A 72,089-nucleotide genomic window follows, 5' to 3' on the forward strand; every position below is an offset into this window, starting at 1 on the left:
GCCGGCCACCTTTTAGCACGCCTTAGTAAAAGAATCTCTTGGTGTAGTGTACTGTTCTGTTGCTTTGTACTAGCTTTTATTGTACTTTTGTACTTCTCTACTGCAAGTTTTGTGTGTGTTCCTCTGTTTTGTTTTACTTGTTAATAAAAAGATTATATATCTATATATGTATCTATATCTATATTGATATATCTATAGCTATATATATTTATATTTAGGTAGATAGATAGATAGATAGATAGATAGATAGATAGATATTTATTTATTTATTGGGATTTATTAACTGTCTTTATGAAGATTCACCCAAGGCAGTGTACAGTAGATAGTTTAATATCAAACTTACAATTTTATTAACAGCATAACAATAGTAAACAAGTAAAGATATAGACAGAATGAAAGAGGAAAACTTGAAAGCAGCAAATTGAGACCTAATAAATGGACTACCATGAACCAGGATCAAAAACATACATATTTGACAGCACTGAAATTCAAATAAAGAAATAATACGATGTGAGCATAATAGCAATGGAATATCTAATAAGCACACAATTAGAACAATCAAATAACATTGCTATGGTACTAATACTTGATTAGGAAAGGGTGTGAAATAGCTACAGACTAGGCAGGGGGTCCTCAGACTATGACTATGGGCTTTGGGCAGCTCACAGAGCAAGCTTTACTTTCCTGTTGTCTCTGTTGTTCTCCTTCTGCTTTATTAAAGAGCCACAGCCTGGTGTGATGATGGGAGAATCACCTGCCCCACAGCAGGGCTTATTTTTTCCCACACAACTGCAGCAAAGCTGGTGTGGTTCTAGCAGGCCATGGCAGCTGAAATGGAAGATTCAAGAGAGGGGGAGAAGGGGTAGAAAGAAAAATAAAACAGAAAGAGAGGACTTAGAGGAGGGGTAAAGAGAATGTGAGAAGGGGAGAGAGCAGATGAATTAGAATCTGAGAGAGTGAGAGTGAGAGAGAGTGAGCGAGCCTTGTATTGGGCTAGAAAAAAAAGAGGTTGTATACTATACTTTGAGGATATCACAAACTGAAAAGGGTTAAATACTTTTTCCAAGCTAAAGAAATGTACTTGAGGTAGAATAGGCTGGCAGTAGAGTTAAAAGATTATACTGCCTGATTGTACTATTATGCAGTAGGTTAAAAACCTTGCAGCTTGACAGGTACTGTGCATCATGGCAAAAGCCAGCGAGTTGGTAAATGAACCTGACTGGGATTGCCACTTCGAAATTTAATCTAAAGTTCAAGAGCTGCTTCATTTGCATATTAGAACAATGTTTGACTATTTTCTCCACAAATGAGGGTCAGTAACATTTTATTCACAGCTGGAGGAACCAGTTCTGACACTTACAGAGTGATTGCTTTCATTAAGTTTAATTAGAGTTCATAACACTTGCAAAGGGAACTGCAGAAAGAGTGTAATTGGTGGACTGGTTTAGCCTCACACTGACACATGACTGTAAACAGAAAACATTTCCTCTGTATAGGGGGAAGATTCAAGTGTTTAACATCAATAACAAATGAGCACCCTTTAAGCTAAAGGCAGAAAGAGATTTTTTGTACTCCTGTCCTGGAAACCTACAATCACATAAACTCCATGGTGGTATGAGTATGCTATCTAAGCAATATATAACAATAATATGATTTCAATAAATTTTTAATGATGTTATGCTGTTTATTCAAAGTATATGGACTACATTGCATTTAATAGTAGCATTATAATTAGCAAAATTATTAAGATAGATCTTTTTAATATTTGTAATTCAGAATCCCTGTTTTTTGATGCAGTCAAGCACCAGACTCAGTTGGGCAACATTAATGGGGTGAAAAGTTACCCATTTCCTCTTAGTGTGTGGGAAACGAAGAAGTGGGCATTCAAGGAGGAGGGAGGTGGAGTTTGAAGCTTGAAGTAGCGGGAAGTGCAAGAAGTAAATTTACCACAGTTTGTTGGTGAATTCCACTTAATTATCCCACAAATCATCACTGTCAATGAAGGACTTTCTATTAAGGTTGACCATGAGTCAAAAGTGCTGGATATTATACTAGATCACTCACTTTCTATGGAACCCCAAGAAAAGAATGTTATACGTAAAGCTTATTTTAAATTTAAGCAATTACGCCTGATACACTCTTATTTTTTAAATGAACATTTTAACATTATAGTGCAGTTATCTATCCTTTCTTTGTTAGACTATGATAACTCTTTATACATAGGTCTTACGGTTAAACATATGTCTAGATTACAGATGATTCAAAATTCAGTAGCAAGGCTGATATTTTGTTGCTGAAAGTGTGATAGTATCTCCCCATTGTTGGCTAAATTGCACTGGCTGTCAGGTAGAATTACATTTAAAGTAATAAGTCTTGTATTCAAACACATACAGCTTTTGTTCTGCTGATCTTTTGGATAGTTTTAAGTTTCTAAAAAACTTGGTTTTAATGAGGACTTGTAATTTTTTTTTGTTACTGTTTTTTCTATCTACAAAAGGCATTCATTTTAAGGCATTATTTTCTAGATCTTTTTTGTTTTCTGCTGTTCATCTCTGGAATAGCTTACCTACTGAGTTGCGTTCTTAGTCCAATTTACTTGCTTTTTCGAAAGCTTTAAAAACATATCTTTTCCTTAATGATAATTAGGTTGTTTTAATTTTTCTTTAGTTTTTAGTTTGATTATAGTCGTTACATCCTGATGTTTTGTATCAGTTTTTATCTTTTGTTACTCTGCCTTGAACTCCTTTGTGAAGATTTGGCGGGTTATAAGATCTAGTTAGCATAACATAGCATAGCAAATTCAGAATAATGCAATGAGAGGATCACAGAAAATATTATTGGATTAAACTCAAAGAAGGAAATATGGCTAGCGAAAACACAGGCGGAGGAAAAAATGGCTAAAGATGTTAAGAGAGGTGACAAGACCTTCTTCAGATATATTGGGAAAAGGAGAAAAGAAAGGAACAGAATTGCAAGACTGAAAGATAGAATAGTTATGTGGAGAGTGATGAGGATAATGCGAATGTGCTAAACAATTACTTCTTCATGGAATAAAATCCTGGAGAAGGACCACGGTTGGCTGCCGATAGAATATCTGGGAATGGAGTGGATATTGCACCATTTATGGAAGAAAGTGTCTATAAACAGCTTGAGAATCTGAAGGTGGACAAAGATATGGGGCCAGATGGGAGCTAAGAGAAGTCCTGGTGGGACCTCTAAAGGATTTATTTAATAGATCTTTAGAGATGGTAGAGGTTCCGCGGGATTGGAGACGAGAGGATGTAGTCCCTCTTCACAAAAGCAGAGACAGGGAAGAAGTGGGAAACTTTTAAGCCATAATGGAACAAAACAAAACTGTCCAGAACTAAAACTAAGATGTTTTGAGATAGACCTGTTTTTAGAACAAGGCACAAAAAGGTGCCCTAAATGACCAGATGACCACTGAAGGGAGTCAGGGATGACCCCCTTACTCACCCAGTGGTCACTAACCCCCTCCTACCCCACAAAAATGGTATTAAAAACATTACTTGCCAGCCTCTATGCCAGCCTCAGTTGTTATACTCAGGTCCATTAGAACAGCATGCAGGTCCCTGGAGTAGTATAGTGGTGGGTGCAGTGCACTGCAGACAGGTGGACCCAGGCCCATACCTCCCCCTACCTGTTACATTTGTGGAGGAAACTGTGAGCCCTCCAAAAATCACCAGAAATCCACTGTACCCACATATAGGTGTCCCCTTCATCTGTAAGGGCTATGGTAGTGGTGTATAATTGGGGGTAGTGGGTTTTGGGCAGACAAGATAAGGGAGCAACAGTGAGATGTGTACCTGGAAGCATTTTATGAAGTCCACTGCAGTGCCCCCTAGGGTGTCCTATTGCTTTCCTGGGATGTCTGGGGGACAGTCTACTAAAAATGCTGGCTCCTCCTACATCCCAATGGCTTGATTTTGTGTGTTTTGCACTTGGACTTTTTTTTTTTGAAAATGAACCAAAAAACAAAATGTCCAAATCACAAAACTTTGTTCAAAACAGTATTTTAGAGGAGATCCGGGAAATTATAGACCGGTGAGTCTGACGTCGATGCCGGACAAAATAGTAGAGACTATAATTAAGAACAAAATTACAGAGCATATTCAAAAGCATGGATTAATGAGACAAAGTCAACATGGATTTAGTGAAGGGAAATCTTGCCTCACCAATCTACTACATTTCTTTGAAGGGGTGAACAAAGGTGCGGATAAAGGGGAGCCGGTTGATATTGTGTATCTGGATTTTCAGAAGGCGTTTGACAAAGTACCTCATGAAAGACTCCAGAGGAAATTGGAGAGTCATGGGTTAGGAGGTAGTGTTCTATTGTGGATTAAAAGCTGGCTAAAAGATAGAAAACAGAGAGTAAGGTTAAATGGTCAGTATTCTCAATGGAGAAGGGTAGTTAGTGGGGTTCCCCAGGGTTCTGTGCTGGGACCGCTGCTTTTTAACATATTTATAAATGACTTAGAGATGGGAGTAACTAGTGAGGTAATTAAATTTGCTGATGACCCAAAGTTATTCAAACTCATTAAATCGCGGGAGGATTGTGAAAAATTACAAGAGGACCTTACGGGACTGGGAGACTGGGCGTCTAAATGGCAGATGACGTTTAATGTGAGCAAGTGCAAAGTGATGCATGTGGGAAAGAGGAACCCGAATTATAGCTACGTCATGCAAGGTTCCATATTAGGAGTCACGGACCAAGAAAGAGATCTAGGTGTCGTCGTTGATGATACGTTGAAACCTTCTGCTCAGTGTGCTGCTGCGGCTAAGAAAGCAAATAGAATGTTAGGTATTATTAGGAAAGGAATGGAAAACAAAAATGAGGATGTTATAATGCCTTTGTATCGCTCCATGGTGCGACCGCACCTTGAATATTGTGTTCAATTCTGGTCGCCGCATCTCAAAAAAGATATAGTGGAATTAGAAAAGGTGCAGAGAAGGGCGACGAAAATGATAAAGGGGATGGGACGACTTCCCTATGAGGAAAGGCTAAAGCAGCTAGGGATCTTCAGCTTGGAAAAAAGGCGGCTGAGGGGAGATATGATAGAGGTCTATAAAATAATGAGTGGAGTTGAACGGGTAGATGTGAAGCGTCTGTTCACGCTTTTCAAAAATACTAGGACTAGGGGTCATGCGATGAAGCTACAATGTAGTAAATTTAATCAGAGAAAAGTTTTCTTCACTCAACATGTAATTAAACTCTGGAATCCGTTGCCAGATAATGTGGTAAAGGTGGTTAGCTTAACGGAGTTTAAAAAAGGTTTGGACGGCTTCCTAAAGGAAAAGTCCATAGACCGTTATTAAATGGACTTGGGGAAAATCCACTATTTCTGGGATAATCAGTATAAAATGTTCTGTACATTTTTGGGATCTTGCCGGGTATTTGTGACCTGGATTGGTCACTGTTGGAAACAGGATGCTGGGCTCGATGGACCTTTGGTCTTTCCCAGTATGACAATACTTATATACTTATGTAATATAGACTTTTTCTTTTTTGAAAATGACCTTCAATTACCTATTCAGATTTTGTACATTTTTTGCAGAAAGTCCAAAGTTGGACTTAGACGTCATATCGAAAATGCCCCTCCACATATGCTACTATGGATTCTACTTTATCTTTCTAATCACATGTGAAGGGTCTGGTGAAAAAGATATTTTTTTAAATTGAAGATCCTGCGTAGATTGAAAGGGCTGCTAACTGATGAGAATTTTAGAACAGTATTACAGTCTTTGATAATTCCATTATTTGATTACTGCAATGTTTTATTCTTGGGCTTACCAGCTTATGTTTTGAAACTGCTATAGATGGCCCAGAATGTAGCAGCTAGACTTATTGTTGGGTTATCCAGGTTTGAATATATCTTTCCGATTTTGCAAAACTTACACTGGTTAAGTAGGGAGTCCAATTTACAGGGTTATTAATGGCGAGGTCCCGATTCCTCTTGCTACAGCACTTAGATTATATGTTCCATCTCAATCATTGAGGTCTGCTGGAAAGTTATTGTTGTTAGTACTTAGTTACAAGCAAGTTGTCCTTGAAGATATTAGATCAAAATTTTTTTATATTGAAGGTGCACGCTTGTGGAATGGGTTACCTGAAGAACTATGCTTGATAAAAAAAATTACCATGCTTTTCATAAATGCTTGAATGTATATCTGTTTACTCAGACTTTTAGTTAATTGAGGGGTCCTTTTACTAAGCTGCGGTAAAAATGAAAAGAAAAAACCCTCAGTGCTTTTATCAGGGTTTAGGGACCCACAACATGATTTTGCAGTAGGTTCAGTCTTTGACAGGTTTTGTTTACTTTTCCCTATAAGTAGTTCCTCATTGTCTGGTAGTCAGTAGGAAGTTGTCATCGTTAACTAAAGGCATTTTGCAGCCTTATCATTTTATTCATATGCCTCAGAGGGTAAAAGGTGACTTGTTTCTGTAGACATCCTTTTTACAGCATTTTAAAGGTGTGATAGTTTGGTAAGTACTGTGGTTTCCAACAGTGATTTGCAATTATTTTCTGTTGCTTCTGGTGGCTTGGGGTTTGGTATCTTTTGAGCAAACTGTTTGGTGTGTGAAGCCATACCTTACAGCATGGAAGGATAGGGGGTGGATAATGAATATTACGTTTCTCCAGTTGTTTCCTTAGGGTGGCTTTCATCATTTGGGGTGATTGTTTGGAGAACAGGAGGGCAGGTATAAGACCTGACAATATCTGTTGTGCCTGCTATTAATAGATAGTCTGCCAGCTGTCAATTAGCTATTGAGGTGTTATGTTATGGTACACAGGGATTTATATTCCACTTTTAATTCTACAGTTCAATGTCGACTACAACAAAAGAAGCCAGATCAAAACAAATCCAGGAATTACAGTTTTAGTAATAAAAGAAAATAGTTAATACAAATAAGCCATAACCAAAGCATAAGTACATAAGTATTGCCATACTGGGATAGATCGAAGGTCCATCAAGCCCAGCATCCTGTCTCCAAAAGTGGCCAATCCAGATTATAATTACCTGGTGGATTTTCCCCAAGTCCATTTTAATAATGCCCTATGGACTTTTCTTTTAGGAAGTTATCCAAACCTTTTTTAAACCCCGCTAAACTAACTGCTTTTACTACATTCTCTGGCAACAAATTCCAGAGTTTAATTAAACACTGAGTGAAGAAATATTTTCTCTTATTTGTTTTAAATTTACTACTTTGAAGTTTCACTGTGTGCCCCTCCCAGTCCCATTATTTTTGGAAAAAGTAAACAAGCGATTCATGTTTATCCATTCCTTTCCACCCATTATTTTATAGACCACTAGCATATCTCCCCCTCAGCCATCTTTTCACCAAGCTGAAGAGCCCTAGCCACTTTAGCCTTTCCTCATAGGGAAGTTGTCCCATACCCTTTATCATTTTCATTGCCCTCTCTGTACCTTTTCTAATTCCACTATACCTTTTTTGAGATGCAATAACCAGAATTGCACGCAATATTTGAGGTGTGGTCACACCATGGAGCAATACAAAGGCATAATAACGTCCTGATTTTTGTTTTCCATTCCTTTCCTAATTTTCGTAGCCGCCACCACACACTGAGCAGAGGGTTTCAATGTATCATCAATGATGACACCTAGATCGCTTTTATGGTCGTTGACTCCTAATTTGGAACCTTGCATTACATAGCTATAGTTCGAGTTCCTCTTTCCCACATGCATCACTTTCACTTGCTCACATTAAACATCATCTGCCATTTGGATGCCCAGTCTTGTAGGGTCCTCTTATAATTTTTCACAATCCTCTCACGATTTAACAACTTTGAATAACTTTGTGTCATCAGCAAATTTAATTACCTCACTAGTTACTCCCATTTCTAGATCATTTATAAATATGTTAAAAAGCAGCGGTCCTAGCACAGACCCTGAGGAACCCCACTATCTACCCTTCTCCATTGAGAATACTGACCATTTAAACCTACTCTCTGTTTTCTATCTTTTAACCAGTTTTTAATTCACAATAGAACACTACTTCCTATCACATGACTCTCCAATTTCCTCTGGAGTCTTTCATGAGGTACTTGTCAAACGCCTTTTGAAAATCCAGATACTGTTTTTAAAAAAGGCTGCTTGTATCTCCCAATTAACATGAACCAGCCATTCTCAACTGGGAGGGGTAACAGAAACCAAAGCTAATTGCATTTGAGAAAGTATATTTTTATTTCAATAGTTTCTCATGAGAGAATAATACAGTAACATAACCAGATGCTCTCTATCTGCATCTGCAAAATATTCTTCTGAGAGGGCAGCTTATATAATTTGTTTCAAACAAGGATTCTTTCTCTGCAAAACTGTCCTACTCACAGCTTATCTGATTTCCAGGGACTGGTTCTTTTAAAACAACATTCTTTTGCTGTCCTTCCCAGGCCCAATTGCCTGCCCCCTAAGGGTATCATAAATTCCAGAGATCATGCAGGCTCATCAATGTTTAACAGACTTCAGAGTCATACATCTCTGACAGACTCCAGAGTTGTACACACTTTATCAATCTCTGACCTTTTAACCCATTCCATAATGCATAACTTGTGCTCATAATTTCTCCAATACACAATATCGACTGCCTTTATCCACTTGTTTGTTCATCCCTTCAAAGAAATATAATAGATTGGTGAAGCAAGATTTTCCTTCACTAAATCCATGTTGACTTTGTCTAATTAATCTATGCTTTCGAATATGCTCTGTAATTTGGTTCTTTATAATAGTCTCTACCATTTTGCATGGCACCAACGTCAGGTTCACCAGTCTACAATTTCCTGGATCACCTCTGGAACTTTTTTTGAAAATCAGTGTTACATTGGCCACCCTCCAATCTTCCAGTACCATGCTTGATTTTAAAGACAAACTACATATTACTAACAATAGTTCTGCAATCTGAAGACACAGGGTTAATATCAAGAAATAGAACAGATTTTAATTTCTTCCTGAATACTACCCCCCTCTGCTTATTAAGCTGCGCGGCAGTGCCAACATAGCCCATTCAAAGTGAATGGGCCGTGCCAGCATTAGTGCACGATAGCTGCTAGTATGACTTAGTAAACAAGGGGGTATTGTTGACAAGTTCTCAATGATAGCGGTAAGGAATTCCGCCATGTGGCCATTTGATATTGTTAAAAAGAACAAGAAAAGTGTTTAACTGATTTTATCCCGCTCATGTTCAGAAAACACAATAAAAATTGATTTGAGTGTTATACTTACACCTTTCATTCCATAAGAGTGTGACCATATTTATCATATAGGATGGTGCCTCACCGAATAAAGTTTTAAAAACTGTAATATTCAGTTTAAAATACATATGAGCCATGATTGTCAACCAGTGTAATTTCAAGTAAAAATTTTAAACTGAATCATATTTTGACAAACCCTAAATTAATTTCACAGCTGTGTTCTGTATTAGCTGTAAACGACTGATTAGTGTTTTAGAATAGCATTTAAATGTCTGCAGTTAAATGTAATGTTAAATGTTCAGCATTTCCCTGGCGTTGATTATTGCCATACCAGTTGCTGTATCTCATTTCTAGTGTTCTCTCTTTTCATTGCTTGCACTCACAGTTGGCAGCCTTTGAAGCTGCCACCTGAGTTATGGGACACGATTTCCACTTAGTGGAACATTCATTACCTTTATTGTTATCTGCAAACACTTAGCAGGTTTATGAAAAAGGTTGTAGGTGTTTTTTGGAAGCTGTGCAATCTGGACAGCTTGCCAGCTCTGGCCATATTTTGTGTGGGCATGTTCTTAATTTTATTTTGCAAGCTACCTATCCAGGCAATTTCTGATGCTTCCTTGGCAAGTTTAGCTTTGTATCTGAAACTGCATCAATTCCCTGTATGACTCGAGTGTCTTCATAAAGCAATTGGTCCGAGTATGCTGTCGTTTCCCAGTCAGGTTCTTAGGAAACCATGTGAATTTTGAATTGCATGAGAATTGGCATTGTTTCTGTGTAGGTTGCCCATTCTAGAAAGGCACTGGGGTATGGGTTTATTGTTTTGGGATGTTTCTGTGGTTCAAAAGAAGATGCTACTGCTTATTCATAGATCTAAGACTGATCATTTGGATAAAGGCTTTTGAGTAATTTAACATGAGGTGGAAGCTTCTACATTTTAGGACTGTAAGGCTGGTGGTAGTGTGAACAGAGGTTGGTGCAAGCAATTGAGAAAGTTTCCGTTTCTTGCTCTCTTGAAGAAGAGTTTGGCTATTCTGGGCTTTAACTCACAATGTTTTGGTACACGTTCTTTTCACATTGGCACAGGATCTTTTGCTGTTAGCACTATAATATATTTCAGCATTATCCCCCTGATTCTCTAAAGGTCGCCAAAAATTGACCTTGCAAATTTAGGTGCATTCCCAATTTGTGCATGCAATTTAATTGCATAACAAGCCAATTAGTGCCAATAATAGGGTGTTACATGCATAAAGTTAGGCGCGGGATCTGAGCCTAAACTTTACGCATGGCTCAAAAAAGGGGGCATGGAAAGGGGACGGCTATGAGCGTTTCGGGGTGGAACAGGGGCATGGCCCTGAGTTACACATTTATTTACAGAATAACGATGCTCCATGTGTAAATGTAGGTGTGGGCATTTGCACTACATTTTCATTGGTGCAAATGGTTGTGCCTACATTTATCCATGACTACAGAATGACATGGGGGCAAAGTTTGTCCCCATCCCCACCCTATTCCCGTGAACTCTCTCCCCATCCCCATCCCATCCCGATGAGCACTGTCCCCTGTCCCTGCCCCTTTCCTGCGAGCACTGTTTGATCCAATCTGCACAAGTCTTGAACAGTTATGATTTTATATTTAAATCATTTTATTAAAGTATGAAAAGAAACAATATTCTGTACAGCTGTCGTTTTATAACTCACAAACAATACAGAACATGGATCAACAAAAACCCTGTCTCCCCTCCCCCTCACAAATATCCACTCCACTATCGGGAAATCTGAATAAGCCAAATTACTACAGAAGCTATATAGAAAATTCATGCTAACAGAATATTTTGGTCATACATACACATTACACAAATGCCAAATACATATTAGCTGACCAAAAATATAAGCTGACCAAAAATGATAAACACATATTAAACCAAAATCCCAAGAAGCCACACCAGATGCATTTCCTCCTATGCTGTGCAAAATATAAAGATCACACATGCCAGGGATGGTGTTAAGGGAGTCAACTAGGACAACTGCCCCATGGCCAGAGAGAGCCCTAAAAGACTGCTGGAAGCTGAAAAAGGCACAGCCTGGTAGTGGGCTTTGGGGTCACCTCCAAAATTTATACCCTGGGCCCCAGCCACGTCTAATACCAATTCTGGCAGGAATAGGATACACATTTCAAATCTGACATATTCTAATCACAAAATAGAAAATAAATTTTTTTTTTTGTCTGATCATTTTATTTTTCAAATCATGTTGGTCCCAGGTTCTGGTTTCTGTTTCCTTCTGTCTTCTCTTAACTTACTCGCCTGGGTCTCCTGTTGACATTTCTTATTTCAAAAAAGGAGGAGAGTGGGAATAGAAACCAGGGTTTCCAGAGACAGGACTGCAAACAATCTTGAGTAAAACAGTGTTTATTGGAAATCAAAGTGACTCAACACAACGCTGTGTTTTGGCCAGAAGGCCTGCATCAGGAGTCTAAAAAAGAATAAAAATAAAACTCGTATAACTTGTGGACATCCAGGATTTGAAAATAATGATATACAGTCAAAGTGTATAAAATATGTAATGAATGATAAAAATTGATTCATTGCCAAATGTAAACACATTCAAGAAGAATTTTGCAACACAAATATGCAAATCACATGTAGTAGAATACTGTCCAATTAAATGTAATAAACGCTTATTATAATAATTAGAAAGCAGTATAAACTACGGTTAACAATAGGATATAACCAGAGATGTCAAACCATAGAACAATATGTAAAAAGCCATTAAGATAATGCACAAAAATTATATTGCTTGAAATGATCATGAATTTTGGACTTAAGTGATTATCTAGTGGAAAAATAAAGACCATGTTGATTTGAATGGTGAACGTATGTGTGTGTATGGCACGGATATATTAGATATACAAAGGGCTTTTACTAACCTGTGTGCTTGTGTCAGAGAGTAAAAGTTTAGGAGACACAACGGTTAGCTGTGATAGTCTAAAAAATAATGGAACATAACTACTGGTTAGGTGTGCTAAAAAATAGAGCAGAATGTGGAAAGGTTGAAAGGAGTAGAAAATACTAAACAAACCAAAACGCTATTGGAAGAACTAGAACACCATGTGAGAGGATGGAACACAGTGAAAAGGACACAATGCATAAAAATGAGACTAGAAGGAAAGAATATGGAAGGTGTAAAGAAGGTGGGGAGTACGGATGACCAGAAGATTCTCTTTGGACATTTCTTATTTCTCCATGCTCACCATCCATCTTCTGTCTCTGTGTATCTATCACTCCCCATGTTCAGCATCTCCCTTCTCTGTGTCCCCTATACTTCCCTCTCCAGCATCCCCCCTGTATCAGGCCACCCCCTTCCCCCCAGATCTTGTCTACTGTAACAATAGTACATTGCCCAAATGGTATCCATGATCCAACACACATTTAACACTTTGAAAGCTGCTTGACCCTTGTGTGGCCCGTGAAACAAAATCAAACAAGCAATCAAAAGAGATGAAAGTATTTGGTCTCCTGCAAATGTCCATGCTCCAAAAAGGATAGCAGGCTTATCACTTTAGGAAGAAAAGGACGGGACCTTATGAAAAGATAATGCCAGATCCCAGCAGGCATAGGCGCCCGGTATAAGAGGCTTGGAGAGGCTAAGCCTCCCCCCTGCTGCAGCAGAATGGATCAGCTGTGGAGTCCAGTTGCTGAGGGGATTAAATTGTTGATTTACCTCCATCCTCACAGCAGGAGCTGCAGTGAAAGCCCTCTAGCAGTTGTAGAAATTGGTTTATGGTTTGTTTACCTTACTGCTGGGAAAGCAGGGGGGGGAGGGGTTGGCTGGAGGTGTCCTGGGTTGCCAGGGAGATATTTAAGGAGGATGACTTCCTGACCTGCACTGAGGACAGATAGCAGCAGAACGGATACTGGGCCAGCATGATCAGAAAAAGTCACCAGACAACAAAGGTAGAAAAGATCATTTTATTTTCATTATAGTGTTTGGAATATGTCCACTTTGAGAATCAGGTGCTTAACATTAAAAGTTTATATTTATTTATTTACTTATTTATGGCATTTTATCTCACATTAAACATGAATTAGGGTGTTTTGTGGCTCTACATGAGAATTGTGATGATATGATCCCTTGTTTCATATTGTTGACGGTCTGCATTTTCCGTATGAGTGGTATATTGGTGTATTAGGTCTGCCCAGTGTAATATTTATGGTACAGTAAGGTTCTGAGTGTGTTTTTGGACAAAGTTGTGCATAGTGTTTTGCAGTTGAGCGATTGTGGTTAGAATATGCTTTGAGCAACCACTTTATTCTTTGACATATGATATATATCTAATATCTAAATTTAATAAAAGGTATTAATTGTGACTTTTATTTTTATTTATTTTTTCTGCGTGTTAATAGACAATTATGATTTAAGTTCCACCCCAGGCCCCACCCCTAACCCCGCCCCTTTAGCCTCCCCAAACAGTTGGGCCACCGACCGCCTATGCCTGCAGGTAAGGGCCTGCAATTCAGAATTCACCAAGCCAATTCAACAGCCACTAAAAACACTGCCTTTAAGGCGAGATCTTTAAGGGTGGCAGTTCTTAAGGCTCAAAAACCACCAAAACACTCAGGACCAAACAGAGAGAAAGCTGGTCTCAAAGGAGATTGCAGCTGTTTTATGCTGCTTAGGAGATGCATTATATCTAAGTGTGCTGTGAAGGACACGCTGAGGAATTTATCCCTTTAGCAGGCAAGAACCATCACCTGAACCTTCAAGAGTTAAGGGACACACCTTGCTCAAACAGAGACGGGCAACAAAAATGACAAAGGGGATGGGACGACTTCTCTATGAGGAAAGGCTAAAGCAGCTAGGGCTCTTCAGCTTGGAGAAAAGACGGCTGAAGGGAGATATGATGGGGTCTATAAAATAATGAGTGGAGTGGAACAGGTAGACGTGAATCGCTTGTTTACTCTTTCCAAAAATACTAGGACCAAGTGCACACAATGAAGCTAGAAAGTAGTAATTTAAAATGAATCAGAGAAAATATTTCTTCACTCAACATGTAATTAAACTCTGGAATTCATTACCAGAAAATGTAGTAAAAGTGGTTAGCTTAGCGGAGTTTAAAAAAAGGTTTAGCCGGCTTCCTAAAGGAAAAGTCCATAGACCATTATTAAAATGGACTTGGGGAAAAATCCACTGCTTAATTCTAGAATATAACAAAATATTTAAACACACATGAATACAAGTGTATTGCTTCTTCAGCTTATTGAGAGTGGAGTAGTCTCATATATAACACACGATAAAGATTATTTGATTTTTCACCCAATGACTGGGTGTATTATCTGTGTGTATTGTCTAATCATTGACTTAACCTCCACCTCCCTTTGCTAATCTTATATATGAAAATATATTTCTGTTTATCAATATGCTATCATCTAATTTTATGCAGCACTTAGCTTGAACAAGTTGGTGCTCTTAAAACCCCGACAGGTCCCCGTTTCGTGGCTACTTTTTCAAGGGGGAGTCACCAGTTCTAAAACCAAAAACAAGATGCAGCACAAAGTTACTTACAAAATTATTCTAAAAGGCATATTAGTTGTATAATTACTTGTATTCTAAATAAAAATGCTGATGGCTTACCAAGTAACTGTCTCAAGTGCAACTGCAGCATTACTCTGTCTCTCTCAAAATGGCCACGGCGTCTTTTTGTTAGTGCTCAGCCGTGCCAGCTGATTATGAAGCTAACTTCAAAATAAAAGTCCTAAACAAAGACTTCTAACTAAATAAAAGGCTTGTGCCCTGTCTGAGACTAGTGTGGAAAACTGCCACTGTTGATATTCATCTTGTATGTCTCGAGCAAACACTCCTTAATTGACCATTTGTTTGTGGCAAAAGTTTTAACATATCAAAAGATTTTTCTATATATTAGGAAATAGAGAAAATTGAAAAACATTGAAAAAAATTATGTTAAACTTAGTGCCTGTTGATAACTCTAGAACTGAGATGGGTAACTCTAGAACTAATTCTAGAATAAGCAGCATAAAATGTATTGTACTGTGTTGGGATCTTGACAGGTACTTGTGACCTGGATTGGTCACTGTTGGAAACAGGATGCTGGGCTTGATGGACCTTTGGTCTGTCCCAGTATGGCAATACTTATGTACTTCTTTCTGCATTTAGTATCACCACTCTATATATCTATCCTTGATTTCTTTGTCCAGCATCACTGCTCTGTGTCCCTATACGCCCCAAGTTCAGCATCTCCCTTGTGTTCCTAATCTCCCCCATGTTTAGCATCTTCCCCTGCATATATATCCTCTCCCATGTCTGTCACTGCCCTGTGCCCATTTCATATACCATCTGCATGAACATCTCCCCTTTGTTTTCCAGTCCTTATGCTCCCCTCCATGCCCATTATCTTCCCCCTGTTTCTGTATACCTCCCTGTGTCCAGCTTTTCCCCCTCTCTTCCTCCCTCAGACCAATGTGTCTCTTTCCCTCCCTCCCTTCCTTCACTGTGTGTTCAGTATTTCACTCCCTCTTCCTTCATCTCCTTGGTTTGGTATTTCTTTCCTTTCACTTCCCTTCTCTACCCTCTCCCCTGCAGGTCCAGCACTTCTTTCTCTTCCCTCTCTCCAGCCTCCCCATGGGACTCAGCACCTCTCTCCCTTTCCTTCCTCCAGTTCCCCCATGGGACTCCAGCACTCCTCTGCCTTTCCTCCTTCCAGCCCCCCCCATAGAACTCCAGCACCTCTCTCCCTTCTGTCCAACCAGCCCCCCATGGGACAGCAGCCCCTTTGTCTCTTTCCTTCAGATCCAGTCCCCCCCCCCTGCAGCATCTCTGCTGCTTCTCTTCAGCTCCCTCCCTCCCTTGGATCTAGCACCTTTGTCCCCTTCAGCTCTAACCCCCCTCCCTACCATGGGTCCAGCACCTCTATCCCCTTCAGCTCCAGCTCCCTCTATCCCATGGGTCCAGCACCTCTGCTATCTTCAATTCCAGACCCCATGGTCCAGCTCCAGCCCCTCCCTCCCACAGCTCCAGCACAACCCCTCCTTCCCACATGTCCAGTGCCTCTGCCTCCTTCAGTACCAGCCCCTACCTCCTATGGATCTAGCACCTCTACCCCCTTCAGCTCCAGGCCCTCCCTCCCTTTCTCCCTCCATCCCATGGATCTACTACCTCTGTTGCCTTCAGCTCCAGCCCCCTCCCTCCCTCCCATGGGTCCAGCACCTTTGTCCCCCTCCCAAAGGTCCAGCATCTCTGTCCCCTTCAGCTCCAGCTCCCCCTTTCCTGCAGGTCCAGCACAGCCCCCTCCCTCCCCCAGGTTCAGAATGGCCCCCTCCCTCCCACGGGTCCAGTGCCTCTGTCCCCTTCAGCTTCAGCCCCCTCCCTCCCTTCCATGAGTCCAGCACCATTGTCCCCTTCAGCTCCAGCCCCCCTCCTGCAGGTCCAGCACCTCTGTACCCTTCAGCTCCAGCCCCCTCCCTCCCATGGGTCCAGCACATGTGTTCCCTTCAGCTCCAGCACCCCCGTGGGTCCAGCACAGCCCCTTCCCAACTGCGGGTTCAGCGCAGCCTCCCTCCCTTCGGTGGGTCCAGTGCAGCCCCCTTCCTCCCTCCTGCAGCTCCATGTAGCCCTCCCTCCTGGGTCTGGTGTGTTGTTTTTCTCCTTCTACCTTATGCAGCAAATGCGAGGAGAACCCCCACAGGCCTGCATCATGGCCTTCCCTCTACTGGATCCCACTTTCTGATGAAACTTCCTGTTTTAGATCTTGGTTGTTGTGGTTCTGTGTGGATAGCATACTTTAGGATCAGTTTTCTGTGGTTATACGGACCAAGCAATGGTGTCCGACTGCTCATTTGCTATTTCATCTCAGGGGCAATGATTTGTGTTTGTGTAAGTCGTGGATCTCATTAGGATAATGGAGGTGTTATTGATGATTTGATAACAGTTTCCTTATCTTAATCTAGCCATGTATTTTGCCTTGGAGAGTTTAATGTAGTACTTTGAGCATGAAAGCTATAGAGTGTCTCCTTAAGCATGTTTATTTGAAAATTTCCAAATTTGCTTTATTGCTTGGGGGCTTGATTTGTAGCATGAATTAATAACAGTTGATTGCCCTGATCAGTTTCATTCTGATGAGGTTTGGATATTTTCTTGAGCTCTTTTCAAGTTGTTTTAGAGATGGGTGGTAGAGGCTTATAGTAGCCAAGAAAAGCACATTGCTGTCTTTTTAATGATGGTGGGGTGTTTTGGAACTTAATCACTTCCAAGTTTATGACATGGGGCAAGATGGTATCTGAGGGTGTTGCCATGGTAAGCATGGATTTCCCTGTGCTATACCCTATTCTATATGACAATAACCCCATAAAAGTTTCCTTTGAGAACTGCCATCACCACAGTTGTTTGAATGAGTGAAGAGTCCTGCTAGATAACTGGTTTCTCATACAACTCAGATGTCACCATTTAGGTATTTATATTGCATATAAACATCTAAATTCTGATTTTACAAATCCAGGACATACATTTCTAAAACTTAAAATGTGCATTATGGATAGGAGGTGTAGTCTGGACATGACCCGGGTTGGACTATCGCCTCTCATACCATCCTCGATCCGCTTCAATCTGGCTTTTGCCCACTTCACTCGACAGAAACGGCACTATCCAAAGTCTGTAATGACCTGTTCCTCGCCAAATCCATAGGTCATTACTCCATCCTCATTCTCCTCGACCTATCCGCCGCCTTTGACACTGTCAATCACAACTTTCTTCTTGACACACTGTCCTCTTTTGGGTTCCAGGGCTCTGTCCTCTCCTGCTTCTCCTCTTATCTCTCCCATCGTACCTTCAGAGTACACTCTCATGGTTCTTCCTCCACCCCTATCCCGCTCTCTGTTGGAGTCCCTCAGGGTTCTGTCCTTGGACCCCTTCTTTTCTCTATCTACACCTCTTCCCTGGGCTCCCTGATCTCGTCTCATGGCTTCCAGTATCATCTTTATGCTGACGACACCCAGCTTTATCTCTCCACACCTGACATCACTGCGGAAACCCAGGCCAAAGTATCGGCCTGCTTATCCGACATTGCTGCCTGGATGTCCAACCACCACCTGAAACTGAACATGGCCAAGACCGAACTTCTTGTCTTCCCACCCAAACCCACTTCTCCTCTACCTCCACTCTCTATTTCGGTTGATAACACCCTCATCGTCCCCGTCTCATCTGCCCGCAACCTCGGTGTCATCTTCGACTCCTCCCTCTCCTTTTCTGCGCTTATCCAGCAGATAGCCAAGACCTGTCGCTTCTTCCTCTATAACATTAGCAAAATCCGCCCTTTCCTCTCTGAGCTCACCACCCAAACTCTCATCCACTCTCTCATTACCTCTCGCCTTGACTACTGCAACCTACTCCTCACTGGTCTCCCACTTAGCCACCTATCCCCCCTTCAGTCCGTTCAGAACTCAAGTCACTTCATTGGCTTCCGAACCGGTACCGCATTCAATTCAAGCTTCTGCTACTAACCTACAAATGTACTCGATCTGCAGCCCCTCCTTACCTCTCAACCCTCATCTCCCCTTACGTTCCTACCCATAACCTCTGCTCTCAAGACAAATCCCTCCTCTCAGTACCCTTCTCCACCACCGCCAACTCCAGGCTCCGCCCTTTCTGCCTCGCCTCACCCCATGCGTGGAACAAACTCCCCGAGCCCATACGCCAGGTCCCCTCCCTGCCCATCTTCAAATCTCTGCTCAAAGCCCACCTCTTCAATGTCGCCTTCGGCACCTAACCTCTACACCTCTACCCAGAAAATCTACACTGCCCCAACTTGACATTTCTTTCTTTAGATTGTAAGCTCCTTTGAGCAGGGACCGTCCTTCTTTGTTTATTTTGTACAGCGCTGCGTAACCCTAGTAGCGCTCTAGAAATGTTAAGTAGTAGTAGTAGACTAGGGTAAGCCTAAAAAATAAATGTGTATTCCCCATTCCAGAAAGGGAATGAATGACTATGTCCAAAAAGATCAACGTAACTGGGATGTCTAGGTTTCAGAAAGGTGCTCCTATTGGGCAGTGTTCCAATGAAACTAGCAAGCAATACCAGGCTCTGTGACAGCCTTGGGCAAAATAAGCGCTTATATTTTTATATAAAAGTTTATATCCTGGCACTTAAAAATTTATGAGCCCATGGTGCCCCGTTCATATTTTAGATGTCTGTGACTTCAAAATGAATGCTCCTGCAACACATAACCAGTGTATAAACATCCATTCATCATATATTTTAGAACAGGCTCTACGTTGGCAGATCGTGTTCTAAAATACTAATGGAACTTGAGATGCCTAGAGCTTGATGTCTCAGTTCCAATGTGCACTTCCTTTTTTAGATGCCGCTCCTTGTGTATCAAATTTTGATTGATTTAAAAGTAGGGGAGTGTTGGAACCACTTCTGTGTACTATTTTTGTTGTCATGATTTGAAAGGATAAAACATATTTTATTTATTTATTTAGGGTTTAGCTCATGCCTGTTGCGTAGCACCTCAAGGTCAGTTACATTCAGGCACAGTAGGAATCTCCCTGAGGTACCGTATGTTAGTGACTCACATGCTAAATTCGGCTCTGGTAAAATATCACCAATGGCTTACATTGGAGCATTAACACATAAAAGAATGTAAAAAGAGTTTCTTTTCAGATCCCATAAATACGAGCACTAACCTAAGCAGAGAGTTATATAAAATGGTTAAAATGGGCATTTTTGATATGACATCTAAATCCAATTTTGGACGTTTTGCTGAAAAAATTCAAAAATCAAGTGACGAACAAGGTGATTTTCTAACCAGACAAATGTCTATCTTTTTGTTTTGAAAATGGCCATTTCCTAGATGTTTTGTGCTCAGTGCATTTAATTTTTTATGACCATTTTTGAAAAAAAAAAAAAAAAATTCAAAGTGAAAAACACACAAAAACAAGTCATTGGGATGTATGGGGGGGGGGGGCAACATTCTTAGTAAACTGGCCACACAGACATCCCAGCAGAGCAGTGGGGCACTTTAAAGGGCTTCACATAAAAGGTCCCCGGTACACACCTCACCATTACCCCGTATATGGTATAGTGAGCCCTCTAAAACCCACAAAGAACCTACTATAACCAACTGTACACCACTACAATTGCCCTTATGTCTGCAGGTGTAACCTATATATGAATACAGTAGGTTTTTGGTGGATTTAGGAGTGCTCACATGTTCCACCACAAGTGTAACAGTTAAAATTGGATATGGGCTTGGTTCCACTTCTCTACAATACATTGCATCGACCACTAGGCTACTCCAGGGACCTGCTTGCTGCTCTAATAGGACCAGCCATAACATCTGACGCTGGCATAAAGGCTGGTATGTACTGTTTCTTTCACATCTTTGGGAGGTGGAAGGGGGTCAGTGACCACTGAGGGAGTAAGGGGGTTGATGCCCTAATCCCTCAGTGGTCATCTGGTCATTTAAAGTACCATTTTGTGACTTAGTTGTGATTGAAACAGGTCTAGACCAAAACTTTTAGCCCTGGAAGTTTTTGCTTAGTTTTATTATGGAGCAAAGCGTCCAAGTTCTGGGAAAACCTATATCCTGCCAAACATGCTCCAGTGAGATTTGGTTGCACTGCAGATGAACTGCACAGAAAAACGTCTAAAACATGGGTTTCAAAAATAGTGATTTGGATGTTTTGGCAACAAAAACATCCATTTGCCACATTGTGCCACTTTTTGGATGTTTTTCTGATTAAAAAATGATCCCCAATATCTCTCACTTCTCCTCCTATTAGTCAAGCTTCTAATACTCTTATGGCTCAGGATTTTGAAGACTCTTTTCAACTCAAAATAACTATGATCCTGAATGCCATTCTGATTGTGGATTCACAAACTGTTGCATTAAAGCTAGAGATGGAGGAAGTTACTTAATAAATTCCAGTAGATTGTACATAGACTACTTTTAAGGTTGGTGGATGTGGGGTAGGTAAAAACAAATTGATAACCCCATTTGCTAAAGGATAGTACTATTTAGATCCTTGTGCTGAGAATTTGTTAAAATCTTTACCTGAAGAAGTTTATAACTGGATTACAGAATTGATCAATTTCTTTCTTTTTTATAGCAGTTTCCTGGATGACATGGGAGCTATTGTTCTCAATCCCTTACTTAAGGGAGAGAAGTTGGACCCCTGGATGGTGGTAATTATCATCCGATTGCTAATTTGCCCACATTAACAAAGATTTTGGAAGCAGTTGTGACAATGCAACTCCAAAAATATCTCAATCAATATGAATTGTTGGACCCTTTTCAATCTGGGTTCCGATCTTTATATAGTACTGAAATGGTGCTTTTGGCTCTTGTGTCCAATTTGCATACCTACTTGGATTAAAGAATAGAGGTGCTGGTTATGCAATTACACTTATCTGTCACTTTTGATTTAGTGAATCATGATTCACTCATGTACAGGTTGGAGAAAATAGGTATTGGAGGAACTATGCTAAGATAGTTTGAAAGCTTCTTAACAAGAGGCATATACAAGTCTGCTGGAATGGCTCATTATCCAACTCGTGGCACATGACACAGGGCATGCCACAAGGTTCCCCTCTTATTCCTACTCTTTTTAACCTATACATGAGTGAATTAGGTTATTTGTTGTGGAGGAGGGAAATTGCCTATTTCTCTTACGTAGACAATATAGATTTGAATTTTCCTATTGTCTCTGATTTATCAGCTGTGAAAGCTTTGATGACCGATGTTTTTATGGAGATACTAGTAAAAAAGCCCCGTTTCTGATGCAAATGAAACGGGGGCTAGCAATGTTTTCTTCTGTGTGCATGTGGCAGTGTGTGTGTCCCTGCCCTCTGCCCTCTCTCCCCTCCCCCCTCTGAGTCCTTCAGTAAAAAAAGCCCTGTTTCTGATGCAAATGAAACAGGGGCTAGCAAGGTTTTCTTCTGTGTGCATGTGGGAGTGTGTGTGTCCCTGCCCTCTGGCCTCTCTCCCCTCCCCCCTCTGAGTCCTTCACTGTTACAGAGCCAGCGATTTGATTTCGTGCTCTGCTGTTTTCCTTCACTGACTGTTTGTGTTACAGAGAGGGCGGGGCAGACACTCATGGGGAAACCGGATATCTCTCCCCCTTCACACTTCCGTCTGGAGGCTTCATAGAACGTTGGTGTTGCCTTTTATATAGAGAGATTTGTCTGGATGTCTAATCATTCTCTGAAAATCAACCTCAGTAAGATAAATGTCTTATAGGTAAAAGCTAAGTAAAGTGATTTGTAATTGGGAGTGGTGCGATTGTCTGATTCTGATGTCACTATAAAAAAGGGAACTAAAGCTACCGAGGGTTTGGTTAGACGTAGGTTTGACAATGGAGACTCATTTTACAATCTTGGATCAAAAGACCTATTTTAAACTGAAATTGTTACATAGACTAAAATATTTTCTGGACTGTCAATATTCTTTCATCACTGGATTATTGCAATATTTGCCTGATGGATCTCCTGGTCAAACAATTGCAAAGAGTGCAGTCCCCTCAAAATGTGGCTGCTAAGCTGATCTTGGGAGGGCGAAAGTCTAACCATGTGACTCCATTCTTGTCCAAATTACATTGGCTGCTTTTGCAGGCAAGAATAGAATTTAAAGTATTAACTTTTATTTTTAGGATACTATATGGATTGTGCCCAGGTTATCTGACTTCTATGATATCAATTTATCAGTCCTTTCAATGTCTGTGATCCTCACAAGAGCTTTTGTTAGCCCCTCCATCTGCTGAGACTTGCTGGTTGCTCAGTACAGAAAACAAAATTCTGTGGGAAGGGCCTAGAGCTCTGGAATGGTCTACTGTTTTATAGAGGTATTGTTCAATATATCCCTTTCAGGAAAGCGCAGAAGACACAGCTGTTTAAGAAATATTTATCCTATTAATAATCATTGTTCTGTGATGCCTTATCTTATATAACTGATAGTCTTGTTTATTGTTTAATCTCATGGTTAATTTCTGGATGTAACCCACTTTGAAGATGATTTAGTAGGATATAAATGCTGATATTAAATTAAATTAACACTTAGTGCATGACCATTAGCACATGTGCCCTTACTGCCACCTATTTCATATGTGGTAATGGCTCACGCACTAATCCTGCGCAAACCAGTAGTGGCAATGCCCACACACTAACTGATTAGTATTGCTGCATCCACCCCCAGTGCTAAAAAATATAGTTTATTTTTTAGTGTGTGGGTAGCATGTACTGATACCAAATGTACCACTGGATGCCTGAGCGTGCCCCACGGTAATGCATTTTAACCTGTGGTAAGCACGCATTAGTGCTTACTGGGGCTTAGTAAAAGGACCGCTAAATAAATAAAGCAATAGCACAATAGAAAAAATACCTAAAGGGTAGACCTCAAAAACATCAGATTCCTGTGAAAACCTGTGGGCAGATCCATGTAAAGCTACATAATTCCCTCCAGATACTGTTTTCATAAAGTACCTGCAGAAATCTGCAAATATTTTTCTGTTTGTATTGTTTCTAGGAGACAGATTTTTTACAATGTTGACCTAAAAGATATGAAGTTTCTTTTACTATTTTTGCCTACAGCCTGTACTCTCAGCTGAAGACATGTAGAGAAAAACTTATGAGTTTTATATAATAACTGACTGTCACAAGGTTGACAGGTTATTTTTACTTTCTCCTGACTCCATATTGTTATCTTTATTTTTATAAATTTTATTCACCTCAGCCTTTCCTCAAGTTTAGCTCTGCTTGTCAGTCAACTTATCTCCAATTGAATTAAACACAGTTATGTTAAGTGCTTTCACTGCATCTTCCAGTAACAAATTCCCCATCTTAATTGTGCATTGAGGGGCTCTTTTACGAAAGGATCCTGCGCAGCAACACAGAACTACCGCCGGTCCAACATGGCTGCCAGTGGGAGTTCTTCCTTGAGTGTGTGCTGTGAAAAATGCCTCCATAATTTCTAGTGTGGCCTAACCCAGGGGCGTAGCCAGACAGCAGATTTTGGGTGGGCCTAGGCAAGAAATGGGCGGGCACCAAGTGTTCTCCACCATACCAAAAAAATATCTCAGCTGGTGGAAGAATGCTTCTCTCCACCTTCGCAGTCTGCAGCAGACACGCGCTGAAAACTGAGCATGCGTAGGTGCCATTATCACGGAGAGCAGCATTTTCGTTACCATCAGGGGGAAGTCTTCAGCTGGCAGAGATTGGGATCCCCACCAGCTACCGCTAAACGTATACTACTGTTGGGTGGGCCTGAGCCCTAAGTGGGTGGGCCCCAGCCCACCCAGGCCCACCTGTGGCTACGCCACTGGCCTAACCCAGAGGTAATCACTGCCCAGTTACTGCTGGGTTACTGCAGGAGCCTTTTCCGCCACCTCAATGCTTGGTGGTAAGTGCTCCCCTGCATGGCCATGCGGTAAGCATAATCTTACTGCATTGCCATGTCTTTTTAGGGGCTTTTTATCTGCTGCGGTAAAAGGGCCCTGGCACGTGGCAAAAACAGGCCCTACCGCTACCGCAGGGCTTTTTTTACCGTAGCTTGGTAAAAGGACTCCTGAGTAAAGAAATGCTTCCTCTAAACTAAAAGTGCTACTTATTTACTACAAGAAATGTTCCTTAGTCCTAATATTATTTGAAGGTATTCCTTAATTACCCATTCCACTCCATTCATGATTTTATAGACCTCTATCATATGACCTCTCAGCTATTTTTTTCTTCAAGCTGCACAGATCTGATTTTTTCAGCCTGTCTCCATAGGCGAGTTGTTGTAGCCTGTTTGTCATTTTTGTCATTCTTCTCTCACCCTTTCTAGTTCCAGTAAGTCATTTTTGAGATGAAGAAACCAAAACTGCATACAATAGTCAAGGTGCAATAACACCGTGGATTGATACAGATGATTTCTGATATTGTCTGTATTATTTTCCATTCCTTTCATAATAATAACTAGCATTCTATTTACTTTTTTGACAGTCATGACACACTAAGTAAAGGATTGCAGCATTTTGTTCGCAGTGAGCCCTATTATGGTAATTAACAGTGTGTACCTACAGTTTGGATTATTTTTCCCTATGTGCATCATTTTGAACTTTTGCACTTTGACTGCGCTTGCTGGGTCTTACAACAGTGCCTTGCAGAGAGCTGTTCCAGCCACTCTGATCCATCTCAGCGTCTGGATTTCCACCGTCCATTTTAGACTCTTTTCCCCTCCCTTCCCTTTCACTTCTTCCCCTGTTCCTTCTACCCTCGCTAATGTCATTGTAATTGATGCATCAGTACATTGTAAGCCACTTTGAGTCTGCTTTATGTGGAAAAAAGTGGGGTATAAATGTTTAATAAATAAATAAATAAATTTCATCTGCCATTTAGACACCCAGACCTTGAGTCTTGAAAAGTTCTTTTGCAAGTCCTCACAATATATTAGTGATCCAACAACTCTGAATAATTTTGTGTCCTCTCCAAATCTGATCACCACACTCATTCTTTCCTTAACCAGGTTATCTGTAGATATATTAAAATGCACTGATTCCAGTACAGATCTCTGGGGCACTCCACTATTAACCTTTTTTCCACTGAGAAGTATGATCATTTAGCCCAGTAGTTCCCAAACCTGGTCCTGGAGGCACCCCAGTCAGTCAGGTGTTCAGGATATCCACAATGAATATTTAAGAAAAAAGATTTGCATGTAGTGGAGGTTGTGTATACAAATCTCTCTCATGAATATTCATTGTGGATATCCTGAAAACCTGACTGGCTGGGGTGCCTTCAGGACCAGGTTGGGGAACCACTGATTTAGCCCTGTTTTATGTTTCCTATTTTTAACCAGTTATGATATGACATTGATCCTGTTCCATAACATTTTAATTTTCTCATGAGAAACTTTATCAAACACCTTTGCAAATCTAAGAGGTCAATATTTAAAATGATTTAACTGGGCAGGAGAGGCTCTTACTGGTTAAATTGCATAGGCCAGTCCAACTGTGAATATCAATGCTGCTACATGTTACCACTATTAGCAATATCTGCTTAGGACTAGATTCTATACATATGGCGTCTGAAAAATTGGCACTGAAAACAATATGCCTAGGTGTACTCTATAAAGTACATCAGACTCATTCTCTGGGAGATAGGAGCTCTTTGATCTAGAGTGTACATGCACAATCAATCAAATGTATGGAACTTGGTGCAGAAGACTGGCTATCCCTTATCTTGCTGCTGGACTGCTGTCTGCATCTTATTATTATTATTGAACTGTTTGTTATCTAAAGTTGCTAAGGGAATAGGGGTGCTAAAATGAATATAAAAGCCCTCTAAGTTTATTCAGTATGTTTTATATTAGTTTGTCAATCACCTACAAAGGGATTACTTATATAAGGTCATGTTTATTCACTTGTTGATGGAAATCCCTAATAAACTGTTGTGAACGTTTTTCATTCTATCCTCTTAATTGGGATAACAGCCTATAAATCAAATAATTTGACTGAGGGTAAGTGGGAGTTGGGGGGAGAGATGGGATCAAACAAAGACTTTAAACTCCCTTCTGGCTTCTAAACACAAACAGACTTCATCTAAGCTCCACTGTGGCTTTAAACATATACCAAATTAATCAATTTAGCACATGATCTCAATTTCCCAGCAAGCCAATACTCACAATGCCAGATTTTTTTTCACCTGCCTATGCAGCTCCTGTTTTAACATTCTTCATTGTTTTATCATCCCATGGGCTGTTAAAATTGTCATTAACACGATGATCATTTATATAACACTTGCCACTGTAGTAAACATTTAACTATTAAGGAGAAATATATTGAAAAGTGAAGAGCCTTTTTCAGAACACAAATGAGTTCTGGATGGGAGGAGAATACTACCAAGCAAGATTGTACAACTTATCTCATACGTAGCCAAGAATACTTTTCCTCTTCCTGTAAGATATTGGCCGCAGTCTTATATTGCTTTGAAGCCTTCCAGGATTAAAAGCAGAATTTTATTATGAGAAACTGTTGTGAATATGCACAATGTTGCTGTTGCCTGCACTTCTGCTGTGTCAACTGAGGGTTTTGTTTTTTACTAATTATCTTTTGCTGTTTCTGCAATATAATTAGTGAAGTTTTTCTCATCTAATTAAAATACTTCAGAAGTTTTGGATTTAGCTCACATCTTTTTTTAGGTGTAGCTCAAGGCAAATTATATTCAGGTACAGTATGTTTAATGCATCATTTCAGACAGTGGAATGGTTGACCCCCCAAAATTCTTTGTTAAGATGTGGAGTGGCATCTTAGAGAGGTCATTCATGGGTTGCTCATGAGTACAAGGAAAAGATGGTGGTATAATCGCTTTGCTCTCCCATGCAGTGTTTTATCACAATCATACTTAGCTAACTGTGATTCAGCAAGATATAGCTCGTTTTCTAAGTCTTTCTTATCATGGCTGGGAAGCAAAGAAATAAATCCAACATATCATTTATCATCGCATTGGGGCTAAAGCATAGAAAACCTGATCCACCATCTCCTGACAAATGGTGGCTAAAACTCTTTGCATAGTCCCTGATTGAAGAACTCAAATCTCTGTGCACTGAAATGGTGGAAAATCATTCTGCAAGACTTGAGATTAAAGTGAAACTCACCAGATTGTGCGGCGTAGTCAAGGCCTTCCAAGGGAAGTTTGGACAGCTTGAGATACAAGCTGCTCAACCTTTTGCAAAGTTGAGCAAGCTACATGGAACCCAGGCCTCAGCAACTCCAGCACCAGCTTAGCTCATTCCATACCGACCCGGATCACAGGGATAAACTCTACTTCTACTATATCACACTCTTGCTTACTCTGCACTCTCCATTCACCTTAGTTCTCTCAGTTCAAGCTTGGGAGTCCAGAACAGAGATCTGGGGCTTTTAAGAAAATGTAAGTGGGAATTCTTTACCCAATCTCACCAGTCCCGGGAGCCAGCATCCTCACTCCCGCTTCCAAGAACCACACTGCACTCCATTTAATGCAAAACTCAGCTTTACGGAACTCTCTGCAAATGACAGTCAAACAGTTTCAGTGTAACTCCATATTTATTTATTTATTTATTTATTTATTATATTTGTATCCCGCACTTTCCTACTAAAAGCAGGCTCAATGCAGCTTACATAGTAATAGGTAACACAGAATTTTGTTATGTAAAGTAGGAAATTAAGCATAACATAATAGAAGGATGGATGGGTAGTAAATGGATGGGTAGGTGGGTAGAGACAGGTGATAGAGAGAGGAGGGTAAGGTGGGAGATAGATTCTGGGTCAATGTCGTTTTCTCTTCAGTAAGGTAGATGGGTTCATGAGATTAATCTGGGTCTTTTGGGTAGGCTTGTTTGAATAGATGGGTTTTTAGTGCTTTTCTGAATGGTAGGTGGTCATGGATTGCTCGGATAGGTCTAGGGAGAACGTTCCATAGACGGCTGCCCAGGAAGGAGAAATTGGATCTATAATAAGTTTTGTACTTGAGACCTTTACAGCTGGGGTAGTGCAGGTTGAGATACTTTCGTGAGGATACAGACATGTTTCTTGCTGGAAGGTCGACCAGATTTAGAACCCCTCTGGTCCATTTGGGACTGTATACCACAATCTCCAAACCACATTTTTCTTTCAACTGGAATTTTAGAGTAGGATTTCTCAGTATTTATACATTTACATGATCTCCTGTCCTGGTAATAATCCAAGGGTGTTGTCAGCTCCTCTGATTCCAACCTGCTTCCTTCAGGCACAGACCCTTTGGCTGTCCTCCTTCCAACGATGCATTTCTGGAGCTGCACCCTGACTTTGAACAGGCTTCCCCTGTTCTAGTCCTGCTGTTGGGCTGGGTTCCCCTTACCCACCTAGAGTTTCCTCACACCATCCCAGTTGCCACTTATGAGCAGCAACTGCTCCTCAAATCAGTCTGAGCTTACTTAGCCACTTTGGGATCCCCCTCTCCACCCAGGGTCCCGGCAGGGGTACAGGTAACCAAAGACCACTCTCCCCCACAAGTAAAGACTTTTATTTTCTCTAACCTCCACCTCCCTTTTCAATCAAACTGCCTCCTCACTTTCTCTCTGCAGCTTTTCCACAACACACCCCTTCAGCTGGGCTTCCTCCCACCCAGGGACATATCACACTCTTCCCCCAGTAATTCTAGGGAAAAGCTGTCATCACTCAGTAATCCCCATATATTGGGGAATTACATACACAAATGTTGGAATGGGGATTAGAAAGTTACCAGCTCTCCATTTTTATCCTGATGACATCCTTTTACTTTATCCCACAAGCTCCAACAATCCTTCTCTTGGCCCACTGCAAAACTGTCTGAATTTGGTCTCTTGATGCCTTTTAGATCACAAATTGGTTCTCAACAAGCAAAAGACTGTGGTCTGTTGGCTCTCTGGTCGTTTCTCCTCTCCTTCTCTTTGGCACACTCATTTTGTCAGTTGATTCCATTTGGTATTTAGGAGTCATCCTAGTTTCTCACTTGACTTTCTCTTCTCATGTATTGTACCTATCCCAAACTAGTTTTTTTTTGTGCTTTAACAATTACGCACTACCCTCTGGATTCTATAAAGTGTGCCTAGAGTTCAGCGTCAAAATCAAGAGTATTCTAAAACAACACACATAACTTAATTGGTTTAACAAGCTAATCAGCATTAATAATAGCTCTTAACAAGCAATAATGAGCACTAATTGGCAATAATTAGAATTTACATGTACAACTCACTAAGCGCATTCTGTAATGCAGTGTGCCTAATTTCTAATGCATGCAAGCAAAAAGGGGCGTGGTTATGTGTGCTTCGTGGGCATTCCGAAATTTATGCACGTAGTTATAAAATATATCCCAGTGTGCCTAAATCTACATGCAAGGATTTATGCCACATTTTCATTTGTGTAAATGGAGGTGCATAGTTTTAGGCACTGAGATATCAACTAGAATTCAACCAGAATATCTTCCACTTCTTGATCTTGTTCCTCCTAGTTTCAAGACTAGATTACTGTAACATCATTTTCTATGGCTGTTCTCGTGCAAACATTTAAGAAGCTCAAGACAATTCAGAATATAGTTATTACATTTATTTGTCATTCTAAAAAATATGATCACGTTACTCCTCTCTTGCAAAAATTTCATTGATTGCCTGTCGAACAGCAAATTTTATTCAAACTTCTCACACTGACTTTTAGGGCCTTTAGAGCTGGAACTCCTAACTATCTGGCATCTCTGATCATTCCCTATTCTCCTGCATGTTTACTTCGCTCCATCAATGATTTTTGTCTAGTACTTCTAGGCCCTAAATCTGCCCAACTTGATTTTACCCGTCGCCATGCTTTCTTCTTTTCCACACCTTTCTTTTGGAATTCTTTCCCTCTGTCTGTTAGGGCTGAATCAATTTTTAAAAATGTTTAAATTGCATTGAAAACCTGGCTATACCAACAAGCTTGTAACACAAACCTTTGAGGTGGGTTGCTGCTCGCAGGGTTATCACTGACCTTTTAATCTTTTTTACATTTTATTTTTATTTTCCCCTTCCCTTTTTTCCTCCCCTCCCCTCTTCCTGGTTATGTCCATCCTGCTCCTGCACTCTATAGTTTGTGTGTTTGATTCCTTGTTTGTATGGTATGAATGAGGTACATCTTTCCTGTCTAATTAAAGGAGTTCCTTTCATACTTTTTTGTTTTGTTTCATTTTATTGTACACTGCTCAGGTCTGCCAGTTAGTTTGAGCGGTTTATTAAATTCTAATAAACAAATAAATAAGGAGGCCTTGAGGACATAGCTAACCATAATCAGCAGAAAAATGTTGGGATATTAGGCCTCTCAGAAGGAGTAGAACATAATATCCTCCTTTGAGCATTTCATTCCTGTATCATTTGGTATGCAATTTAATAAGCCCTTTGAGATTGAAAGAGCACATTGTGTACCCTCAAGGGTGCCAAAGAACCAAAATTTCCGCGTCTGGTGGTGCTTAAATTTTTCTGGTACCTACAAGTACTTGGTGTTGATGATAGCTAAAGCTAAAAGGCCTGTTCAATACACAGGTCGCAATGTATTTTTTGTACCCAATTTAGCTAAATCGACGGCTCTGTTTTTGTTTTGTAAGCAATTCTTGGTAGTGCAGCCCCAGTTTAAGGAGCTTGACACACAGTTTGGCCTATTCTGTCCTGCGCAAATGTAGATCACCTGACAGATCAAGACTGGCACGTTTGAAGAACTTAATGACCTAGTCGAATTCCTGAATGTGACTGAAGACTTGCAATGTATGGTCTAAGTTTTGTCTGTACATTGCTGTTTTTTTTAAGCAATTGCAAATAATACTTTTTTTTTCCTTTCTCAGTGGCATAATTTTACTGTGGCTGGTGGTGAAGGCATTATCCATCCATGTGTTTTATTTTATCTATCAGACTGACTCCTGTTCCTTTGGACTACTGTGCTTTTACTAACTCTTGTGGTGAGAATCCCCTATACAAAGCCTGTGTGGTTGGATATTATGGGGCCTTTTTACTAAACGGTAGTAAGCGCTAACACATGCTTACCACATGCTAAAAGGAACTACTGCGGGATGTGCTCAGGTGTCCTGCAGTAGTTCTTGGATCAACGCACTAAAAAATATAAAATATTTTTTAATGCATGGGCATATTTGGGGGCAGAGAGTAGGCATGCCCTGCTCTAATCAGCAAATCGCCGCATGCTGCTGATTAGCACGAGTATAGTGCAAGAGCCCTTACTGCCTAGTAAATAGGTGGTGGTAAGGGCTACTGTGCTAATGGCCACATGCTAATTGGAAAATTACTGTGTGGCCTTTAATGGAAAAAATAAAAATTGCAGCCATTTTATAGCCATTCTAAAAGTGACCTCACTGCACGGGAAACCCCACGTGCTAAAAATAGTGCCAGCCACATTTTTAGCATGGCTTAGTAAAAGGGCCCCTATGTATTTGTGAGTTTGTAAGATGCCCCCTGTTTACTAAGCCCCACGGCAATGCCAACACAGTCCATTCAGGTGTAGATGGGACTGCATGGGATGGGAGTTAGTGCATGCTATGCCATCCTTCTTTTCCTGTGAAAGTGTCACCAGGGGGGTGCGGTACCTTGTAGATTTTGGCTGCATTTGTGTTTGTGGCAGCAGGTTATTTAGGAGTGGGGTGTGTTTTTCTTGTTTCCCAGTTTTTTGTAATGTTTGGTGGATGCTAGAGTTGCAGAGTGGGGAACTATCACTGTGTGGGATTCAAGATGGTTGGTGTTATAGGGAGTAAGGTTTAATTTTGTGATCTTTAATGTTCATGGGATGAATCACTCGATAAAGCACTATAAATTATTGTCATATCTTTAAAAAGGTAATGGTGACATACGCTTTTAGCAAGAGATGAACTTAATGCAGGCTGATTCCCATTGTCTTAGGGCTAACTGGTTGGGTCTTTGCATCTTTGCATGTGCACTACAGAAAAAATATGGGGTTGCCATTCTCTTTAGTAATTCTCTTACATGTCAACTGTTGTTCCAGGAAGCTGACCCTTTGGGTTGGTGGTGGCTTGTTAAAAATCATGAAGAAATGATTGTGTAATATTTATGCTCCCACCGGTGATAGCCCAGATTTCCATGTAACTATAGTGACACATTTATCTGAATTCACTCACTTTCCCTTGATTTTGTTGGGAATTTTAATTAACCATTTGATGTATTGTTACATAGAACATCTTCCTGTTGGCAGGGCAAATCTAAGACACATCATGAATTGCTCCATCTGAAAATCTCATTTGGTTTAGCTGATCTGTATAGATTACAGAACCTTGTGGGAAAGGATTACACCTTTTTTTTCAGTTCTTCATCAATCTTATTCCAGGATTGAATGTTTTTTTTGTATCTAATGTACTTTTACCTAAACTCTGTGGCAGTGTCATTGTCTCTGGATTTTGGTCCCTTGCCTAAGTTGTTAAGTAGGTGAGAGTTTAATAATGGGTTACTTGGGGATTAGAATTTTGTTAAAGTCTTAAAGGAATAGACTGAAAAATGTTTTCAATACAATTAAATGGATCGGTTGGCATATACTACTGTGTGGATGCTTATAAGACAACAATTCAGAGACATATTAATTATAGTTCTCATATTAAGAGAGTTACCATTGTACCCACATCTAGGTGCCCCCCTTCACCCGTAAGGGCTATGGTAGTGGTGTACAGTTGTGGGTAGTGGGTTTTGGGGGGGCTCAGCACACAAGGTAAGGGAGCTATGTACCTGGGAGCAATTTATGAAGTCCACTGCAGTGCCCCCTAGGGTGACCGGTTGGTGTCCTGGCATGTCAGGGGGACCAGTGCACTACAAATTCTGGCTCCTTCCATGACCAAATGGCTTGCATTTGGTTGTTTGTGAGATGGACGTCCTTGGTTTCCATTATCACCGAAAATCAGAAATGACCAAGTCTAGGGACGACCAAATCTAGGGACGACCAAATTTAAGGATTTGGACATCCCTGATGGTATTTTCGAAATGAAAGATGGATGTCCATCTTGTTTCAAAAATACGGATTTCCCCACCCCTGGATCGGGCCGTTTTGTGAGGACGTCCATATCAAAACATGGACGTCCCTTTCAAAAATGCCCCTCTAAATAAACACCAATTTTCAGCAAAATCTCTATGTTAACAATGTAGCACTACTATACCTACACTTCTATGGTCTTACATTTCAAAAATACCCATTTTAAAAGAATATCCCAATTGTTTCTCAAATTTAATAATTTTAAATATCTCAAAACCACTTGATATACCTCAAAATAATTAATTTAACATCTCATACGCCCTCTCCATAGAAGAATTTTCACCAGAGCCTACCATAAGCCACTTCTGGACGACCTGTCAGGAATGGTGAGCCCTTGAACCAAAGCTGGAGCTTTGGCAGACAAATCACCTGGGTTGGCACAGGCAGGAATCAGAACAGACTGAACTAAGATAAACTAACAGACTCAACACAGGCAGGGCCAAGGTAACTAAACACAATGGACAAAACAAGGACCGGATCCAGACGAGGCAAGGATAAGAAGGCAAAGGGGACAGGACTGGAACCCAGACAGGACAAGGCAAGACTTTGAACTGGATTATAACTGTGACTGGGACTTAGAAATGCAAGACAAGGCAACACACGGAACTAGATTGAAACTGGGTCCAGAAAAGGGCAAGACAAGTACAAGGCAAGAACTGGATCTGGACAGGACTAGACAGAAAGAGACAAAACAAAGCACAACTAAACAGGCAAGGCAGGGCAGGAGCTAGGCAACAGAATAACAGAAGAAGGACAATACACAAGGCAGGAACAGGATTCAGGATTCAGGATTCTCAAATTCTCAAACAGGCTTGGTTGGAACAGGATTCAGGATTCTCGAACAGGCTTGGCTGGAACCAGAGTCTGGAACGTGCTTGGCTTGGCTGGAACAGGAGTCTGGAATGGGCTTGGCTGGAACAGGAGTCTGGAACAGGCTTAGCTTGGCTGGAACCGGAGTCTGAAAGGGACTTGGCTTGGCTGGGACAGGAGTCTGAAAGGGACTTGGCTTCGCTGGGACAGGAGTCTGAAAGGGACTTGGCTTGTCTGGAACAGGAGTCTGGAAGGGACTTGGCTTGTCTGGAACAGGAGTCTGAAAGGGACTTGGCTTGGCTGGAACAGGAGTCTGGAACGGGCTTGGCTTGGCTGGAACAGGAGTCTGGAACGGGCTTAGCTTGGCTGGAACCGGAGTCTGAAAGGGACTTGGCTTGGCTGGGACAGGAGTCTGAAAGGGACTTGGCTTGTCTGGAACAGGAGTCTGGAAGGCTTGTCTGGAACAGGAGTCTGAAAGTGACTTGGCTTGGCTGGAACAGGATACTGAAAGGGACTTGGATTAGCAGGGAACTGGGACAAAACTAGCTCAAACATAGAGCAGGAGCAGAACCTCCCTGGAACAGGATTCTGAAATGGACTTGGCATGGCTGGAACAGGATTCTGGAATGGACTTGGCTTGACCGGAACAGGATTCTGGAATGGACTTGGTGTGGCTGGAACAGGATTCTAGAAGGGACTTGACTTAGCAGGGAACTGGGACAGAACTAGCTCAAACATAGAGCAGGAACAGAACCTGGCTCAAACACAAACAGGAACAGAACTTGGCAGAAACAGAGCTCAAGAGCCAGGAAGCAAACATGGCAGGCAAAGGATTAAGCAGACTAAGGGAAGACAAACAAACAAAGAAGCAATGTGCTTACCAGCACCCACAGCTGGATAGCAGTGAAGTAATCAGATATGATGCTGGCTTCTACAGACTCAGAATAAACAGACAAGAACCACACACACAGGAAACAGAACAGGGAATACAGAAACAGAGCTTGGCTAAACACAGAGGTTGGCTATATCAAGAGTCAAAAGTAGGGCTAGACTAAAAGCAGGAGCCAAGGGTAGAACCAAACAGATACAGACACCAAGGGTAGGGTGTGGCTCTACAGCCAGGTGTTATGATTGGGGTCTGAACCCCTCTCAAACTTACCTCTTTCCTGGGGGTCAGCTTCTTAGCTGGTTTCTGTTTCTTTTCTCTGTCCTTTCTGAGCTGGCTCTGTCTCTCTGTGCTGGCAGCTTCCAGCAGCATGGCTCTAATTGTTTCACTATACTGCACCTGTGTGTGTGTTGCCTGAGTTGCTCTACCTCTCTTTGGGTGTACTGGCTTCAAGTGCTTCACAGTGTTGCATTGGTGTGGGTTGGGCCTCTCTGGGTCAGTGTGCTTTTGCCTAGGTCTAGGGAGTGTGACATCATCAGGGAGGGCCTTGATAAGGAAGTGGTGTTGTTTCCTTCAGGGCCTTTGCAACAGTGGTATTTGCTTTAGGTAGGGTGGTGCACTGTGCACTTCTGACTTTGTGTCTAGTTTCCCTGCTTGCTTTTGCTAAGGGCCAGGTTAGTGTTAGTGCAGTGTGCACTGGTGACTGTGTGTTTAGCTTTCCTGCTTTTCCCTTATGGTTCCCCTGCTTTTCCCTCTTGGTTTTGGAAGCATTGCTGTGTGTAGGGCTTTGGAAGCTCTGTTGTTGATAGAAGTACTTCAGGGTTTGGTGTTGTTAGGAACACTGCAGAGTTTGCTGTTAGAAGTACTTCTGGGTTTGTGCTATTAGGAGCATTGCAGTCTTTGCTGTTGGTGTTTGGTGATTTAGAATCACTTTTGGCTTATGTGTTAGCTTCCCTGCTTTTCCTTGTGCCTCCCCTGTCTTCCCTTTTAGTGCTAGGAGCTCTTCTGGTTGCTTGCCAGAGTAGTGCTTAGGAAGCACCTTGTTAGTTGTATCTAGCTTGCTAGAGCAGTGCTTAGGTAGCTGGTTAGTTTTGTGTTTAGCTTATTAGTGTAAAGCTCTGCTTGTGGCTTGGTGCTTAGTAGCACCTGTGTTAGCTTTGTGTTTAGTTCCCTGCTCTGTTAGTTTAGGGCTTAGGAAGTCCCTTTCTTGAGCAGGGCTTAGGAGCTCCTGTTTAGTATAGGGCTTAGGAAGTCTTTTTGTCAGTTTACTGTTAGGAACACTCCTGCTGGTTTAGGGCTTGGGAGCACGTAGATCAGTTTAGGTTTAGGAGCACTTCTGTTTCCAGTCCTGGTCCCTGTGTCATCCGGTATCCAGTAAGTCCTGCTGGCTACTCGAACCCAGGAGCTCAACTTCTGGGGGGCTTAGTAGCTAAGCGCAGGTGAAGCTGTACAGACCAGTCCAGTGTGCTCCAGTCCAGTGTGTTCCGGTCCGGTGTGTGTTCCAGTCCTGTGTACTCCAGTCCGGGGGATTCCAGTCCATGTGTTCCGGTTCGCTGGGTGGTGCCTGCAGTCCCTGCCAGTGTCGTTGTGCTTGCCCAGCGTTGGTTGGTGGGTTTTGCCTGCTGCTGTCGCTCCTCGTCAGCAGCCCAAGGGCTCACGTTTGCTCCAGAGCCCAGCCCCGCGGGCTCTGAACCTGAGAACCTGACACCAGGCTTTCAGGAAACAAGATTCAAAAGCAAACTCACAGAAACAAAGGAAAGCATTGAAACATAAGACTCAGAGAAACACAGCACAGACCTTCAGGTGCAAAACACTCAGGAACAAAGCCAAGCATGGATATGAACTAAACAGGTAACACAAAATTAAAGAGACCTCTTGCAAAGGCCATGTAGGAAAGCTCCCTGGGTCCTTTTCTCCTTATACTGGATTGTTAACTCTTTTTACCTGATTGTTTGTTTATTATCCAGCTCATAATCGAAAGTGATTGCCGGCCATTTACCGACACAAATTGGGAGATGGCCAGCGATCTGGGAAAAGTGGCGAAATCAGTATAATCGAAAGCTGCTTTTTTTGACAGCATCGTCGCTTTCCCGTCGCCAGCGAAAGTTCAAAGGGGCGTGTTGCGGCAAAGCGAAGGTGAGACATGGGCAGGTTTGGGCGTGGCTACCAGATAGCCGACTTTCGCCGATAATGGAAAACAAATACGGCGTTAAACAGTATTTCGCCGGGTTTACTTGGTCCTTTTATTTTCACGACCAAGCCTCAAAAATTGCCCAAACTGACCACATGACCACAGGAAGGAAGCGGAGATGACCTCCCCGTACTCCCCCAGTGGTCACTAACCCCCTCCCATCAAAAAACTCCACTTTAAACACTTTTTCTCCAGCCTGTATGCCAGCCTCAAATGCCGTACCCACCTCCATGTCAGCAGAATGTGTTCTGTCCTCCGACAGCCTTTTCCTGCTTGTGATGTGGCTCTGGGGTGAGTGTGACACCTTTTCTGTTATTTGCACTGCAGAGTCACATCAGCAATGCATTGTGGTGGGTGTAGGTATTGGTAGTTGGTAGGCTCTAATCCCCTGGTGCTTTCCCTCTGCCTGCTTACTGGGTCAGAGTGTGCCCTGTTTTGTGTCCTGTTGTAGTTCATGCGGTAGTGGCCATTTTTGTAAGCCAGTTTTAGTTCCCTTTCCTGTGTTAGCCACGTTAAAGAATGTAGTTCTTACCTTGAATGGTGCTGAAAGAGGGCATTGTACACCATTGTGCCAGCTCTGACCTACTGCTCATCTTAGTACCAGGGGACTCTTTGCCAGTGGGGTACAACCTCTGATCTGCAGTTAACTGTGAGTAAACGTGCTTATTCAAATAAAGGACTTTTTCAAAGAGATTAGTCTTCAGGTGTCAACTGGTGTGCCAAAGTTATACAGCAGCAATAAGTCCTAGAGGCTGTATGCAGGTCCCTGGAGCAGTTTTAGTGGGTGCAGTACATTTGTAGGTAGTGGGTTTTTTTTTTTTTGGGGGGGGGGGGGTTGGGGGGCTCAGCTCCCAAAGTAAGGGAGCTATGCACATGGGAGCTTTTCTGAAGTCCACCGCAGTGACCCCTAGGGAGCCCGGTTGGTGTCCTGCCATGTCAGGGGGGCCAGTGCACTAAAAATGCTGGCTCCTCCCATGGCCAAATGCCTTGGATTTGGCCAGGGTTTGAGATGGCCGACATAACTTTCCATTATCGCTAAACAACGAAGCCGCCCATCTCAAACCCCGGCTTCAGTTTGGGCCTAGTTGTGTCCCTGGAGCACTACTGCACATACGCAAAATTTTGCACATGCTCCGAGGGCTCGACTAGGCCGACACTGGCCATTTTCTTCGCTGTTCTGGCCCCAGGAAACTTGATTCCCAGGCTGAACATCATTGCGGGCAGTCACATCTTTTGTAACCTCTTCACTAGAGCTCTTCTGATGCCTCCAGACTCTGCAGCACCACCAGCCCTGGCCACCAATGAAACCACTGGCCACCAGGGACTCTCACAGGGCCAGGAATGTGCAAAAATTGAAAACGGACAGCCACAGGATCCCCCCAAGTAAGCAAAAAAAAAAAAAAAAAAAACAACTTTAACCCCTTAGGGAGTTACACTAGTATTAATTTCTGTAAGTTATTGATTGGAGTGAAGTGAATGGATCTGACTTAAAAAAATATAATTTAACAAACACTGAAGTCGTTAAGGGGTCCTTTTACTAAGCTGCGGTAAAAGGGGGCCTGTGCTAGCATCAGCATGTGTTTTTGATGCATGCTCAGGCCCCCTTTTACTGCAGTGGGTAAAAAGCTTTTTTTTCTCAAAAAGAAATGGCCGTATGGTAAGTGAAACAATTGCCGCGTGGCCATTTCGGGGGGGGGGGGCACTTACAACCACCCATTGAGGTGGTGATAAAGGCTCCCACTCTAACTTACGGTAACTGGGCAGCAGCACACGGCGCTGCCGGATTACTGTCGGGTAAGCACTGGTGCTACAAAAAATAGAAAATATTTTTGTAGCGCCAGAAATGTCACCTGCTGGGGGTGGGAACTGCCGCTGGGTTCCTGTGGTAGCCCAGTGGTAGTTACAAATTGGCACACGGAAGCCTGTTGCTGCGCATCAACCCTTTTGTAAAATGGCCCCTAAATGATTTACCTGTGAATGACCATCTAGAGTGGAATCTAGCCATATACCTAAACTGCGTACTGTAGACTGCAAAGAGATTTTTCTTCTGGGGTCAGGTAGGTATTAGGAACTTATTCCATCCAACATAAAGTAAAGACTTTTTTTTTTCTGTGTAACCCCCTTGTTCAAGGTGATCTAGGTAGCTGCGTAGTCACTGCTGAGAAGTTGGATAAAAGGGCACACAAGCTATTTCTTTGTTATGGGACCAGGGCCAGAACCAGCTTTGAGGCTGGCAGGCTGAGCAAGCAAAATACCAGACCTGTTCTGTTTTAGAAATAATATAGTCAGCACAAGAGAATAAATTGAACAAACCAATTTTACTGTAGCTCCAGTTGATGAAGTATAGGAATAATGAAGAAACACAGTGGCCAGCCTATATACACAACTCTTCATTTTCCAGCACTCAGTGTAAGTTGTTACAGTCTTGTTACAATTCCTTGATGTTTCCAGTTTAAAGAGCTACTGCAGCTTAAATTACAGTTCCTGAAGGTACTTTCCCTTCCCTGTTGCCTTTGGATAAGACGCCCCCCCCCCCCCTTCAGAGTGGTTAAGGGATGCCTGCATGTAATGGCCTGCTCCACTGAGTTCTCCTGTTTCCGCCACACAGGGTGAGAAAGGTCCCCACACCTTATCACTGGAAACAAGCCAACAGCCTCTACGGTTCTGATGCTTGCACTGAACATCCAGAAATCCTTGCACAAGCAAGTACATTTAGTGCCTCACCATTAGGGTATGAGTAGGCTGATTCTCTCCTTCAGAAGGCTTGGCGCAGGCATAGGCATAAACAAAGGAATCTCCCTAAGCAGCACTGGTGAGTGGCGAGAGATGACCAAAACGCATTAGTTTTGGCAGCAAGACCAGGGTTTAAATCTCTTCAGGAGTGTAAACTCCTGCCACAAGTGGCAGACCCCTCTGAGATTCAACTCCTCCTTGCAATCTAGCCTCCTATCAGAAATTTCCCCCAAATCTATGGCAGGCTCTGGTGCCACATTGTCTGAGCACAGAGCAAGAAAAACGAAACCACAATCAGCTGCAGAAAGCACACAGGTCAAAAAGGCAGCCTAGCAGTTCTAGGGCTGCAGAGAGCTAAATTAAAAAGCTGGTCAACTACAGGGCTCAAAAGCATTTGAAACATCACACATATACAAAACCAAAAACTTGGGAAAGATAGGGATAAATTCTCACAGCTCAACAGTGTAGAATTTCTCTCTGTGTTACATCTGTATTAAGCTTCAGTTTGTGATCGAGTGTCCATTGGGATATTCTAGCAAAAGTAGTAGTCTTATATTGAAGAGTTTCATTTAAAAAAATTGATATTGGGAAAGTTATTTGGATATCAACTGCACAGATGTAATATTTCAGATCCAACAATGTTAACTCTGAACCTGAAGAACTGAAAAAACATTAAATAAAGCTGGCGGAAGTGGGGAGCCCTGGGGGACCCCGTAATTTGGATTCCATGAGTTTCAAGTTACACCTCAAAGGAGAGCAATACCCTGGTGAAGTAGGAAGTAATCCTGTAGCCGGGACCTGCCCACCAGGGGATGTAATATCCTCTCGTACTGAGGATGTGTCTCGAGGAGCTTCTGCCTAGGAGGGAAGGGTTAGGCAGTGGTGTACCAAGGGGGGGGGGGGGGGGCGCTCCGCCCCGGGTGCACGCCAGTGGGGGAGGTGCCACGCGCCGGTCAGCATAATTCGTTTCCATGCTCCTTCTGCCCCGGAACAGGAAGTAACCTGTTCCGGGGCAGAGGGAGCATGGAAACGAACGACGCTGACCAGCGCGCGGCACCCCCCCAGCGGCGTGCACCCGGGGGGGAGGGGGTTCTTTCGCAGTGGTGGGGGGTGTCCTTTCACTGGGGGAGGGTCACGCTGCACGGGGGGGGGGGGGGGCGCTGCACCCGGGGAGGCGGGGCGCATTGGCGATCTGCCCCGGGTGTCAGCACCCCTAGGAACGCTACTGGGGTTAGGACAGCTGTTGTAACTGGAGATTTAATCATTAGGCATGTAGATAGCTGGGTAGCTAGTGGACGTGAGGATCACCTGGTCACTTTCCTATGTGGTGCAAAGATGGTGGACCTCATGCATCACCTAGATAGGATTTTAGATAGTGCTGAGGAGGTGCCAGCTGTCTTGGTACATGTGGGTACCAATGACATAGAAAAATGTGGGAGGGAGGTTCTGAAAGCCAAATTTAGGCTCTTAGGTAGAAAGCTGAAATCCAGAACCTCCAGGGTAGCATTTTCAGACATGTTCCCCGTTCCACACACAGGACCCAAGGCAGGTAGTACACCAAAGTATCAATGCAGGGTTGAGACAATGGTGCAGGGATGATGGATTTAGCTTTGTTAGGAACTGGGGAAGGGGAGTCTGTTCCGAAAGGATGGACTCCACCTTAATTGAGATGGAACCAGGCTGCTGGTGCTAACATTTAAAAAGGAGATAGAGCAGCTTTTAAACTTAAATGGTGGTGGTGGTGGCGGGGGAGCCGATAGTTGCCCAGGAGCGCATAGATCGGTGTTGAGTATCCTTGAAGGATACTGTTGAAATAGGATCTTTAGGGTATCCCGATAGAGAGGTTTCAGTAATGGTGAAAGAAAGCCAGGAGTGTTTAATGGGAGGATGTTAATTATCCCTGTCAACTTCAAAGCAACTTGTAGATGCAAGGAAAAAACACAATTTGAAAAGTCTATATACAAATTCTAGAAGTTTTAAAAATAAGATGGGATAGTTGGAGTATATAAGTAGATATAATAGGCATCTCAGAGACCTGGTGGAAGGAGGACAATCAATGGGACATTGTGAAATCAAATACAAATTATATCGCAATGATGGAGCAGATCAAATTGGGGTGGTGGGGTTTGTGCTATATGTTAAAGAGGGAATGGAGTCAAACAAAATAAACATTCAACATGAAAAAATAGTAGTGTGGAATCCTTGTGAACAGAAATTCCATGTTTGAAGGGAAGCACTGAACTACCGTCTGCAAGGCCAAGATGAACAGACGGATGAAGAAATATTTACAGAAATTAGGAAAGCTAGCAAATTGGGCAACATTATAATAATGGGTAATATCAATTACCTGAATCTAAGAAATATACAAAATGAGTAAGAATGGTGTCAAACCAAAATACTCTATAATCCACTCATTTCCAATATGACACTAAGGGCCCTGTTTACTAAGCAGCGTTATAGGCGCGTTATAGTTTTTAACACGCGTTAACCATGTACGCGCATTAATCATGTACATGCTTACAATATCCTTATAGGCACCTACATTGTTAGTGCTCGCACTAAGTGTAGGCATGCTAAAAACACTAACCGCCTTATTTTCAAAAGAGAAAGACGCCCATATTTCGACCCAAATTGGGAGATGGGCGTCTTTCTCCCATGGGCACCCAAATCGGTATAATCGAAAGCCGATTTTGGGCGTCTTCAACTGCAATCTGTCACGGAAATGGCCAAAGTTGACGGGGGCATGTCAGAGGCGTGGTGAAGGTGGGACTGGGGCGTGTTTATCGGCTGAGGAGAGATGGGCGTCCTCGGCCGATAATCAAAAAAAGAAAGGCGTTTTTAGTGCGAATTTGGGTCACTTTTTTTGGACCCTTTTTTTTCATGAACAAGTCCCAAAAAAGTGCCCTAAATGACCAGATGACCACTGGAGGGACTCGGGGATGACCACCCCTGACTCCCCCAGTGGTCACTAACCCCCTCCCACACAAAAAAAACAACTTTAAAAACGTTTTTTTCCAGCCTGTATGCCAGCCTCATATGTCATACCCAGCTCCATCACAGCAGTATGCAGGTCCCTGGAGCAGTTGTTAGTGGGTGCAGTGGATGTCAGCCAGGTGGACCCAGGCCCATCCCCCCTTACCTGTTACACTTGTGGTGGTAAATGGGAGCCCTCCAACCCCCCCCAAAACCCACTGTACCCACATCTACGTGCCCCCCTTCAGCCATAAGTGCTATGGTAATGGTGTAGAGTTGTGGGGAGTGGGTTTTGGGGGGGATTTGGGGGGGGCTCAGCACTCAAGGGAAGGGAGCTATGGATTTCAGAGGTAGTTAACTTTTTTTTTACTTGTTACAAGTGCCCCCTAGGACATGGACGTTGTTTAAAAATTCCATCATGGATACCCAGACCAGATGTTTTCCACATATTAAGCACTGTCAAGCTAGATGCAAAGCGTTGATAAAAAAGGCTAAAGGACAACATGAAGAAAACCTCATAGTAACACCTTTTTCAGGTGCATCAGAAGCAGAAAGCCCGTGAGGGAATCCATGGAATCATTAGAACATGAAGAAGCAAAAGGGGCATTCAGGGAGGACAGAGTCATAGCAAAGAGATTGAATGAATTCTGTGCTTCAGTCTTTACGGAACAAGATGTAAGAGATCTACCGGTATCAGAAATGGTTTTCAATGGTGAAGATACGGAGGAGCTGAAAGAAATCTCAGTGAGCTTGGAAGATGTACTGAGCCAAATCAACAATTAAAGAGTGATTAATCACCTGGACTGGATGGCATACGCCCCAGGGTATTGAAAGAACTCAAACATGAAATTGCTGATCTGCTGTTAGTGATCTCCAACCTGTCATTAAAATCATCTGTAGTACCTGAAGATTGGAGGGTGGCTGATTTTTAAAAAGGGCTCTAGAGGTGATCCAGGAAATTACAGACTGGTAAGCCTGACTTCAGTGCTGGGAAAAATAGTGGAAACTATTATAAAGAATAAAATTATGGAACACATAGACAAACATGGTTTAATGGGACAGAGTAAGCATGGGTTCAGCCAAGGGAAGTCTTGCCTCACCAATTTGCTTTATTTCTTTGAAGGCGTGAATAAACATATGGTTAAAGGTTTGCCGGTTGATGTAGTGTATGTAGATTTTCAGAAAGCTTATGACAAAGTTCCTCATAAGAGACTCCTGAGAAATGAAAGAGTTGTGCGATAGGAGGCAATGTCCTTCTACGGATTAGGAATTGGTTATTGGACAGAAAACAGAGGGTAAGGTTAAATGGCCATTTCTCTCAATGTGGGAGGGTGAATAGGGAGTGCTGTAGAAATCTGTACTGGGACCAGTGCTATTTAGCATATTTATAAATGATCTAGAAATCGGAATGACAAATGAGGTGATTAAATTTTCAGATGACCAAAAACTATTCAAAGTTGTCAAAAAACTTGTGAATTGTGAAAATTTGCAACAAGACCTTAGGAAACTGGAAGACTAGGCATCCATATGGCAGATGAAATTTAATGTGGACAAATGCAAAATGATGCACTTGGGGAAGAATAATCCGAATGATAGTTAAGTGATGCTAGGGTCCACCTTAGGGAATCAGCACTCAAAAAAAAGATCTAGGTGTCATTGTAGACAATATGCTGAAATCTTCTGCCCAGTGTGTGGTGGCAGCCAAAAAAGCAAACAGGATGCTATGAATTATTAGGAAAGGGATGCAAAATAAGACCAAGAATCTTATAATGCCTCTGTATCGCTCCATGGTACAAAAAGCCTCAGATATTGCATGCTATTTCAATCATTTAGATGAACCTGCTGCAGCAATCACTGGCATAAAAAACCTATCCCTGAAGTCAAAGTATTTGTACTTTTATAATTTCTCAGGGTGCAAGAATGTGGAATACTTTACTGGTTGAGATTCGTTTAATTACTTTTTGTTTAGAAAAGTTTTTAAAACTTATTTGTTTTCATTCTATAAATAAGTTTGTATGTTTTAATGAATTTGAATTGCATCTGTTTCTCTATTCTGATGTAATTCCTCCTACCAAGAATGTGTTGTCTTTTGTAATCCACTTTAAATTGCTGAGATAAAAGCAGAATATAAATCACAGAATAGAATAGAATAGAATAGAATATTAAACCCCCCCCCCCCCAAGCTACTTAGTTTAAGTGTAATGTTACACTTAAGCTAAGTAACTGGGTTGAATATAAGCTTGTTAAGAAAAATTATAAAAGTAAAATGTAAGAATTCTTTGACATTGGGGATAGCTTTTTATGCCAGTGATTGATGCAGCAGAATCATCTAAATGATTGAACGAACCTGCAATATCTGAGGCTTTTTTCTCCCTGTTTTGTTCCAGATTAATTGAAATGCAAGAATGTGCAGTGGATTTTGCTTTTGAAAGAGCTGAAAACGTTTATAGCAGGAGCTTAGCCAGACACCCAATTTTGGGTGGGCCTGGGCCCAAGATGGGTGGGCAGAAGAACCTTGCCCCGTCCCACAGGTGATTTGGTCTCTCCTTCTCTTGCCTGCATGCCATATGGTCTCTCAAACATCCCTTTTAAATAGCAGATTTTCACCAGCAGCTAGCAGTAACTAATACACACTGCTCATGTTGGCCCCACACTCTTCCCTCTGATGCAACTTCCTGTTTTCGCCTAGGCAGAAATACATCAGAGGGAAGGCTGTGGGGCCGGTGCGAGCAGTATGTATGTCACTGCTCACTGCAGGTGAAGATCTGCTACTTACAAGGTATGCAGGAGGGACAGTTGTTGGGAGTTTTCGGCTGGTGGGGCTTGGGGATCCCTGCCAGCCACATCATAGGTATGCTGTTACTGGGTGGGCCTGAACCCAAAGTGGGTGGGCCTGGGCCTACCCAAGCCCACCCTTGGCTATGCCACTGGTTTATAGTGAAGTGTTTTGTGTAACTGCATAATACATACATAAATGCCATTATTCTAAACATTTATGTGTGTCAATGTTAGTGCCTAGGTTATAGGATAACAATTTGCAGGTTTAGAATTTCCCCTATTATTGTCACTTTGAGCTCATCAGAGGCTTTAAAGAAATGTGAATGAGGTGCTGCATAAATCAGTTGTAGTGTTTTCTCTAGTTAGTAAGGGTTGTTATCCATCTAAGGAAAGATCACTGAACCACTGAAGATGTCATAGCAAGAGGAGATCAACACAGGGATTCTTTTGGTGCTTTGTTCATATTTGAACAAAATGTGAACAATGTTTTTTCACTTTAGGCTGGTATCATTAGCTTTAAGGGGCAGACAATAAGGGATTGCCCCCAGTATTTCTAGGAATCCCCAGGAGAGGAAAGAAGATTTTCTTGACGTGATATCATTAGGTTCAGAATGCCTGTAAATGTATAATGAAAATTAAGTTTCAAGTTTCTTTATAATCCATTTACCCCCTAATTCTATAAACATGCATGCACATTACTACACTTAGGACTAGATTCTTTATATGGTGCCTAAAAAATTGGCACTGAAAAAAGAGTGTTATTCTATATGTCACACTTAAAGTTAGGTGCGGTTTATAGAATAGCGCTTACGCCTGGGAGTCATGTGGCCATTTGCATCAAATGAAACATTAGGCATGTATCCCTGTTATTCTATAACAATACACATTCATTTTAGGAACATTTATTTATTTATTTATTTTTATTTATTTATTGCATTTGTATCCCACATTTTCCCACCTATTTGCAGGCTCAATGTGGCTTACATAGTTTTATTATGACATTCTCATTATGCCCATCACCCTCTCATTTCCCTGCCCTCTTTTTCAGATTGTGTGTAAATTTTAGGCACAGATCTTGTGTCTAAATTTACACATATAAATGCCAATTAAATCTAATTAGTGCTAATAGCTACTTGTTAAAAAGCTAATTATTGGCACTAATTGACTCGTTATTCAAGTACATTGCACATGCAAATTGAGTGTGTGCCCAAATTTGCGTAAGGAATTCTTGGTGGCTTTTGTGGAATTAGGGGCTTAGGGGCCCTTTTAATAAGGCATATCGAAAAGTGGCCTGTGCTGGTGTAGGCGTGTGTTTTGGATGTGCGCAGGTCCATTTTTCAGTATGCCTGGAAAAAAGGCCTTTTTTGTGGCCAAAATGAACGTGCGACAAAGTTAAAACCAGCATGTCTATTTTCGACCTGAGACCTTATCACCACCCATTGACTTAGCGGAAAGGTCTCACGTGCTAACTAGGTGGTAAGCATCAGTGCGTATAAACTGCCGAATACTGCCAGGTAAGCACCACATGGTAGAAAATATTTTTTACTGTGTTTTAGATGCTCGTCAAAAATGGAATTAGCACCCGGGGCACGCGGTAGCTGGGCGGTAGTTCCAATTTGATGAGCATTGGACACATGTAGGCGCCTACATGCCTTTGTAAAAGGGCCCCTTAGTGCACAAAGTTGCACACATAAGTTATAGAATAGCTAAATATCGGCTATAATCGGTATTAATTGGCAGTAATTGTCATTAATTAGCAGATAGACACATAACTGCTCTTAGTATTCTAGAAATTGAGCATGCAAGGTCCACTGTGTGCAAATGCAAGGGAGTATGGGAGGGGCATGGGTGGGCCTGGGGCATGCCCAGCACTTAGGGGGGTCTTTTACAAAGGCGCACTAGTGTTTTTAGTGTGTGGTAAACGCTAGACACACTCACATATTCCTATGGGTATCTCTAGTGTTTAGCGTGTCATTATTTTTAGCGCACGCTTAAAACGCTAGCGTGCCTTTGTAGATGGACCACTTAAGCCAGTGGTGTGCTGGAGCCGGCTCGCACCAGCTCGCAAGAGCCGGTTGTTAAACTTTCTACCGACTTGCGAGCCGGTTGTTAAAACTCGCGAGCCGGCTCTGGCTCCTCCCTCCCTCCTCCCTCCCTCCGGATCCGGTCCCTCACCGACTACTTGTCCTTCTAATTCTTCTGGGCAGGCAGTCTTGCCTGCCCGCTGCCAGCTGACTCTCCCCTTCTGCCGATTCATGCTTTAAAAATGGCTGCCGAGACTTCCAGAGGCGGCCTCTGCTGAAGTCTCGGCGGCCATTTTGAAGCACGAATTGGCAGCTGGGGAGAGTCAGCGCTGGCAGCGGGCAGGCATGACTGCCTGCCCCGAAGAATTAGAAGAACAAGGAGTCGGTGAGGGACCGGATCCAGAGGGAGGGGGTGAGGGAGGGAGGGAGGGAGGAGAATTTGCTGAAAAACTTGGGAGGGTTGACAGGGGAGAGAAGGGAGTTGCTGGGCATGGGTGGATGGAGGGGAGAGAACTAAGGGTCACGCTGGGTATGGGTGCATGCAGGGCAGGGGAGAGGAGAGGAGGGTCACTGCTGGACATGGGTGGATGGAGGGCAGGGGAGAGGAGGGTCACTGCTGGACATGGGTGGATGGAGGGCAGGGGAAAGGAGGGTCACTGCTGGACATGGGTGGATGGAGGGCAGGAGAGAGGAGGGGAGCGAGAAGAAATGCTGGACATGGATGGAGGGGAGGGAAGAGTGAGGAAGGAGATGAGATGAGGGGAAAGGAAGAGAGGAGAAAAACTGCACATGGATGAAGAAAATAGGCAGAAGCTGAGCACCAGAAATGAAGAAGAAAGGAGGAAAGGAAAGAAATAAATGGAAAGGAAGCCCTGGTAATGGAGTTAAGAGGACAGATAGCAGCAGAATCGGATACTGGGCCAGCATGATCAGAAAAACAATCACCAGACAACAAAGGTAGAAAAAAATCATTTTATTTTCATTATAGTGTTTTGGAATATGTTCACTTTGAGAATCAGGTGCTCAACATTAAAAGTTTATATTTATTTACTTATTTATGGCATTTTATCGCACATTAAACATGAATTAGAGTGGAACCTGGGATCATTTAATTTTTTTTTCCTGGAGGAATGCATTGCCCTCCCCCCCAGGCTCTCTCCCCAGCTATAGCCAGCTCTGCAATTTGGGGAGGGGGCGCAGAGGGGGACGGGGGGGGGGGAGTGCAGAGGGGGACCGGGGGGGGCGCAGAGGGGGACCGGGGGGGCGCAGAGGGGGACCGGGGAGAGAGCCTATTGTTAAACATTTACCAGCACACCACTGACTTAAGCACATATGTTACAAAATACTAGCAGTTATGCGCCTGACAGCAGTTAGGCAGGAGTATTTACACCAGTCACTGGGCTAGCTCCTAAAGTTAGGCATGTAACTTCAGACTAGTATTCTATAATGAAGCAGTAGGCTGAGAACCTGGGGAACTGAGGGGGAGATGCACAGAACTCTGGTGCTGTTTTCTACAGCATTGGAAAAAAAAAACGAGTGGAGCACCAATATTTCTTTAGTGACCAATGCTCAACGCTAACAGCATGCAAATTATATGCACCCTGTTAGTGTCGAGCATTGGTCAGTAAAGTGCTCAAGAGCTGTGTGGTAGACACAAGTGCGCATGCCCAGTGAATGGGGAGGGGAAGCAAGAAAATTGTTTTGGCGTAGGAAACGACAGGGTAAGTATGTGGGAGAGAGAAGAAACTGCAGCTGCACCTGAGGAGAAGATAGAAGGCCAGCACGGCTGTAAAAGTCACCCTGCCCTAACAAACCTACTAACCTACTAACAGCTCGGGAACTCAGGAGCTGTCAGTAGATTTTAGTCATTAGGGCAGGGAGTTTCTGTGTGCCATTGTTCTGAGCATTACACGGAATTAATAACGAGCTCATTTTAACACAAACAACCTCATTATCATAAGATTTTTGGCCACTGCTTCCATACACGGTATGGCTAAAACCAGTCTAAATGAAACGTTGTAATACCTGGTTTGCTTTGAGCATCAGGCCCTGAGTTCCTACTGTGGTTCCTTGTGATTCTGGGCAAGTCATACAAAAACTTAGATTATGAGCCCACTAGGGACAGAAAAAGTACCTGAATATAATATATGTAAACCACTTTGGTTGTACCCACAGAACGTGGTATATCAAATTCATGACCCTTAATCCCTGATCCCTGACCCAGTTACATATGTAATTGCCAATATAAAATGCACATTTCGCATGGAGCATTCCAGTGCTTACGTTTGGGTGACGTGCAGAGAATTACCAACTTGAAGTAAGTTTTCTTTGAGCCTCCCCCATTCTTATAAAGGGGATCAGGTTCTGCAGTATGTTAGCACATCATACATTCCATTGCAGGAGTAATTCTCACCTGAGAAATTATAACTTTCTTGAATTACTTTTTCCTTTGATTCAGCTCCTTGGTATTTCTGGCTTCCTTTCTCATTGCTTTCTTCTTTTTGTTCTGGGATAATGTAGAGATGATTATATTGTGTCCCCATTTTCTTCTTTTCTGTGTGTTATCAAATTATTTGCTTATATATTCATCTCCATTGCTTTTTATTTTCAATGCAAACATTGAAACTGCAATAAAATAAATTTTAAAAGGTATAATACAAATATTATTAAAGTAACTTGTCTACTATTGTCACCTTGTAACACACAAATCCTTCAGAAAGATAATGTTTTCAAAATATATTGTATTGTATTAAAACCAGTTGGAATTGGATGAAGGATTTGCAGACTACAAATAAATGTTAAGTTTTTAGAGCTAGGATTTCAATAGAACTCTGTGAGAGGTTTGACAGACACCAGGGAAAGCATCAACCAGAAGATCTGTTGTCAAAAGAGGATAATTCCTCTCCCCTCCCCCTCAATATCACAAAGCTACTGTTGGGCTGTCAAGGCAGTCTGTTCTGAACATATGGCCATGAATGAAACCACTGAAGGTGTGAGTTTTGGTCTTCCTCTCCCTCAGTACTTAATGTTTGTGGAGGAGATCATTATATTTTACTTAATTAATTATGTAATGACTAAATTTTCATATTAACTTACCTTTATTCACACTGCAAACATTTTTTGAAAAATACATACAAAACCTATACATATAAAACTCGAGTGTGCTCCTACAATATCTAAACCAATAAGACAACTTCTAGTACAACATACAATGCACATTATAAATTGCTTTTCTTCAATAGTTTCTTGTGATATAAAAAAATGTTTATATCATCATTCAGTCCTTGAATTCTTCCAAAAAACTGTCAACTCTCATCAGTAGAAGCAATATTCAGATTAGCCACGTAGTCAAAAACAAAATCCATGAATCATTACTAACTACTGTAGATTTCACTGTTGAGTAAATAAACTCTGTCACCATGGCTAATGCTGTTAGTAATATTGAAGATCTATTCCTGATCGCTCATCACTGCAAGCAACGGTGATAATTGGACACCGGCTAGTCCAAACTACTTGCTCACTCCACGTAAATGTTCCTTTAAAAACAATTTCAATTCCATGCACAGAATTGACCCCAAAACAATTTCAATTCCTTGCACAGAATTGACCCAACGGTCTAGCACTTAACTTTGTCTGGGTCTCAACACTGGCTGTGTTTCAATATCTTCCTCAGGAGTTCTTATAATTCTTCACAAAAGGCTTCAAAAATCAGTTGGAACACCTGAAGGGTGACCAAAACGATTAATGGGATGGAACTCCTCTCATATGAGGAAAGGTTTAAGAGATTAGGGCTCTTCACCTTGGAGAAGAGATATTGTTGGGGGGGGGGGGGGTGGTTATGATAGAGGTTTATAAAATCCTGAATGGAGTACAGCAGGTGGACCTGAATTGATTGTTACTCTTTCAAAAAGTACAAAGACAAGTAACCACTCCTTGAAGTTACATGATAATACTTTTAAAACAAATAGGAGAAAATATTTCTTCACTCAACAAATAGTTAAGCTCTGGAACTCATTGCTGGAGGATGTAGTAATAGCAGTTAGCAAGTATGGGTTTAAAAAAAAAAGGTTTGGACGAGCTCCTGGAGGAAAAGCCTATGAAATGCTAGTGAGGTAGACAGGGGGAAAGCCACTACCCAGGTTGCTAGCATGGAATCTCGCTACTCTGGGATTCTCCCAGGGACTTGTTATCTGGATTGGCCACTGTTGGAAGCAGAATTCTGATCCGGTATGGCTGTTTGTTTGGTACTAGCTGAGATTGCATTCTATGGTTATTGACCTCACAGGCAATTTCTGTACTGGTCCTTAAGAACCTCCTGCATTTTCTACAGTTGAGGGGCCAAGCTGAGTAGTAAGAAACTATGGGGGCAATTTTATAAATTGGCAACTCATTATAGGTACCACAAAGGAGGGCACTTAGCACCAATTCTATAACAGTTTAAGGGTACGCCTAAGCCAGTATAACATACTAGTACAAAAGCTCTATTGACACACCAAAAAGTTAAGCAACCACCTATAACAGATCATTGGCTGGTGTAAGTGGGCCCCAAAGTATGCCATGCAATGCATGCAATTGATAATATTCTGTAAGTTGGGTGCATCACTTAGTAACATGCCCACCCACGTGTATGGAAGATGAAGAAGCAGACACGAATGAAGATGAGCTTACAAGTCTTCATTGTAGAGAGCAGGTAAAAATACTCCCAACCCAGCTGTGTTTCACCCAGTGGGGCTGCTTCAGGGGTAATATAATACCTCAAGGAGTTATCCTATCACTTTCCCCAAGGTAAGAAAACTAGAGTGTGGTATAACCACCACTCAGGAACATAGATCATCAAACACACAGAAATTCTCTGCTCATTGACCATCTGTGTGTTTGATGTTCTATGTTTCCTGTGTGGTGTTTATACCACACCCTAGTTTTCTTACTTTGGGGAAAGTGACAGGATAACTCTTTGAGGTATTATATTACCCGTGAAACACTCCCGCTGGGTGAAACATGGCCATGTCGCATGTCCTTTTACCTGCTCTCTACAATAAAAATGTATAAGTTAATCTTCCACCGTGTCTGCTTCTTCATCTTCCATTCTACTAGGACTTGCAGACCACTTGCCCAACTGTGAAGAAATGTATCCTCAGGTTACTTCTGAGTCTGTCCCATTTACTTTCATCCTATGTCTCCTCCATCCAGAGCTTCCTTTAAATTGAGACTCACCTCCTATGCATCTCTATCATATCTCCCTTCTCCTGCCTTTCTTCCAAAAATCTTTAAGTCTGTATTCATACTCTTCATGATGAAAACCACTAACCATTTTAGAGTTGACCCCTGGACATTTTGAAGGTGCCGTCTCCAGAATTGTACACAATATTCTAATTGAAGTCTCACCAGAGTCTTATACAGGGGCATTACCTTCTCCCTATACATCCAAGCATCCTTCTAGCTTTTGCTTTCACCTGTTTACTTGTTCGGCCATCTTAAGATCATCACATATGATCACTCCCAAGTCTCACACATTTCTCCCAGGGCTCCATAGAACAGGAAGCAGTCTGAGGCACAATGCTGCTGTTACATTTTAAGTTTGCAGTAACATATACATATCAAATTAAAATAATCACCAATACTTTACCAGCAAACTCTTAGTCATTATATATTGAATTGTTTATTGGTACTGATTTTAATTTGATATGTATATTGTGATTTGTTTATTATAATATTTACTTGTTTTTATTACTATTTATTTTGTTTATGTTTTCATACCCCTGATAAAAGCATTGTGCTGAAAGTTGACCGTGGCGATCATTGCATACAAAAATTGAATGTGGCAAATCTACAGTTGTCTTCGCCTTCTATGGATCACCTCTGCTGCCTGTTACTGCTTGTGTTGATATTGCAGAGCATTTTTTTCTGGGTTTTTTTTTTTTGCTATGTTTTAAGTATGCCCCAAATGGTGCAAGGAAAGGGAGGGAGAAGAGGAATTCTGTATGGGTACAAGTGAGGGTCAGAGGGGACATGGGGAGAAAATGAGTTGAGTATTAGTAGGGAAGTGTATGGAGTGTGATGGGATGCTGGAGGTATGTGTGAATTAAGGAAGAGGATCATCAGAGTGAATGTGGAATATGTATATGTGAGAATGGGTTAGACAGTGGTTTTAAAACCAGTCCTTGGAGCCCACCCAGTCAGTTGGGTTTTTAGGATATAATCCAAAGAATATGCATAAGATAGATTTGCATAAAATGAAAGACAGGCATGTAAATCTATCTCTTGCATATTAGGTGAGTGAGTCCCAAGGACTAGAACGAGAATCCCTGATTTAGCGGATCGGACTGTGTATGTGTGTAAGTGAGGGGATTAGAAATTGGCAATATTCTTCTGACTTGTGCTAGTACTGCTTATAGATTGATTGTAATTGTTCTATATGGAGGCTATCATCTTTGCCTTTTTTTTTTGAAACCTCAAACATATTTTTCTCCACTTTAAATCAGAACTTGTCCAAAAGAAAGATGTATTTGGCAACTTCTATTTCATAATTTTCTCTGGCCTTTTCTGCAAGCTTGTGTATTCTTTTCAAACCAGTAGACTGTCTATTTTCATCCATGTTCCCAGCATCATCTAGCTTGGCTTGAACATTTTATTCAGTCTGCTCAGTTACTTAACTCTCTGACATAATAGAATCTGCCATAGCTTTACTCTGGTAAAAATAATCCATTTTTTTTCTTAAAACATCCTTTGCAGTGATTGTGAACCTTGGCTTGGTGCCAGAATTGTTACTTTTTTTGCCAGAGCAAAATGGGGATGTGCAGTAGTTCTTCCTCTGCTAGTACTCAGTGCCTGCTTCAGTTAATTATATATGCAGTTTTGAGTTCTCTGTGCACAGGAAACTGGTTCCTAAAAATGTGGAGCAGCAGGTAAGAGAAACAACTTTGTTTGTAAATTTTTGTTAAAATTGCTCTTAAAGGGTTTACAATTCTCAGTTATTTACACACTGAATACCTTAAGACAATATAAATTTTAGCCTTGATAAACTTTCCCAGAGAGAGTGCAAAAGAGATTCTAGAAAACCACAGTGCATACTGATTAGCCTTTACTAGAGGAAACAGTTTTATTTCACAAACTCGATTAACGCCAAAATATATATTAACACTTAAAAGTGATAATAGTTGCTAGAAGTACAATTCAGTTCTTCTTGCAATGTTCACAGAACCATTTTTATGCCTTTTATTAGAAGAAATCTACAATTGGAATAAACCATTTATGTGCCAAATGTACAGTCTGCTTATTCAATGCAATTTTCAAAGTCATCTTCACGTGGAACTTGCATTTTTGAAAATTGCTCACCCTGTCTGAGCATAAACGTGTGCATGTAGAAACTACACACATACTTTTAAATGCATTATGGGAGGTGTTCCTGTGGGCAGGGTTGATGCAGGGGAAGACACTGAAGCTCATATTTTTGCAATTTCGAAAGTATGCACTTAAGTTTACATGGGAAAAGTAGTTGCATACTTTCTCTTTGAAAATGGGTGTAGAGTCTGTGGATAAAATCTACTCACAGAGCTTCCACTTATGTGCCCAATCTGAAAATTGCCCCCTAAAACTTGCAAAGATAGAGGACTTTTTACTAAAATCTGCTAAAATTTGTAGGTAACGGAACTTTACACAGGCCTTTCTTGTGTACTACTTGCAAATTTAGCACAGCTGTATTTCAGGGCTTTTTGGTTTTTTTTGTTTTTTTTGCAGGTTGTGTGCTAATAATGACCTCCCAGTACAGGAAAGTAGGGGTGGACCAGGAAATCATATCACCTGAAGATGGTTGCTGAATAAAGTTGCTTCAACCCATCTTCTGCTGATGAGATTTCCTGGTCCACCCCTACTTTCCTGTACTGGTATTTGAACTATATGTGGGGGTTTATTACCTTTACCTTTTGGTTGGTGTTTTGTTCTAATAATCACCTCAGCATATGTCACCTACAAAATATTAACACAGGAGTACATAGGAGGTCTTTTACAAAGGAGCGGTAGTGTTTTTAGCATGTTTCTGGTACAGTAAAGTTTCTTCAATTAAACTTTGGCTGACGAGATTCCTTGGTCCACCCCTACTTTTTGGTTCTGACTGTGGTTGTATACAAAGGGGTTTCTGCATCCTGACCTGCGGGTTTCTGTTTTGGAATAAGGCGATGTCAGCCAGCCTATAGGAGAGAAGTGCCTGCAAGTTATTCTAGCATTGTTCCTGAGGCCCATTCCAACCGTGACCTTTTGCTGAACTCTGTACACCCTGGTCAGTCCAGGTCAGTCCCCCAGCTCTTCCTTCCTTCCTTCCTCCATATTAGCATATTCATTTGCATATGTATATATATATATAAGCTACGAGGATGGTATGGGATTTGCGTTACAAGACATATGAGGAGAGACTTGCTGACCTGAACATGTATACCCTGGAGGAAAGGAGAAACAGGGGTGATATGATACTGACGTTCAAATATTTGAAAGGTATTAATCCGCTGATACAGATGTTCAAATATTTGAAAGGTATTAATCCGCAAACGAACATTTTCCGGAGATGGGAAGGCGGCAGAACTAGAGGGCATGAAATGAGATTGAAGGGGGGGCAGACTAAAAAAAAATGTCAGGAAGTATTTTTTCACGGAGGGAGTGGTGGATGCTTGGAATGCCCTCCAGCGGGAGGTGGTGGAGAGGAAAACGCTAACGGAATTCAAACATGCGTGGGATAAACATAAAGGAATCCTGTTCAGAAGAAATGGATCCTCAGGAGCCGTGATTGGGTGGCAGAGCCGGTGGTGGGAGGCGGGGCTGGTGGTTGGGAGGCGGGGATAGTGCTAGGCAGACTTATACGGTCTGTGCCAGAGCCGGTGGTGGGGAGGCGGGGATAGTGCTGGGCAGACTTGTACAGTCTGTGCCCTGAAAATGACAGTTACAAATCAAGGTAAGATATACACAAAAAGTAGCACATATGAGTTTGTCTTGTTGGGCAGACTGGATGGACAGTGCAGGTCTTTTTCTGCCGTCATCTACTATATATATATATATATATATATATATATATATATATATATATAGTAGGTGGCTCTGTTCCCATAGAAATGGGGGAAAATGTCCAGGTTGAGTCACTAGAGGGAACCAGTAGGGGAATGTCCAGGTGGAGGTTGCTAGGACCAAGGAGAGTCCTGGGCTGGAAACAGGTGTAGGTGGCTATGGGCTGGGTGCTGCCTGGAATTAGGGGGAAGAGCCTAAAGGGGTGGAGAAGCTAATTAACCACCTTATACCTGCCTGTGTGGTGAAAGAGAGGAGAGGAGCTGGAGTCCTGGCAGCTGGAGGAAGAAGATCCCCTTGAAGGTACTAGCTGAACTCTGTGGACATTTGAAGCTCTCTGCTGAAATGGTGACAGCTGCACTACCCTCTGAGAGAGAAAAGTAAATGCTTTTGTTTGGCTGTTTGAACTGTGAAAGTTTGAGGAACTGCTTTAAATGTTTGAATTGAAGAAGAACTGTTTAAGTTAAGGAAGGAATAAGCCATGAAGATTATGTTAAGTGGCAACTAATAAAACCTTTAGTTATAAGAAGCCTGGTGTTGGTGAACATTTGTGAAAGGTGAAGAGGAGGCAGAGAACTCCCCTGTGTTTGAGGCAGAGTCCTAGGGAATTACCTAGAAGTGTGGAGCCCAACCGTGACTGTGTGTGTGAAGGAAGCTAAGCAGGGTCAGCCCTGACCAGGTCCTGGAAGAGTGACCAGCTCACAATATATATATATATATATATATATATATATATATATATATATATATATATATATACAGTGGGGGAAATAAGTATTTGATCCCTTGCTGATTTTGTAAGTTTGCCCACTGACAAAGACATGAGCAGCCCATAATTGAAGGGTAGGTTATTGGTAACAGTGAGAGATAGCACATCACAAATTAAATCCTGAAAATCACATTGTGGAAAGTATATGAATTTATTTGCATTCTGCAGAGGGAAATAAGTATTTGATCCCCCACCAACCAGTAAGAGATCTGGCCCCTACAGACCAGGTAGATGCTCCAAATCAACTCGTTACCTGCATGACAGACAGCTGTCGGCAATGGTCACCTGTATGAAAGACACCTGTCCACAGACTCAGTGAATCAGTCAGACTCTAACCTCTACAAAATGGCCAAGAGCAAGGAGCTGTCTAAGGATGTCAGGGACAAGATCATACACCTGCACAAGGCTGGAATGGGCTACAAAACCATCAGTAAGACGCTGGGCGAGAAGGAGACAACTGTTGGTGCCATAGTAAGAAAATGGAAGAAGTACAAAATGACTGTCAATCGACAAAGATCTGGGGCTCCACGCAAAATCTCACCTCGTGGGGTATCCTTGATCATGAGGAAGGTTAGAAATCAGCCTACAACTACAAGGGGGGAACTTGTCAATGATCTCAAGGCAGCTGGGACCACTGTCACCACGAAAACCATTGGTAACACATTACGACATAACGGATTGCAATCCTGCAGTGCCCGCAAGGTCCCCCTGCTCCGGAAGGCACATGTGACGGCCCGTCTGAAGTTTGCCAGTGAACACCTGGATGATGCCGAGAGTGATTGGGAGAAGGTGCTGTGGTCAGATGAGACAAAAATTGAGCTCTTTGGCATGAACTCAACTCGCCGTGTTTGGAGGAAGAGAAATGCTGCCTATGACCCAAAGAACACCGTCCCCACTGTCAAGCATGGAGGTGGAAATGTTATGTTTTGGGGGTGTTTCTCTGCTAAGGGCACAGGACTACTTCACCGCATCAATGGGAGAATGGATGGGGCCATGTACCGTACAATTCTGAGTGACAACCTCCTTCCCTCCGCCAGGGCCTTAAAAATGGGTCATGGCTGGGTCTTCCAGCACGACAATGACCCAAAACATACAGCCAAGGCAACAAAGGAGTGGCTCAGGAAGAAGCACATTAGGGTCATGGAGTGGCCTAGCCAGTCACCAGACCTTAATCCCATTGAAAACTTATGGAGGGAGCTGAAGCTGCGAGTTGCCAAGCGACAGCCCAGAACTCTTAATGATTTAGAGATGATCTGCAAAGAGGAGTGGACCAAAATTCCTCCTGACATGTGTGCAAACCTCATCATCAACTACAGAAGACGTCTGACCGCTGTGCTTGCCAACAAGGGTTTTGCCACCAAGTATTAGGTCTTGTTTGCCAGAGGGATTAAATACTTATTTCCCTCTGCAGAATGCAAATAAATTCATATACTTTCCACAATGTGATTTTCCGGATTTAATTTGTGATGTGCTATCTCTCACTGTTACCAATAACCTACCCTTCAATTATGGGCTGCTCATGTCTTTGTCAGTGGGCAAACTTACAAAATCAGCAAGGGATCAAATACTTATTTCCCCCACTGTATATATATATATATATAAATGAATATGCTAATATGCCCCACCCCATCCTTTGCCCACCCAAATGAAACAGACTACGCCCATGAATTTAAGTTTCCTAATTTCTTGTCTATAATAAGCCTTTTTAGCTTCACTAACATTTTGTTTATACTTAGTTACCTCCTTCCTCCATAATATGAGACAAATCATCACCCTTTTCCTTCCAAACCTGCTCCAGTCATCTATAAGTTCTTTTTAGCATTGTAAGAGACTCACTAGCTTATTTTCGAAAGGGAAGGACGCTCATCTTCTGACACAAATTGGGAGATGGGTGTCCTTCTCCCGAGGTCGCCCAAATCGGCATAATCGAAAGCTGATTTTTTTGCGTCCTCTATTGCTTTCCATCGCGGGGACGATCAAAGTTCACGGGGGCATGTCGGCAGTGTACCGAAGGCGGGATAGGGGGCGTGGTTAAGAGATAGGCGTCCTCGGCCGATAATGGAAAAAAGAAGGGCGTCTCTCACGAGCATTTGGTCGACTTTACTTGGTCCCTTTTTTTTCACGATCAACCCTCGAAAAGGTGCCTGAACTGACCAGATGACCACCGGAGGGAATCGGGGTGACCTCCCCTTACTCCCCCAGTGGTCACCAACCCCCTCCCACCCTAAAAAAAATTAATAAACATTTTTTTCCAGCCTCTATGCCAGCCACAAATGTTATACCCAGCTCCATCACAGCAGTATGCAGGTCCCTGGAGCAGTTTTTAGTGGGTGCAGTGCACTTCAGGCAGGCGGACCCAGGTCCACCCCCCCCCCCACCTATTACACTTATGGTGGTAAATGTGAGCCCTCCAAAACCCACCCGAAACCCACTGTACCCACATGTAGGTGCCCCCCTTCATCCCTAAGAACTATGGTAGTGGTGTACAGTTATGGGGAGTGGTTTTTAGGGGGGGGTTGGGGGGCTCAGCACCCAAGGTAAGGGAGCTATGTACCTGGGAGCAATTTGTGAAGTCCACTGCAGTGCTCCCTAGGGTGCCCGGTTGGTGTCCTGGCATGTGAGGAGGACCAGTGCACTACGAATGCTGGCTCCTCCCATGACCAAAGGGCTTGGATTTGGTCGTTTTTGAGATGGGCGTCCTCGGTTTCCATTATTGCCGAAAACCAGGGATGACCATCTCTAAGGACGACCATCTCTAAGGTTGACCTAAATGTTGAGATTTGGGCATCCCCGACTGTATTATCGAAATGAAAATGGACGCCCATCTTGGACGCCCTTAGAGATGGGCGTCCCCGTTCGAAAATGCCCCTCTCATTATACCAAGGATTCCTAAGTAACCTAAGCTTTGTATCATTCAGAAGTGCCATAATCTCCAAAGTGCTATTGATCGATTCTTCCCAAACATTTAGACTGAGGTTTTGTTCCCCTTTAAAAATTTCAGAAGAAATTGCATTCCACAATTTTGAAGGATCAACTCTCCTCCTCTGCAACTTTTTGGGACTATCACTAACTTGTTTTAGTTGTACATTTAAAAAACTTAAAAAAAGAAAAAAAAAAAAAAAAGAAAAATGATCAGACCATATTAATTTATCCCAACATACATGATTTAAAATAATTTGCTCTGAGATTTTGAAATAGGCAACAAAATCAAGTTTATGACCTTTCTTGTGCACTGGTGCTTCATGTGTAAGCACTGTATTCTATAAAATTCCCATCCAAAAGCAGCTAATTAAGGCATTTTTTTTTGTTTTTACATTTTTAAGTATATTTTAAATACCAGAGGGCTGGGCACAATTGTCCCATCAATCACTCTTCTAAATCCCTACCTCAAATCGGTAGTTTGCTGAAACTTATGGATTCCTCTAAGGAGGATAAAACAACAAGTCAGAACTTGTTGTTTTATCTTCCATATTAGATTTGGTGGACCACCTGCCTTGCTTTTTGCCTCTAAGAGGTACATACTGTAAACCTACGGTGAAAATTTTAGGAATATATGTAGACTCCTGTATAAAACTGGAAATATGCATATATTTTTTGGACAGCCAAACCACAGCTGGACCAGGCCCCCTTAGAATGTGTCCTGCGTCATCTACATGTGTAAGTAGCAGGTATTATACAATTGGCATTAGCATGTATATAACATATACATATGCTGTTATTTATACTTGTACATGTCATGCAACCATTCTAACATGACTTTCATTATCTGTAACACAAACCACTCATAGTTCCTTTCATTTATAAATACAGAATCAACATCTATCTTTCTAAATACCACAGTCTATAGACTGTGGGGCCCTTTTACTAAGCCGTGGTAGGCTCTACACGAGTGCAGCGCGTGCCCAAATGAGACTACCGCCAGGCCAGTGTGCTCTCCTGGTGGTAATTTCAGATTTGGCACACACCCATAATGCGTGGGTGAATTATTTATTTATTTCCTCCTAAGCGTGCTGGTTCCAGTGGTAATCAACTCTTGGCATGTGCTGACTGGTCACCACGCATATAGCATGTGAGCCTTTACTGCTAGACCAATGGGTGGCATTAAGGGCTCAGGCTGGTTTCATTTTTACCACAGGCCCTTTTCCTGTCCCATTAAAATAAAAAAGCCCTATTTTGTAGACACAGTAAAAAGTGGCCTGCAGTAGTGTAGGTGTGCGCCCAATACACACGCCTACACTACTGCAGGTCACTTTTTAGCGCGGCTTAGTAAAAGGGCCCTTAATAGTCCGAATATACACAGTTTGCATATTTCTTTTATCTTACATGATCTGTCTACAATGGGAAGTGAAAAAACACAGCTTCTAATATGTTGTCAATTTTCACCTTCTCTTTAGAGCAAATCATTCTTTTCCCTCAATCCTGATTTTCATCTTGCTTGTTGGACAGTTACTGAACATTCGCCTTAGGTACCAAAAATGGTCTCTCAGGAGCTCTAGCAGTAGTATACCAGTCAGGGCTGATTGCTTTTCCAGCATTCACTGAATTGTCCACATAAAACACTTCCCTGACCTCAGTTGGAATTTTGAAGGACAGAAAACCAAAAACATCACATGGTCATTTACCAGAGAAACCACTGATGTGATTAGAGCAGTTGGAAGAAGAAGTTCTTAGTAAAATACCCCACTGACCTCGCTAGAATAGTTTATGTTTTTAAAGAGTGATCACTCTCTTTCAGGAACTAATATATAACTTCAGGTGAACTGTGCAGATATTGTCTATTTTCAAGCACAGCGGTCAAGTGCCATATTCATTTCTCCTTCCTCTCTCTCCATGTCAGCTTTATCCAGATCTATTTTTCCGTACTTAAAACTACTCTCTGCATTTTCTGTTTTTGAATTGGAACCCTCACCTCATCAACTACTGAAGATATTCTTAAATGGAGATTAGCAGAAGCTTATGAATTGCATGAGAATATTGTAAACATTTACATTCTGCTTTGTCTTGTTCATATGTTTTATTGTGATTGTTTTGTTGTAAACCACCAAGTACATAGGGATCATACGGATTATAAATATTCTAAATAAATAAATATACTCATGACATTGCTAACTCATAAGTACATAAGTATTGCCATACTGGGAAAGACTAAAGGCCCATAGAGGCCAGCATCCTGTTTCCAACAGTGGCCAATCCAGGTCACAAATACCCGGCAAGATCCCAAAAATTTACAAAACATCTTATACTGCTTATCCCAGAAATAGTGGATTTTCCCCACGTCCATTTAATAACGATCTATGGACTTTTCCTTTAGGAAGCCGTCCAAACCTTTTTTAAACTCCGCTAAGCTAACCGCCTTTACCACATTCTCTGGCAACGAATTCCAGAGTTTAATTACATGTTGAGTGAAGAAATATTTTCTCCAATTAATTTTAAATTTACTAGCTTCATTGCATGCCCCCTAGTCCTAGTATTTTTGGAAAGCGTGAACAGATGCTTCACATCTACCCGTTCAACTCCACTCATTATTTTATAGACCTCTATCATATCTCCCCTCAGCCACCTTTTCTCCAAGCTGAAGAGCCCTAGCCGCTTTAGGCTTTCCTCATAGGGAGCCAGTCCCATCCCCTTTATCATTTTCGTCGCCCTTCTCTGCACCTTTTCTAATTCCACTATATCTTTTTAGAGATGCGGTGACCAGAATTGAACACAATATTCGAGGAGCGGTCGCACCATGGAGTGATACAAAAGCATTATAACATCCTCATTTTTGTTTTCCATTCCTTTCCTAATAATACCTAACGTTCTATTTGCTTTCTTAGCCGCAGCAGCACACTGAGCAGAAGGTTTCAACGTATCATCAACGACGACACCTAGATCCCTTTCTTGGTCCGTGACTCCTAACGTGGAACCTAGGGCCCTTTTACTAAGCTGTGGTAAAAGAGGCCCTGTGCTAGCAGTAGCACGTGTTTTTGCCTCATGCAGAGTCCCTTTTTACTGCAGTGGGTAAAAAGTTGACGAAAAGAAATGGCCATACTGTGAATTCGCACAACAAAAAACAGCACTAGGGGCCTTAAAAATAGGGACACAGTTCTTTTAATCGTACACCTTTATAAAACAGTCTTTGAAAAAGACCCGATACTGTGAATTCACACTTGCTGTGTGGCCATTTTGGGGGGAGCACTTACCGCCACCCATTGAGGTGGCGGTAAGGTCTCCCGCGCTAACCCGGTGATAACCAGGCAGTGATTACTGCCAGGTAACTGCTGTGGTAAAAAATATGGAACAATTTTCTGTAGCACCAGAAATGCCGTGTATGTGTGTGTGTGTGTGTGTGGGGGGGGGGGGGGGCAGAATGACTGCTGGCACCCGTGTTGGGCTAGTGGTAGCTCCAGATTGTCTCATGGCAACCCTTTAGTAAAAGGGCCCCCTGACACTCTCAATAGACCTGACCCCTTATAGCTGACTCCATCTTTCTAACTCAGATCCCACCCAATATGCTTTGTCTGTGTTTCTTACCTCTGTCTATCTTTATTGGATTGTAAGCTTCAAGAAACAGGGAGTATCTATTACTTTTGGCAGCAAATAATAATGATAGTCTGATGATAATGATGATGATGATAATAATAATAATAAAAATAATATTTGTAAGTTATATGCAAGCAATAAAAAAGTAAAGATGTTAGGAATATAAGAAGTTAAAAAATGCAGATATTGATTTACAGGGATAGGAATCCACCAGGATGGATGAACGACAAAATCCCACGTAACCAACAAATAGAGAAGAAAAAGTGGGAAGTGGACCAATGACTCCAGAGGCTGGGACTACTGGGTGAGAATGGAAAACTATTACGGACTCGACACAAATCTGTGTTTCGGCTACAGGCCTGCCTAAGGAGTCTAAAAACATATAAAATACCATGTAAGATAAAACAAGTAATACAGTTGATGAAACATGTATATAATACTAGTAAGAAAGGCCCGTTTCTGAGGCCAATGAAACGGGCGCTAGCAAGGCGCTTTTGTTCCCATCCCCCTCCCCTTGATGCTGGACTTAGACTTACCCTCCGTGCTTCAGGGTGGTCGTGGTCGTGGGCGCCCTGCCCCGGGCAGCCCCGGCCGGCGACCCGCCCCGTGACATAGAGAGTGGCTGACTGGCTCCCTCGCTGCCTGTGACCTACAGCCTGCCTGGCTCACTCCCTCCAATCTTCGTCGCGTAGTAGATGGATGTATGCCCCGCCCTCGGGTCAAACGTGATGACGTTGAGGGCGGAGCGATGCGATTGGTCAAGTGTCATAGCTCCGCCCTCAACATCATCACGTTTGACGCGAGGGCAGGGCAAATAGTAATGGGGCTAAATTCCGATCTCTGGCACCTCACAAACTGGAAGTTGCAGCTTCATTAGAACGTTGAGGTAGGCAATTATGTGCGGAAGGGGCGTGGCTGTGGGTGGGTCTATCAGTGAGAGTGATGCATGAGTGACAGTGAGTGGTGACAGCCTAAGTGCAGGGCTCCAGGGTTTCCCTGCCACAGAGTGAGCTTCAGAATGTTTGAGGTGAGAATTATTAATATAGATAAGATATAAAATCATACGCAAACCAATGTAAAAAATATGAAAAACTAACACATCCATAAATCCCTGTACTCTTTGCTCCTTTCTCCAGATCATTTATGAATATTCTAAAATCATACAGGGCCAGAGTCAGTAAATGACACCCGAAATTAGGCGCTGGAGAGATCCACACTAAACTCGTATTCTATAAAGGCGCTCCACACCAAGCGCCTTTTATAGAATAGTGCTTGATGGCAATTCCTGCACCCAACTTTAGACATAAGGACTTAAGCCTGCTGAAACCTGGTGTAAATCCTTGTACACAAATTGATCACACAGCCTTCTACATTGACTCCCTATCCATTTCCACATACAGTTCAACTCCTGTTATTGACTTACAAGTGCATTCAGTTGTAAAAAAGGTCCTGGCGTGCAGGAAAAATGGCCCCCCACTGTTACCGCAGGGCCTTTTTTTTTACCACAGCTTGGTAAAAGGACTCCATAATTCCTACATAGGAACATAAGACATTCTGAGTCAGATCAAGTTTTGTAGAGCTCAGCATCTTGCCTTTGACAGTGGCCAATTTAGGCCATTTTCTCAGTACCTCTTCACTCTTATCTCTTCCTACACTCCTTCCCAGGAACTTCATTCATCGGGTAAATCTCCCTTATCTGTACCCTTCTCTTCCACTGCCAACTCCAGACTCTGTTCCTTTTATCTTGCTGCACCACATGCCTAGAATAGACTTCTTGAGCCAATACATCAAACTCCAACTCTGGCCGTTTCAAATCTAGGCTAGAAACCCACCTTTTTGAGGCTGCTTTTAACTCCTAACTCCATTTGTTCAGTACCCATGTCTGTTTTATTATTCCCACCTTAAGTGATTCTCTTATCCCTTATTTGTCTTGTTTGTCTGTCTTGATCAGATTGTAAGCTCTGTCGAGCAGAGACTGTCTTTTACATGTATAATGTACAGCTCTGTGTACATCTATTAGTGCTATAGAAATTATTACTACTAGTAGTAGTACAACCCTGGTCTTCTATAATATTGTGTCTAGATATTTGGAACACCCCTGATCTGCCCATATTCCTCCCATGGCCATGCCCCTTTTTGGGTTGCATGCGAGACACTGAGAGCACAGCGTTATAGAATAGAATAGGCAGATGTACATGCAATTAGTGCTAATTAATGCCAATAATTGATTGTTAATGGCTTGTTAACTAATTAATTTGCAGGTTCATATGCCCTGCGTGCATAGGCAGTCGATGACTCAGGTGTTTGGGGAGGCTAAGGTGGGGCGAAGCTGAGGAAGGGCTAGGGCGGAGCAAGAGAAGGTGTGGTGGGCCAAGTTAAAATCCTTGGGTTGTGACCAGGGGCGTAGCCACGGGTGGGCCTGGGTGGGCCTGGGCCCACCCACTTTGGGCTCAGGCCCACCCAGCAACGGTGCACCTAGATGCCCAAACCGCTGGCGCACCGCAAGTTTTGTTCCCTCCCTGCTCCCTCCTTCCTCCCCTGTAATCCCCGTCCAGACTCCGGCAGCGGTGCTACGTGCTAGCTAGCTCGAGCCACGCGGCGCCGTCCGCTGCAAGTGCTTCTCTGCGCTGGCCCCACCTCTTCAGAAAGAGTATCGGAGGTGAAGCCAGCCGGAAGGATGCAGTTGTCGTGTAGCAGCGTGCATAGCGGGGGAGGGGGAAAAGGTGCAGCATGGCGGGGGGGGGGGGGGGGGGGAGGAGGACAGCAGAACTCTCAATATATTTTTTAAATTAGTTTCATACTATTTAAAACTAGCAAAAATTCTTGTGGTGGTGAGGGGGGGGGGGGGGGGAATCTAGCATTTTTAATGTGTGGAGCTTGGTGATTTTAGAGCTCTCTCTCCTTGATCATTATCCTTGAGAATTTTCTGCATATGCCCAAGTGCAAAGGGAGAGTAAAGGAACCCCCTGCCAAGGCAAACCATCCCAAAAAAGGCAGCAAATAGATATTTGCAGCCCTTACTAATGGGTGAGTCTGCTGACTCAGAGATGAGACCACCACCTGATCTGGAAGACATGTTCCATTGAGCTCCTTAGGCCTAGTTGCTCTTTAGTGGCCCCAGAAGTCAGCTGGAGAATTTGCATAGTGGAGAAGAGTGTACGCTGCCAAGCTAGTGGGGATCCCCAAGCCCTGCCAGCTGGGGATCTCTTCCAGGGCTACTTTCTGCTGAGCTTGGCAGATGGGGGCAGCATCCTGGAGCCACTGACAACTAAGCATGTATGGGGTGCTGGCATCAGTTGCTCGAGGAGTTGCTACTGCCTGCTAGGCTTGGCGGGGAGGAGTTCTGGCCATCTCTGGTGGAGGTCCCCAGCTGACGGAGATTGGGGATCCTCATCAGCTAAAGTATTTATATTTTGAATTGGGGAGAGAGAAAATTTTGTGCCCACCCATTTTGTGCTCAGGCCCACCCAAAATTGGTTGTCTGGCTATGCCACTGGTTGTGGCACATACTGTGTCAGCAGTAAAGGGACAGTGGGGGCACTTTTGAATACAGCTACCCTTCCTGCCCCCACCTAGTAGTTCTGTTACTGATGATATTATAGCCACTAAACACACCAAAATAATACAACATATTAAACAAAACAATATTTTCAACATTCTGGAAATATATGCATCTACTTTAACATTTGGTTCCCAGTAAATCCTAGTTCACCAGTCCAGCATCTTCAGGTTGGCCATGTGAACAGTGATGTTCAGCAGCACAGTAACAGAAATGCTGTGGATGCTGGAAATGATAAAATGATTGTCTATCAATGTTTTTAGTAGGTTGCCAAATGGCTACCAGGTTTCAGATCTGCTGCTCTTTGGTTAATTGCTGAGGTACCAAACATGTTTGGATTACGTATTATCTGTATTAGCTGCACATAATGGTTAGAGCAACTGGCTGATAACCAGGGTTCAAATCCAACTGCTGCTCCTTAACCCTCCATTTTCTCAGGTTCAAACTTTAGTTGTAAGCCCTCTAGGTATATACTTACCCCCTAATTCTATTAAAGTCACTAAAAATTACGTGGAAGTTTGGGCAGATGCCCAATTTGTGCACATAATTTATTTGAATAATGAACTAATTAGCACCCACAATTGGCTTATTAACAACCAATTATTGGCACTAATTAGATTTAATTGAAATATACATGCATAAATTTAGGCGTGAGATCTGATCCTAAATTTTACACACAGGTTTAAAAAGGGGGCATGAAAATGGGAGGGTCATAGACAGAACAGGGGTGTTCCTAATATTTATGTGCGCTGTTCTAGAATGAAGGGGAATATGTGTCTAATTTATGCACATACATTTGCACCATATTTCAGTTGGTGAAAATGGCCACACCTAAAGTTAGGTGCGATTCCTGGGTGTAAGTGCTATTCTATAAACCACACCTAACTTTGTGTGGCTTATAGAATAGCGTTTTTTTTCATCTCTTTATATAGAATTCACTCCTTAGTCTACTTGAATATAATTCACCTTGCCATGAGCTAAATCCAAATTCAAAATCTAGCATTAGGCATATTGTAAAGTCATATAAAACCTTGAAGTGACCGAGGACCTATAAAACAAATCTGCTATACCATCATAGAATGGAATAAGTAACCAAAAAATAAAATTTGACATATGTAGGCAAAAATTAAACTGAACCCCCAAGAAGCCAGACTCTGCATACAGTGTAACATGAGAACTAGAAACAGTGATACATTTCTTTCTATACTGAGCAAAATATAAAGATAACAGATGTAAATTTAGAAATGAACACATTCCACTCAAATTAAAATACATAAAAATTAACTAAAATAGAAAATAAAGGTGATACCTTTTTATTGGATTAATTTAGTATAGCTCTGAGAGGCCAAAACTTCCTTTCTCAGGTCAGGATAGTTTACTTACTTGAGGAATTTAGGTATTGCCCTCCAAAAGCTAGTCAAAAATGTATTTAGTCCAATAAAAAGGTATCACTTTATTTTCTGTTTTTTTTTGTTTATTTATATTTATTAACTTTAATATGGACTAACATGGCTTCCACATTATTTTGCCCTAAATTTAGAAATAAAATTATTTTTCTACCTGTGTTGTCTGACCATTTAATTTTTCTAATTGTAGGTCACAGATTCTGGTTACTGTTTTCTTCTCTTTTCTTATCTCTTTCCAGGATCTGCTATCCATTTGTCATATTTCTCTCTTCTTCTGCCTTCTTCACCTGTTCCAGTATATTCATCTCTGACATTGATATTTTCCATTCAGCTTTCTTCTATTTTACTGCCTCTCTGTCTGCTCAGATTTCATTCCCTCTTAGTCTTATATGGCCAGTAAGTTTGTTTTTCAGGAATTCTATCATGTTTTTTTTTAATTGCATCTACCTACAGCTTTCCATCTCTTTCCCTCATCCAGGTCTTCCCATTCACAAACTTTTCCCTCTCTTCCCCCAGCCATATTGCATCTCCTCTGTGACTTGCTTTCTTTCCTCCCATCCATGCAGCATCTTCTCCCTGTTTCTCTCTCCTCAGCCATATAGCATTTCCTGTCTGTCTCTTTCTCTTTCCTACCATCCATGCAGCATCTTCTCTCTGAATCTCTCTTCCCTCTCCCCAGTCATGTGGCATCTCTTCTCTCTGTCCCTCGTCAGCAGCATGTCCTCTCTTGCCCCCCCCCCCCCAGTCATGCAGCAACTCCTCTCTCCTCCTCTATCCAGAATCTCCTGTTTCTCTGTCTGTCTGCCATGCAGCATCTCCTCTCTCTCTCTCTCTCTCTCCCTTCCCCCAGCCATGCAGGATCTCGTCTCCCTGTCTTTTGCCCCTACCCACCATTGCCCATCTGTCACTCTCGTCCACTACCATGCAACACTGCCTCTCTCTTTCTTCTTCTTCCCATTCAAAATTGCCCCTCTGTCTTTCAGCTCCATTACTTCTCTTTCTTCCCCATATATCATCACGTTTCTCTCTCAACCCCCCGCATCCACAATTGCCCCATTTCTCTTTGCACCCTCCTCCAGCATTGCCTGTTTCTCCCTTCAGCCAGCATTTCTTATTTCTCCCCCCCCCCACCATCAGCATTTCCTGTTCCCCATCCTGAGCCAGCATTTCCTGTTTCTCATCCACCCCCATCCAGCATTGCTTGTCTCCTATCCCAATAGTCCTCTCTCTCTCTTTCCTCTCATCCCCTAGCATGGAGCATCAATGCATCCCTCACCTCACAGTCACCACATATTTTTTTCTCTCTGCCCCCTTCACTCACTAATTCTGCTTACTGAAAACTCTACCAGGTTGCGGCCTGCCCGAGTTTGCTGTGTAAGCGGCAGCAACGGTAACAACAAAGAGGAACCATCAGCTTAGCTTGCTTTCCCTTCCCTGTTGTTGTCTCTCTAACTCGGTGTGTCATTTTCAGTACCAGAGTCCTGTCCGTGTCACTGGCAGCTCTGCTAGTCTCCCTTTCCTTCTTCCTTCATGATGTAACTTCCTGTTTTGGGGAGGGAGGAGGAGGAAGGAGACTGGCAGTGGTGCACACAGGACTTTGGCCTTGCACATGACTTGCTGAGTCAGGGAGACATTGGCAGGGAAGGGAATGGAAGCTAAGCTGATGGTTCCTATTTGCCACAGCAGGGAGGAGAAAGTCACGGTTGGGCTTCTTATACAGGATGCCTATGCGTGCGTACCCAAATTTGGACACTATCTATAGAATCTGGGGGACATTACCCAATATTCAAAATTATTTAACCAGACAGGAGAGGTTCATGTCTGCTTAAATCGCACAGACCAGCCCAACCGCTAATATTCAGTGGTACTTAACCGGATAGCACTGATTGTTGCAGCACTGTCTGGATAGTGCTGGGCTGACCTGGGGGCAGACCTGGAAATTATCTGGGCACTGCAGATATTCAATGCCATCTCCTTATTTGGATAGTAGATTTTAAATGTAAATGTTTATTTATTTGATACTTGTATCGCACATCATCCGAATTATTCAGCTCTATTTGGCATACATAAGCAATAAACAGTACAAGTTGATGTATAATACATGTTATAAAAACTGTGATAGTTAAAGGAATATTCTTGAAAAAGTAGCGGCGAGGAGAAAGATCTTGGCTATAACCTATTTCAACATCTAGTGAAGGAATTTATTGAAAAGAAAAGTCTTTAAGAATTTGTGAAAGGTTTTGTAGTTATTGAGTTGTCTTATTTCTCTTGCATTATGAATAAAACCAGTAACAAAATTTTTTGAGAAATGTTCCAACTTGACACCTCTTTTTCAACCTAGATGCCCTATACATAATTGGGCTTCATATCAATTGTTTGTTTACACCTTCAAAAACAATCTGATACATTGGTAAGGCAAGACGTCCTTTTGCTAAACCCATTAAGCCATTTCTATGTATATGGCCAGTAAGTTTGTTTTTCAGGAATTCTATCATGTTGCCTTGGAATTGACATCAGACTTACTATAATTTCCTTGATCAGCCCCAGAGCCCTTTTTAATAATTGCCATTACATTGGCCTCCCTGAAGTCCATAGGTACTATTCTTGTTCAACTCCACCTGA

General features: G+C 42.2%; 1 long non-coding RNA gene across 1 annotated transcript; it reads right to left on the bottom strand.

The window, feature by feature from the left end:
* Positions 1-11,467: 11,467 nt before the first annotated feature.
* Positions 11,468-50,744, bottom strand: LOC115465178. Its single transcript, XR_003941346.1, has 3 exons — positions 50,574-50,744; positions 12,153-12,210; positions 11,468-11,550 (listed from the first exon to the last, which is right to left on the bottom strand). It is a non-coding gene; the product is annotated as an uncharacterized LOC115465178 (long non-coding RNA).
* Between the last annotated feature and the right edge of the window lie 21,345 nt (positions 50,745-72,089).

This window comes from Microcaecilia unicolor, chromosome 3 (assembly GCF_901765095.1).
Source record: "Microcaecilia unicolor chromosome 3, aMicUni1.1, whole genome shotgun sequence".
In the NCBI taxonomy this organism is placed as follows: domain Eukaryota; kingdom Metazoa; phylum Chordata; class Amphibia; order Gymnophiona; family Siphonopidae; genus Microcaecilia; species Microcaecilia unicolor.